The sequence below is a fragment of the Lutra lutra genome, chromosome 1 (genome assembly GCF_902655055.1).
Source record: "Lutra lutra chromosome 1, mLutLut1.2, whole genome shotgun sequence".
NCBI classification, from domain to species: Eukaryota; Metazoa; Chordata; class Mammalia; order Carnivora; family Mustelidae; genus Lutra; species Lutra lutra.
Window position 1 is genome coordinate 221507119 of NC_062278.1, and position 70152 is coordinate 221577270.

The 70152-nt window shown below is 49.2% G+C and overlaps 3 protein-coding genes and 1 long non-coding RNA gene across 4 annotated transcripts; 1 reads left to right on the forward strand and 3 right to left on the reverse strand.

Annotated features, from left to right (window-relative positions):
* Nucleotides 1-3654: 3654 nt before the first annotated feature.
* LOC125087043 (zinc finger protein 77-like) lies at nt 3655-23558 on the reverse strand. Its single transcript, XM_047706908.1, has 5 exons — nt 23448-23558; nt 12380-12506; nt 6616-6796; nt 4876-6203; nt 3655-4837 (listed from the first exon to the last, which is right to left on the reverse strand). Exons 1-4 carry the CDS (start codon nt 23448-23450, stop codon nt 4925-4927), a joined length of 1590 nt encoding a protein of 529 aa, XP_047562864.1. The 5' UTR covers nt 23451-23558; the 3' UTR covers nt 3655-4837; nt 4876-4924.
* LOC125108272 (uncharacterized) lies at nt 23505-26859 on the forward strand. The gene is made up of 4 exons (XM_047743871.1): nt 23505-23655; nt 23744-24000; nt 24305-24434; nt 25886-26859. Exons 1-4 carry the CDS (start codon nt 23505-23507, stop codon nt 25990-25992), a joined length of 645 nt encoding a protein of 214 aa, XP_047599827.1. The 3' UTR covers nt 25993-26859.
* Nucleotides 26860-38527: 11668 nt separating this feature from the next.
* Nucleotides 38528-48607, reverse strand: LOC125087131 (uncharacterized). Its single transcript, XR_007123363.1, has 3 exons — nt 48595-48607; nt 47197-47198; nt 38528-38641 (listed from the first exon to the last, which is right to left on the reverse strand). It is a non-coding gene; the product is annotated as an uncharacterized LOC125087131 (long non-coding RNA).
* A 448-nt stretch (nt 48608-49055) lies between these two features.
* LOC125086932 (zinc finger protein 77-like) lies at nt 49056-66412 on the reverse strand. The gene is made up of 4 exons (XM_047706626.1): nt 66369-66412; nt 62007-62133; nt 55711-55891; nt 49056-55280 (listed from the first exon to the last, which is right to left on the reverse strand). The coding sequence occupies exons 1-4, from the start codon at nt 66408-66410 to the stop codon at nt 53048-53050; spliced, it is 2583 nt and encodes an 860-aa protein (XP_047562582.1). The 5' UTR covers nt 66411-66412; the 3' UTR covers nt 49056-53047.
* Nucleotides 66413-70152: the final 3740 nt, after the last annotated feature.

Here is a 70152-nt window from a genome sequence, read left to right on the forward strand (position 1 = left end):
GCCATGACTACAGCTGTCAAAACCAGATCCAATGCCTGCTTCAATGGCTATTTTGGAGATTTCCAAATGCTATCAGGACCTAATGGTGCTTCTCTGCAAAACACCATTTCTGAATTCACAGAGACGAGCCGCTGAAAGGCATCAAAATGGCTTTTGATCCTCTTGTCCCTCCCCCATCTTCTTTGTCTCCAGAGCTGCCACCACCTGGTGTTCAGTGGCCTCCAGTGGCCTCCTCCTCTTTTCCCTCTACCCAATCCCCATCTCCTGTGAACTCACCCCCCACTTCTTTCCCTGAAGGTCCCTTTTCCTCAGATTCTCTCCCCAAACCCTCCTGTACTGAACCTGTTAAAACAGGCCCATTTGGGGTTCCAAGTAACCTGAATTCCCTGCATTCGAGACTGAACCATGAGCCACAGTATTTCCCAATGTGGCTGAGGATCCCCAGAGTGTGGTGAACAGTTATTCAAATTTATTTCCAGGAATTAGTTCACATACTTGTTGGTGAGCGCCAGGCCAAACACTAGGTGACTCTGGCCCGACAGGAATATCTTAGGAAGTATTAAGGGAACAGCACGTTGTCTGCAGGGACACTAGAACACTTTCTGGAAATACTACTGAGCAATTCTAGTATCTTCCCTCAAGCCTGCTGAGTGGAACAAAATTCAGACTTGACAACAAACACCTGATGGGCCTTTTTAGGATGATTAAAACTGACTCCAAATAGTTTTTAAAGAAAATTTAAAAAAAAAAATGTATTTGACAGAGAGAGATCACAAGTAGGCAGAAAGAAAGGAGAAAGCAGGCTCCCTGCAGAGCAGAGAGCCCGATGTGGGAGTTGACCCCAGGACCCTGAGATCATGACCTGAGCCAAAGGCAGAGAAAGGCCCAACCCACTGAGCCACCCAGGCTCCTTTTTCTTTTTTTCCCCTCAATTTTCAGGTGCGACATGTGAAAGAGTTTTGAAACCAGTACTTTCTGCAATTACTACAAAGAGCCAGGATACTGGAGAAAGCCTGTTACACACATAAGGGCTGCAGGCACCTGTAGCCTTCCAGCTGGCCATTCCAACCTTCTCTGCATTCCCAAACCAGGGCTCTGAGGAACTATGGGGGCTGTTCCCAGGGGTCCCTTTTAACCAACTGGTGGAACCATCTGCACATTGGGAATGAGTCTCTGCCCTTGACACCAGAACTACCCTCCTGGGGGCCAACTCCCTCACACAAAAGCCCCGCCTACAAGGACTGAAACAGCTCCAACAGTGGGCCCTCTTAAAAACATCTCCGCAGGTCTCTTCCTGCCTCTCAGCCTCTTCTTTTCTGGGCCCTTGGAGAGATACTCACCTTCTTCCCCGCTGTTGCTTCTCCTCTACTCATGTGTGCACCTGACATTCCTTAGAAAAATAAATGCCAGAATCTGGTTCCCTCAAAATGGGCCCATAATTCCAGAACTGGGCAGCAGTGAGCAGAACATCAACCAGGAGAAGTGAACGACCTCCTGGCCTCTTCTGCACGTTCCGTCTCTGATGGCGCCATGGGGTCTGTTCCTACTGGATCCGCTACCTTGCTCTTTACGGGCAACGCGTTCGGCTGAGATTGGCAGAACCCACAGTATGCCTCATAAAGATAAAACTGTATTTCTCAAAGTCTCTTGGGAGAATGAGACAAGACAATAGTCTATAAAGATGCACTGCAGGGCATCAAGCCCATGATAGAAGATGAAAAGCGTGAGTGTCTCATGATCCCCCAGCTCTACTCAATGTAACACTGTCTTCCTGGTGAGAGAAAACCCAATGGTTGGCAACGGACATCTATCCAGGACCTCTCAGCAATAAGTAACACTTTCGTGCCTCCACACTGTTATTTCTAACCCCAAAGGCCACGGACATCCGTTGCCACCAGAGGAAATTTTTCATCCTAACTCAGCTATGCACTGGATTTGGGATTCCAGCTGGTAAGTGTAGTGAGTTTTTGCCTTCACTTGGATAATACCCACAGACAGTCATGCCGCAGGAACCGCAGAGTCTTCTGTACTTTCCATGGACCCCTAAGGCAGCTCTGGATGGCGGACAATCTTCTGCGTCTCTACTTTGTCACACTATGGAGACAATTTCATTCTCTGCCTTTCAATGGAAGGCATCATCTACTTGTTGAAACTTTTAGTTTTAAAGGGACATAACGGGGCGCCTGGGTGGCTCAGTGGGTTAAGCCGCTGCCTTCGGCTCAGGTCATGATCTCAGGGTCCTGGGATCGAGGCCCGCATCGGGCTCTCTGCTCAACGGGGAGCCTGCTTCCCTCTCTCTCTCTCTCTCTCTCTGCCTGCCTCTCTGTCTACTTGTGATCTCTCTCTGTCAAATAAATAAATAAAATCTTTAAAAAAAAATAAATAAAGGGACATAACGTCTCAAAAAATTAAGGTTTGCTCAAACTCAAGATAAACACGTATGGTATCTGATCTTGGAACCAGACCACACTGGGATCCAGACAAAACCCCTCATCCTTAATGCAGACACATCATGTTTTGAGTCCCGGTGACATTACATGTCACTCTTCTAAGGAAAAAAGACTGTTTTCATAGTTTACTGGTAGGTATTTTAAAAAGCATGAACGGGGACGCCTGGGTGGCTCAGTTGGTTGGACGACTGCCTTCGGCTCAGGTCATGGTCCCGGAGTCCCGGGATCGAGCACGGCATCGGGCTCCCAGCTCCATGGGGAGTCTGCTTCTCCCTCTGACCTTCTCCTTGCTCATGCTCTCTCTCACTGCCTCTCTCTCAAATAAATAAATAAAATCTTAAAAAAAAATAAAATAAAAAGCATGAATGTAGTAAACGTTATCTTGGGTGTGCTTCTGAGAATCCTTTCTCTTTTTTTTTTCTTTTTAAAGATTTCATTTATTTATTTGTCAGAGAGAGAGAGGGAGAGAGAGCAAGCACAGGCAGACAGAATGGCAGGCAGAGGCAGAGGGAGAAGCAGGCTCCCTGACGAGCAAGGAGCCCAATGTGGGACTCGATCCCAGGACGCTGGGATCGTGACCTGAGCCGAAGGCAGCCGCTTAACCAATTGAGCCACCCAGGGGTCCCAATCCTTTCTCTTTTTAAGATGTTATTTGATGATTACTTATTTTACATGATCTCTACACAGAATGTGGGGCTCAAACCCACAATGCCAAGACTAAGAGTTCCACTATCCCCTGCAAATTCTTTTGAAGGTCTGAGACAGCAATACTATCCCATTTGATGTCCAACCCAACAGGGTGAGTTACACTCTCTCCTTTTGCCAAGGGTAAAACCACAAACGCTAGTCCAATTGTTATGCTACTGGGGTACTTTAGGACTGTGGAATATTATGGAAACCATGAAATGTTGTTACATCCAATGTTAATAAAACGAAGAGGCTCCTATGCCTAAAATGTACGTTATGCTGTATTTTGGCAGGAGTTCTGGCTGCTATTACTGGCACTGTGCACGCCAGACTTTGGCTCCTGATGGTAAGAAGAAAACACTTCAGAGATATTCCTACCACCATCACTGACCGCGGGGAAAAAAAACAAGCGATCCTGAGCAATGGTCAAAAGGCACATTCTTCCAAGTCATATTGGAACAAAATCAACCAAAGACACCAAAAATAACTCTCAGAAGAGATAAAAACAACATAAAAAATTTAACAATAATTTTTTTTATTTCTCCTCAATAAAAGGAGAAAATTTAGGTGAAAACATGTGTTTCAATAATGAAGACTGAAAATACAGAGGTGATTCAGAGTCAGGAAATTCCACTGTTAGCAACAGAAAACAGAAAAGAACTTTTAAGAATCAAAAAGTCTCATGTGATGATCACAGATTGGGAAATTTTTGGAATATGAACTTCACATTTTTTTTTCTTTTTTCTAAAATTATATAAAGTTGTACACACACACACCCCTCCCACAGACACGTTCTTATCAACCTGAGTCTAAAAGACATTGTAATGGAAAAGAAATGTGTTTTACATAACCAGGTGATTACTTCAAGTCTGAGACAACAAAACATATGTCGTACACATGTAGAGGACAAGGGTCACTTACCACCATGAGTGTTCGTATCAGCAACACGAAATAGAAATTAAGACACTTCACATCTCTACCATGGAAGAGACACTTGAAAAACAAAGCCATGTTTGTAACAATGAAATGATTTCTGTCCTGCCACAATTGTCATGAACAAAATACATGAAGTTCTATACGGGAAGTGTTCCCCAAATTGTGTCCATTCAGGTTTGTCTCCAGTATATTGGCTCTCATTTACAAAACGATTTTAGGGAGATTAAATGCTTTCGCACAGTGTCTGCGCTCCCAGATTGAGGAAATACTGGAAGGCTTTTCCATGGTTCTTAACTTCTCAGGGTTTCACATCACTGTGTTCTCACAAGCATCCCCAAAGATTAGAGGGAATCTGAAGGCTTTCCCACAGCGTGGACATTCACACAATTCTCGTCTAGTGAGTGTCATCACAGATACTTGCAGTTCTGTGTGATACTGGAAAGTCTTACCAGAGTCCATAGATTCACAAAAGGTTACCATTCACTGTGATTCCTCACGTGTTCCTGAAGGGAGTAGTGACCGGTGAAGTTCTCTCCCCACTGTGTTTCTTCATATGCCCTCGAAGGGATGAGGGAAACTTGTATGCTTTCCCACACTCCTTGCATTCATAGGATTTAACTGTGTTGTGTGTTTTCAGATGATCTTGAAAACACTGAGGCCAACTGAAAGCTTTCCCACACTCTACACTTAAAAGGTCTCTCCCGTGTCCACGTGTGTGCTTCCAGGTGCGATAGACTCCTGAAGGCTTTGCCACAGTGGTGACATTCATAGGGTCTTTTCCTAGTGTGTGTCCTCCTATGAGCTCGTAGGTTTCCAGGAGAGGTGAAGACTTTCCCACACTGCTGACATTTTCAAGGTCGTTCTCCACTGTGTGTCCTCATATGAGCTCGCAGGTTTCCAGGAGTCGAGAAGGTTTTCCCACACTGCTGACACTTGCAGGGCCTTTCACCAGTGTGTGTCCTCATATGTGCTCGAAGGTTTGCAGGAGACTTAAAGGCTTTTCCACAGAGCTCACATTTGAAGGGTCTTTCCCCAGTGTGTATCCTCGTATGTACCTGTAAGTCTCTGTGGCACCTGAAGGCTGTGCCACACTCCTTACATTCATAGGGTTTCAGGATATCGTGTGTGGCCATGTGATGTTCAAAAGGTCGATGCTTTCTGAAAGTTTCACCACACACCTTACATTCCAAATGTCCACCCTCGGTGTGCCTTCTGACAGTATGTACTACGAGTGTGTAGTGACGAATGAAGGTTCTTTCACAGTGCTGACACTTATAGGGTCTCTCTCCAGTGTGTTTCCTCATGTGTTCTCGTAGGCCTGAGTTATACTTGAAGGCCATCCCACACTGCTGACATTCATACCGTCTCTCGCCCGTGTGTGTTGGCATATGTTCCCGCAGATTCCCCATATATCTGAAGGCCTTCCCACACTGCTGACATTCATAGGGTCTTTCCCCAGTGTGCGTCCTCATATGGATGCGTAGGTCTGTGTTATCCCGGAAGGATCTGCCACAACGGTTACATTCATAGGGTTTCACGGTACTATGGGTGGCCATGTGACGATTAAAATGTCCACACTTCTGGAAAGTTTTCCCACACTCCACACATTCATAGGGTCTTTCCCCAGTGTGAGTAATCATGTGACGTGTAAGGTAGGACTGATACATGAAGGCTTTCCCACACACGTCACACGCATGGACTCTCTGTCCACAGTGATCTTTCAGGTGACCCCGAAAGGACGACCTGCAAGTGAAAGTTTTTCCACATTTCTTGCACTCCAAAGATTTTTTACTACTGCAACTCTTCAAGTCTCTCTTCGAAGCTCCCCCAGCCTCCTGAGGTTCATAAGGTTTCTCTACAAGGCCTGTGTCCACGTGAGGGCTGGGGCTCGAGACACAGCTGCAGGCCGGCCCACATTCCTCACAAGGACTAGGTTTGTGTCCAGGGCGGGATCTTTGTGGATTCTCAGGGAAAGAACCATCTGTGAAGGCTTCTCTACTCTTGGCGCACTGACAGGACTTGTCTCCAGTAGGACGATCCGCACGCACGGTAAGACTTGTCATCTGCCTTCTGGTTTCTCCACATCGATTATCTTCGCTGCTTTCACAGACCCGCTTCACCAAACGACTTCTGTTCAAAATGGGAAGACACAGTTACGGAATAACGATTTTAACTGATCTCTTCATTAATTATCTACTGATCCGTATTAGTGATTACTTGATACATAACGGCCGTCTTCAGTGGACGGCTGTGTTTCTCGCACTGTCTCCATGGAGACAAAGTGAAACAAGCTTAATGTACCGGTTGAAGACGGAAATACTGTCCGAACACTCTAGGTTTCTCAGATGTCGTTTTTCTCACCATTATTTCCAACTGAATTAGTTTTCAGACGTTCAGTATCTAGAATGCATTCATTAAAACTACTTCATGTGAAAGTTTGGATCATACAATTACTGAGGTCTGCTCTCAGCAATCCTTTGATCTCAAGTTAGTCTCACGGTCCGCCCTGAGCCCCTCCTTCTCCTGTATGAGTGTTACTCACCTCAAACGCCTTTCCTGGGTTTGGGTTTGATCTCCACCGTTAGGAAATTTCCAGTTTGCTCCAAAAACAGAGCACGAATCATTTCTTGCAAGTAAGACGGTCTTGCCTTCACTGGGGAGCTCATTCTGCAGAACATTCCGCTGAGTCCTTGATGCACCCCTTTTATCCTGACTTGTATCAACTGCAAAAATTAGGAGCAAAATTCAATTTCTTGGGAATGACCTGATGTTTGAAGGTAAGAAAACAGACCGTATGTCGATTTCTAGTCATATACTGATCCCGAAATGGAAATGAAGTTCATCAGGAAGAACAGACAGGTAACCAAAGAAAAATCCTCAGGACCCTAGTGATTTGGGACTTTGGCAATAAGAGGAAAAGTGTATGTAGGGCAGCCTGTTTACTCAGAAATACTTCAAAATCGATGGCGACTAATGTGGAGGGAAGTATTATCAGAAAAGCAAAGTAGAAAGGAACTGGGCAGGATACATACCTTCACACCCTACTTCCATAAAGGAACACAGAAAGGCTTGCCACGTGGGCTAGGATGGATGAAATGTCTGACAGGAGGCCAGGTGAGTGACAAAATCACCTTCTCAAAACAAGGACGGAGTCACGTTTCTAACGCACATGCGCAAATGCCATTCCCTTCTCCCTTCTCCGACTGAGGGCTGCTGGACCGTTCTGAAGGCACCGAGGCCACCGGGGGAGCCTGCACTGCCACAGCTGCCACTGGAGGTGGGACGGTGGGTGTGGCTGCCCAGAGCTCCCCGAGAAGAGCCCAGCAGGGGGGAGAATTTGAAGGGCCACAAGCAGTCTGGAAGATGGGCTCTTTATTCTTCGAGTTCATTGATGATGGTTAAGTGTGGACTTTTTCTTCTTCTTCTTGCTGGAAGCATACTGACCGTTCATTTTATGGTCAGGTCCCAACATGGTGTTTCAACAATCATCCGCATTACAAAATGCTTGCCACAGTAAGTATAATTAAAATCTATCACTATGGAAAACTAATGCAATATTATGACCATATTACCTCTGCTGTACTTTCCTTTCCCACATTTATTGTGTGTGTGTGTGTGTGTTCCAATATTCTCTGTTTATACACCACACCCAGTGCCCCATGCAATACGTGTCCTCCTTCATTCATTCCCACGTTCGGTAAGTGCAGCTTGGACCACTCAATCCCCTTCATCTATTTCTCCGCTCCCTCCGTACCCTCCAGTGGCACAAACACCAATTTCTTCTTGATAGTTTGAAGTCTCTATTTCCTGTTGTTTGTTCATTCACTTTGTTATTTAGATTCCACATGTAAGTAAAATATGGTGTTTGTCTTTCTGACTTACTTACTTGGAAGAAAACCCTCTAGGTCCATCCACGTATTCACAAATGGGAAGACGTCACCCTTTTTCCCTAGCTGGGTAATTTTCCCTTAGACGCGTTTTCCACATGTTCATTATCCAATTCACCCGTCAACGGATGTGTGGGTTCCTTCCGTATCTTGAGTATTGCAAGTAACACTACGATGAACATTAATGTTTTCTCTATGGTTAAATACCCAGAAGCAGATTTACAGAGGATATGGTCCTTCTGTGGTGTTCTGCAGAACCTCTCTACTGCTTTCCATCTGGGCTGCACCAATTTACCTTCCCACCAGCAAAGCTGAGTTTCCTTTTCTCCACATTCTCACCAGCACTTGTTATCCTGTTATCTTTGTCCTTCTGATACAGCCAACCTGGCTGCCATGAGGTGGTATCTCACTGCTGATTCGATTTTGACTTCCCTGATGATTTTCTTTTAAAGATTTTATTTATTTGACAGAGAGAGAGAGAGATCACAAGCAGGCAGAGAGGCAGGCAGAGAGAAAGGGGGAAGCAGGCTCCCCGCCAAGCAGAGAGCCTGATGTGGGACTTGATCCCAGGACCCTGAGACCATGACCTGAGCCGAAGGCAGAGGCTTAACCCACTGATCCCCCCCAGGCACCCAGTCCACATCTCTCTTACCAGCTTGTGCTGCTCGGGACAAAGATGTTCCATTTTCCACTCATTGTTCTTTGGCTCCGGGTATTTTGTGGTTCCTCCCTGACCTTCTCTGTTGACCCACTGGTGTAAGTAGCATGCTGTTTGGCCTCAACATGTTTTTGCTTATTTTTATTTTTTTGGTAAAGTTTTTTTTATCTGTCAGAGTGAGTAGAGAGGGGGCACAAGTAGGGGAAGCCACAGGGAGAGGGAGAAGCAGGCTCCCCACTGAGCATGGGACCGTGACCCATGTGGGAGGCAGACCTTTGACCAACTGAGCCGACCAGGCATCCCAAGCTGCTTCCTGTTCTTATTACGGACTTGTAATTTCATGCTGCCATTCTTCGAAGCGTGCCTCCTAAGATTGCAGTCTTCATAAATTTACTGAGACTCGTTTCGTGGTCTAACACACAAACTATCCTGGAGAATGTTCCGTGTGCCCTTGAAAAGAACGTGAATTCTGCCATCTGGAATGGAAAGTTCACTATGTCCGCCTGGTACGAGGTCACTGAAATCCACTCTTTACTGATTTTCAGTCTGGGCGTTCTATGCAGGCACGTTAGTGGAGTGTTAAATCCTCCTACAATTATTTACTATTGTCACTTTCTGCCTCTATTTCTCCTAATATTTGCTTTCTATATTTAAGCGTTCCCATTGGGTACAGAGGTATATTCAATTGTTAAACTGCTCTTGTCAGACTAATCTGTCTATCATCATGTCATGGCAGTCTCTGTCTTGTCACAGTCTTCATTGTGACCCCTACTGTATCTCATGTAAGTATTCGAGCTCTTTTTTTTTACCTCAGTTCCATTTGCATGGAGAATCTATTTTAGTCCACTTGACTTGCAGTCCATATTGTGTCTCCCTTTTAGGCAGATGACACGTGGGTGGTTTTTTTTTTTTTTATAAAGATTTTATTTATTTATTTGACAGACAGAGATCACAGGTAGGCAGAGAGGCAGGCAGAGAGAGGAATGGAAGCAGGCTCCCTGCTGAGCAGAGAGCCCAATGCAGGGCTTGATCCCAGGACCTTGGGATCACGACCTGAGCTGAAGGCAGAGGCTTTAACCCACTGAGCCACCCAGGCGCTCCTTGGGTTCTTTTTTTTAATCATTCAGTCAATGTATGTCTTTTGATTGGAGCGTCTAGTCCGTCTACATTGAAAGTAATTACTGAGAAGCATGCACCTCTTCCTAATTTGTTAAATGCGTCTTTTTAAAATTTAAGATTTACTTATGTGAGAGAGATGAGAGAGAGAGCATGAGAGGGCAGGAGCTGAGCAGAGAGCCGACCTGAGCCAAAAGCTCTAAGCCACTTCCCACTGGCCTGCCATTTTTCTCCTGAAAAATCAGCTAACAGCCTTATGGAGTTTCCCTTGTAGTTTAGAGTTTCTCTAGCTGGTTTCAGATAATCTATTCCTATTTCCTTTTTTCTCCATTTTATTATAAATGTGGGTGTGGACCTCCTTTTGTTCTTCCCATTTGGCCCTGCTGAACCTCCCAGACCTGAGAACTCCTCACCCACAGTTTCTTCAAAGAAGTTTCTGCTCTTTTCTCTGTTCTCCTCCGTAGACCCCCATGATGCAAACGTTCTTATCACTGCTGTACTCAACAGGTCCCTGAACTTAATACGTCAGTTACTCATCTCTCACCATTACCGTAATTCCGCTGTTCAGCTTCGTTGCTTCCTACGTTCCCGCACCTTCCAGATTGCGGGAGCTGCTGGGCGTCCTCCAATGTGCTATGGATCCCCCTAGTGTATTCCTCATGTCAGTTATGGTGTTTCTTAGCTGTGATTAGTTCTTGTTTATATTTTCTAGCTCCTTGTTGTAGTTCTCACCGTGTCTAGCCACTCTTCTCTCAAGCCTGGGCGGTAGCTACATGACCACTACCTTGAATTCTTTTATCTGGTAGATGACTTACCGCTCTGTGATTTAGGTCATTTTCAGTGCTTTTATCCCGTTATTTTCTTTGCAACAAATTTCTCTGTCCTCTCCCTGTGCTGGCACGTATTAAGTCAGTCAGCTACATCTCTCGGTCCTCAAAGTAGTGGCCTTTCCAGAAGACATGCTACGGTGCCCTCCACCACAGCATACCCCGGCCACCAGGACCAGGTGCTCCAGGAGTGTTCTGCTGTGGGCCGCGTGGGGCCGCCTGTCACGGCTGAGACCCAGCTGCTACACGCACGCTGTGTGGGGCTCCCATGGCTGGCTGAGAAGTCCCACTGTAGCCTTGCTGGGGCACTGATGAATGGGGGTCACCCTCATTATGTCTGTGTGCAACAATGCGTGGTGACTGCTGTGGGCGCAGAGGTGGGCAGTAGCGGGCAGCTGAGAGGCCAGCGGACCAAAGACCTGAATGCGGCCAATGCAGGCTCCCTGGTCGCTGTGGTTACCTCCTTTGATCACGGGACAGGAAGCATGATGGAGAGGCAGCCATCACACCTGGAGTTGCCTGACAGGGGTGGTAGGACAGGAGTCCCAAAGGGGAAGACATCAGTCCCAAGGGAGGCTGCCATCCAGGGTGGCTGGACAGGAGCTACTTTGGACGGGTACCTCCAGGACAGGTGGGTTAGATGGGGTGGGTGAGTGGGAACCAGTGCCGAGTCGGGGTAACCAGTATAAGCAATGCATACGTGACAGGTCAGAACTGGCTCCCAGATGCAGCTGGCTATTCCAGGGGATGGGCTGCAAGATAAATGACACCCGTCAACATGTCAGTCCCTAGACAGCTCTCTGGGCCTCTAATGTGTGCCCTAAAATTAGGCAATGAACCTTAACACAAAACCCAGGGATATTTCTACATGCAGCTCTGTGCTCCTTCCTGAGCCAACTGTAACAGTGTGCTCTCGGTCAGTGGTCTATAGCCTCCATCCTTCCTGCATGGACCAGCCGAAGGACTAAAAAGAGAAAGAGGCAGGAAAGGGGTAGGAGGGGAAATCCCTCACCCTTTTGGGCAAAGGCAGTCCATAGGGCTCCCCTTTGACCTCTGGATGTTCTCAAGGAACAGTCCCATCGCCCCACTGATGTTTTAGCTCCCAAACTTAAGACCCACTGATTTTCAAAGGCAGGTGTCCCAGGTCCTGGTCTTTGCACTATGGTCCCCAAGGCAAAGATGCGTGGTGTAGGGACTCATTTCCTCGTTTCTCTCTACCTGGAAGGTCCCACCCATGTTTCCACATAGCTGCACTGGGGCTGGGTTTCCAACCACATCTCTGCCCCACCTACCCTCTCCCATGAGGACTTCTCACGGGGACTACTGTAAAAGGTCTGTTCTGGGTGTCTTCAGATCATTTTCCGACTGAGACACAACACAAGCGGCTCTTGTCTCACTGTGTCCAGAGGAGCTGGTGAGCTCGGGATTCCCCTACTCTGGCATCTTCCCTCCTCATTAAGTGAGGGTTTAACTGGAGTGACGTCACCGAGCCCGACAGGTAGCGACCCCCATGTAACTTTCATAGGAGTGAAAAGTACACAGCAGCACTCCCTGCCCTAACGGGACCCTAGAGACCACATTTGCGTTTAGAAAAGCAAGGAGTCTCAGACTTGGATCAAGACTAAAGAAGAAGTCGATTTAACACATGAAACTCTGTTTTCACCAAAAGGTATGTGACCCTTGGTAGTTTCCATGAAGCCTTGGGCCATGTCTGTCTCTCCTCCAGCATATTCCCATTCCTCGGCCCAAGGAAGATCAGACACTTCTAAGAAACACTCGTTCCCTACAACTCTAGAGGCGGGGTGGAGCCACGCTTACCCAGGGAGGCCAGGTTCCTGCAGGTCTCCAGCATCACATCCCTGTAGAGCCGCCTCTGACCACGATCCAGCAAAGCCCACTCTTCCGGGGTGAAGTTCACAGCCACATCCTCAAAGACCACTGTGTCCTGCAACATCCACATGTTCTGTTGCAGCAACGCTCCCTCCTCACCTGTGTGTGTGTGTGTGTGTGTGTGTGTGTGTGTGGGAGCGACATGCAGAGTCTGCATCCCACTCCTAGGACCCGAGTCACACCCATGGAGGAAGTGACAACAGGCAAACACCTCCACGGCAGTGCCCTCAGTGACGGGAAGGGCTGGGAACCCGAAGCAGAGGGTGATGACGACAGCTCATACAGACGTACATACACCCAAATATAGGCTATTTGCACTGAAAACAAGCAGATCTGAGGACACTTGTATGGTAAAGAATGAAAAATGAAATACTCGTTCAGACCACACTGAAACTGGACGGCACATCTCTGACTTGCTCAAGGACGATTACTGCCTTGTCAGCCCCAAGAACTGGAACCAGATGTCAGGATGCCGTGAACACGGATTCCAGTGCTGCTCTCACTGGAAGGCAACAAGGTCAAGGAGCCTAGCGCAGTCCCCTCTATCCCAGCAGAGGCACACACCACCCTTTCCCTGGGTTAGGTGGACACTGAGGAGGGACATAGGGCCCAGGGGCATGGCACACGTAGTGCATAAGAGGAGCTCCAGTTCCTGAAGAGTCATGGAAATCAGCAGGGCCTCGACCATATACCTCAGTGCCCAGAATGCAAGAGAAGGGCGCCAGAAAGAGGAGCCTCTGAGAGACTGATGGTAACAGAGCCCAGGGTGACTTTAACAGAAGGGTGGGAACATAATGTAGGGACTGCTTTCCAGCAATAATCTCGGGCAACGGAAAGATAAGCATCAAAGCAAATGGCCACAGTGACCACAGCTGAATGCTAACCAGCTCATGAAGTGACTACGTGGAAATGGCCAAAGGCCCTAGTAGCCAGGAGACTTCTTCCAACCAGGCACAGTTACCAAAACAGGGAAGATTCCATAGGATCACATACTCCCTCACAGTGCCCCCTGATTCTAGCCCCTCAGCACCACCTTGTGGCAGACACTCTCCTCCGCTGTCCTGCGTGCTGCTCCCCTGTGGTGTCTTCAATAAACTTCTATCTCCTTGGTCTGTCTCGGGTGAATTCTTTCCCCATCCATGCCACCAGCTCCACGGGATCAGGCCGCCCTATGTTTCCCGTCCTTAATGGGCACCACTTCGCTCTGACACTGTATCCCCAGAGTCTTTAAGAATTTTGTGGGAGTTTCCCTGGGTGACGATCTCCAGCTGGGACTGTTCCTTGAGAACATCCAGAAGTCCAAGGGGAGCCCTACGGACGGCCTTTGCCCAAATGGGTGAGGGATTTCCCCTCTTACTCCTTTCCTCCCTCTTTCTCTTTTTAGTCCTTCGGCTGGTCTAACCCTAGTACTCCACAGACAACAGAACGTCTTGGGCTGTGTGTGCCGGTGTAGGCAAAGGACCCGTTTCCTATTCTCTCCCACTACATCACCTGAGTCCTCCACTCCCAACATGTGGCGCAGTGGGCAACAGCAGCTCCTGCGAAGTCACCCCGCATGGGGAATGTACTCTCCCAGACCCTCTCCTGATACCTGCTGACTCTCAGTAGCCTCGCTTCTTTGAGACCAACCTCTCAATTTCTTTGTTTCCTTATGTTCAGCCGCCATCTTGATCTATAGCCAAACACGTTCCTATGTGTCCCAACGGTGAGTCCTCTCCTTGTATGACCCGGTCTGGCCCCCTGCTGTGTGGCTCTGGCTACTGCCGCAAACGATGCAGCAGGGCTTACCACCGCCATCTGCTGCAACCCCTCCTTGGTGGGACAGGCCTCTGGGAATCTGCAGCAGGTCTATCCCATTATAGGAGATAAAACGGCTGCTTCAGGGAGCACAACTGCAGTCATAAACCGTATGAATAGAATGAAAACCAAAACCCCATGATCACTTCGACGGACACAGGAAAGCCATCTGACGAAACCCACGACCCTGTCTTAACAAGAGAACTCAACCAACCAGGAACAAAGGGCAACGGCCTCACCCTGGTAAGGGGCAGCAGGGAAAAGCCCACACCTAACAACTGAGCAGCCACGGCTCAGAGGAAGATCTGCCAGCGGCCAACAGGTTCAGGAGATGCGGGACGGTAGTCATCAGGGGAATGGACGTGGCCCTGCAAGCAGACACCCCTTCAGACCCACTAGAATAGCCACGAGGTCATGCAGGCACGAGCTGGAGAGGAGGCGAGGCAGGGGGAGCTGTCACGCATCTCTGCTGCTGGGAATGCCCAACAGTGCGGCCACCTGGGAAGAGTCAAAAATGATGAACGTCAAGTCACCGCGCACGACAGCGACATCTGCCCACGACAAGGGAGGGCGCGCGCCAACACCAGCTCGCGCTTGCACGTGCTCAGCAGCCGACCCCACAGCCAGCAGGGAAACCCGCGCCGAAGCCCGTCCACTCTCCGGAAACCAGTAAAGGAGACACGACTAAGATGGAGTCCGGAGTCCGCAGAGAAAGCACCCGAACCCTCCCTCAGGGCCAGGTGCGGAGTAACCGGGAGAGATGCGCGCCGCAAGTCCCTACTGCACAGGAGGAAGGAAGATTGTCTCTCCGTGTGGCAACAGTCCAGCCAATGAGAAAGAGTCACAGGCCAACCAATGAGAGACACTCACAGCTCAGCCAATGAGAGACGCTCACGGCTCGGCCAATGAGAGACGCTCATGGCTCAGCCAATGAGCCATTTTTAGAAATTCCTTAGTCTAGAGAAAACCACCAGGAAATGGATTCCAGGCATCAAAGCGTCGTGACAGGGCAACTAAGGGGGACCTTGGCCAGTTTGTTTTCAAGACCACCATCCCCCCCAGGGGCGCTGGGGTGGCTCAGTGGGTTAAGCCTCTGCCTTCGGCTCAGGTCATGATCTCAGGGTCCTGGAATCGAGCCCCACATCGGGCTCTCTGCTCATCAAGGAGCCTGCTTCCCCCCGCCCCGCCTGCCTTTCTGCCTCCTTGTGATCTCTGACAAATAAAATCTTTAAAACAAACAAACCAACAACAACAACAACAACAAAAAAAAACCCCACAGTCCCTCCACGCATTTCTTTCTTTCTTTCTTTCTTTCTTTTTTAAATATTTGTCTCTATTTCTGAAGTGCTTTCAGATTCCTGATAGGATTTTCGGTGGGATTTTTTTTTTCTTCCTTTATTTTTTAAAATTTTATTTATTTATTTAACAGACAGAGATCACAAGTAGGCAGAGAGACAGGAAGAGAGAGAGAGAGAGAGGAGGAAGCAGGTTCCCCGCTGAGCAGAGAGCCGGACGTGGGGCTCGATCCCAGTACCTTGAGATCATGACCTGAGCTGAAGGCAGAGGCTTAACCCACTGAGTCACTCAGGTGCCCCCACACATGCATTTCTAACAAGATGAACCAATTGAACCAAATGTAATTCAGAACTAAAATGGCCTTAGGGTGTTTGGGTGGCCCATTGGTTAAGGGCCCTACTCTTGGTTTTGGCTCAGGTCACGACCTTAAGAGTCCTGATATGCAGCACCCCCGCCTTCCCCCACCAGCGCGAGAGCCAGCCGGCTTTCAGATTCTCACCTCTGCCGCACCTTGATCCATTGCTCTCTCAAATAATAAATAAATTTTTAAAAAAGTAAAGAAGCAAGAAGAGAAAGGAAAAGAAAGGAAGGAAGAAAAAAGTAAAGAAGGGAGAGAGAAAGTAAGAGGGAGCTGCAAGGGCTTTTATGGGGAACTTCCGATCTCAATCTCCCAAACTTGTCTTACTGGTCATTAAATCTGCAGCTCATAATTGCGAAACACAGAATGTGATACACGCGTTAACGGGTCCCTTGAGACTCCCGAATCTTCAGGAAGCCGAGGGACACTCCTTACCGAAGACCTTTTGGAATGAACTGAGGAAAACGATGAAGGAAGACAAACGGCCTCGGACGCGTCTTCTCGGCGGCTTCGGGGGCCACAGACCCGCGCAGCCCCCCTGCACCGTGGCCCGCCCCAACCACCGGCCTGGAAACGCCGCTGACCTTCGCTGCGCTGACCCGGTCCCGGCTCCTGCTGACCTCGGCGCACTGACACCGCCTGGCCAGAGAGGAGGCTTCTCAAGCTCGAACCCCCAACGCCTCCTGTCCCCTGCACTGAGGGACAGCGTCCCGGGGGACGGAGACCCCCACGAGCCTGCCCAAGCACGTGACACAGATTTTCGACTCGCCCAGCGGGTCCCCAGACTCACACCAACTCTCCCACGGGCGCGTGGGTGCGGGCCGGGCCACATGTGGGGCGACCCCGACTGGGGAGAGGGACAGACGCCTCACGTCTGCAACGACACCGCGACACGCGCCGCAAACCCCTTCCGAGCAGCCACAGCCGCGGCCCTGGCGCTGCGGGACCCAAGGCCGGTCGCCCCCCAGAGCCGGACCCCTGCGGGCCGAGCACAAGGGACCAGGGCGTCGAGTGTGCGGGACTCGGGGTCTTCCTCCCGCGCGGCCCCCAGCCAGGCGGGGCGGACGGCTGAGCGGGGTCGCCGGGGGACTCAGCGCACGGGGAGGGGACGGGACCCCGCGGCCCCCGCCGGCGGTTCCTCAGGCGTCGAGCTCGCTCCGGCCCACGAGGAGGACGGACAGCGGAGGCTCCGCACGGTCACCGGCGCGAACGAAGGCCCGAGATCGCCAGCGGCCGGCGGGTCCGCACGGTCACCGCCGAGAGCCAGGACCGCTGAGAAAGGCTGCGGCCGCCTCGACGCCGAGCCCCGGAGCTCTCCTCCCAGCCGTTCCCATCCCCCCATTCCCACCGGGGCCCCACGGCGGCGGGGCTGTCCCCCAAGTCCCTCCTGACGGGCTTGGAGGAACCGCTCTGCGGATGGGGACGGCCCCTCCGACCTCCCTGACCCCGATCTCTGTCTGTCAAATAAATAAAATCTTAATAAATAAATAAGTAAAATACTTTATAAAAAGAAAACGAAAGAAAATGAAGATAAAATAAATGAAAGTTGCAAATGGCAAATGGCAGATCCTTCGGCTCAACCTGGGGCGTCATCTGCACTTACCCCGGGCTCTGTCCCCTCACCGCGTGCAAGAGCACAAGTGTTCCCACCGGGAGTCCGCACGCCCTTCAGGGAGCTCATGACCTTGAATACCACAGAGACCTCGAGGTGTTCCTGCCTCCAATGGGATCAACTGAAAATGGCGCCGGTGTCCCCCACTTATCAGATGCCGAACTTTAACTGTCTGCTCTGCCATCAGGACGGGTCCCGTCTCCAGGGGCGCCTGGGGGGCTCAGTCCCTTAAACGTCCCAACTCCTGATTGCAGCTCAGGTCACGATCTGAGCGTCGGGCTCTGTGCTGAGCGTGGAATGGGCTGGAGCTTCTCCCTCCCCCTCCTTCTGCCCCTCCCCACACCCCCACACTCGCAGGCACCCACTCGCTCTCCCCCTCTCTGAAACACAACCGAAAACCAACAAAAAATGAAACGCTGCTCTCGGAAACCACAGGCAAACATCCGTTTTCCCCCAATGACGTGTGAGAACATGGGTGAGACACACCCAACGACCGGCTCAGAGAAGGACAAGTAATATGGAGATCGAGTGTCCCTTAGTCCAGGCTGGTCTGGACGTAAAAACCATCGACATCTGGAAATAAAGGAAGCAACTCTGTATGTAAAAAAAATAGTAGATACATACAAAAGAAATGGGAATACATTTTGTTAAAGATAAAAGGTAATTTTTTCCTAAATGAGATGGTTGTTTGAAAGAAAATGGCTTGGGACAAAACCGAAATACAAAAAAAGTTACAGAAGGTTTGTGAAGAAAATCTTCAGAAAAGAAATTTTAGGTATGGTCAGGACAGACTAAGATTAAAATGAATTTTAAAATGTAGCACATCAGAGTGGTAAATAACACATGAAATGACTCCATGTATTCTAGACTACCAAAAGAAAAACATCGTAAGGTTTTTATTAAAAGTTTTAACGTTATCTGAAAAACCAGAGGGAAGGCAGTTGACTGATGACTGATAGTAAGTTTAGAAAAACTGTACACACACAAAAATAGAGGGCCTAAGAGAGTAGTAGTTTTATCTTAAAGTGAAAATGTCTGGTTGCACCAGGACATGAAAGGAGATAATAAAAACGAAACTTGAGGGTATACAGTAAGTTGTAGAAGGCCTGGGGAAAGTTACTTTTATTTGCCTTGGTTTATGGGTTTGAAAGAAAACAATGAGATATGTTGAAAATTTGACCATATTAGATCGGTTTTGATGGATGTATTTACAAGAAGGGAAAAAAGACTAATAAATCTCTTCCTGTATAATGTTTCTGCTCAAATAAGGCATAATATTTTAAAAAGGAAGACTAAAGCCTTGTGTCATGGCAAATCTACATTGGTAATCCACTGAAGTAAATGTTGACTATTATTTGAATTAAAAAGACACTGGTATAAAAAGTCTGCTTTCTCTCTGTTCAAAAAAACAAAATTTTCTTAGATTAATTGATCTGCTGTTAAGAAGAGAATGTAGGGGGAGCCTGGGTGGCTCAGTGGGTTAAGCCTCTGTCTTCGGCTCAGGTCATGGTCTCAGGATCCTGGGATCGAGCTCTCTGCTCAGCAGGGAGCCTGCTCCCCCACCCTTCCTGTCTCTCTGCCTACTTGTGATTTCTGTCAAATAAATAAATAAAAATCTTAAAAAAAAAAAAAGAAGAGAATGTAAATGGTTTTCTCTTTGCCTGCCCAGAGAAACCATTTTCTATGTTTTGTTTTATCAGATCTTAAACATCCGTAATCCTATTTAAGCATGTGCTTTAAAACTTAGATTTTAGCAATTGTCAATAAGATTTAAATTATAAATGAGATCTCTTTGACTCATAAGGCTTTTCCTTGGTATGTTAAATTACTCAGGACGTACTACTAGACCAATGATAAACCTTGGGTTACATTTAGATAAATGCTATAACTATTATAGAAATGCTATGCATTTCCTAAAGTTTTAACCTTTTAATAAGGTCATCACTTGATATTGTAATTATTGAAATGTTGTGTATCACAGAAGTAACCTGATTTTCTTGCCAGTTAAATTGTAAACTCTCATCTCCTCAGCTCTTTAACCGTATCTATTCTGAGTTGTTTTTTTTTAAAGATTTTATTTATTTATTTGACAGATCACAAGTAGGCAGAGAGGCAGTCAGAGAGAGAGAGAGGAGGAAGCAGGCTCCCCGCCGAGCAGAGAGCCCGATGCAGGGCTTGATCGCAGGACCCTGGGATCATGACCCGAGCTGAAGGCAGAGGCTTCAACCCACTGAGCCACCCAGGTGCCCCCTATTCTGAGTTTTTGTCACTTATAATTGTTTTAATTCTCTTGTAAAATAAGTTTTACCTTAAAGGAGATTCATATAAAGGACTTCCAGGACAAATACAGGTATTTTTTTGTAAAAAAAAAAAATCCTAAAACTGAAATGGATAAAAATTTCCAGAACTAAGTAAAAGCTGCATTCAGACTAAACCAGAATTAGTAACATGGGAGTAAATGAACTAAAAGATTATAATGTTGTATCTGTTATTTTAAACATTGCTGGTTCTCTAATGTTTGCTCTTCCAGACTAAGAAAACCTTTTTTCTTAAGTTATCTGTGACTTACAGAAATGTAAAAATATTTCTTTGTCAACAAATCAAAATATTCAACCTTTCTCTCTATCTGTACCCTCTGAAGCTCAAAAGGTCTCAGTAAGTATTCTTTCTTCCATGGCAATCGGTCATTTGCATAAGTTTAATAAGAATCTGTTCTCCCTGTAACAGGACACCATTGAAAACACTGGTTATTTTACCAAGGCTTTGACTGGAATGTCATATTTTAAAAAGACTCAGATATAACCAGACAGCTTAAAGGAACTAAGGCTGACTTTATAAAACCTAGAGTCATAAAGCCTCTTGAAATTGTTGGCCTGATACCTGCTTACAGAGTTCCCAGCAGCCTCACCAGGTGAGTAAAGAATGTCACTTCCTGGCAGGTGCAGGAACCTCAGGATACTTTGGGGACTTCAGGAAGAGGAATTCGCCCAAATTGACAGTATTACAGGCATGTCTGATGGCAAGTATGTGGCTTGGCTTCAGGCCTGGAGAGGCTACTATGAAGTTCAACCTAGAGATTCCTTATAAGAAGTTCCAGCAAAGCAGATTCTAAAAGGTCTGTATGATCACTCACTGTTCTTGCTGAGCTTATGTAAATAATTAGGCCAAGTTTGTTAAAACTGGACTTGTTTTTCAAATAAACTAGTCCTGATTTGGCTATCTCTGGAAATGAGGGTTCTTTTAGAAGAAAAATTATGTTTCGGTAACACACCTCTGTGGATATTAAGTTCTAGATTTTATTGTCTTTAAATGTTTGTTTACCTAAGCCAAACAACTTGAGGGAAACTTCAGAGAAGTTGCCCAATAGCTCGTTTAGACGATCTTGCCTAATACTCTAGGAATAATAACAGAGCCCATTGGACACAAACATACGTTAGTTTTTACGGACACCTTTTCAGACTGGGTAGAGGCTTTTTTCCACCAAACATGAGATGGCAGGAATAGTAGCCAAAAAGCTACTAAAAAAATAATTCCTAGGTTTGGGCTGCCTCCCACGATCGGGTCAGACAACGGCCCTGGATTTGTGAGTTTAGTCTCACAGGCATTGGCCAAGGCCGTGGGCACTGATTGGAAACTACACTGTGCCTACCGGCCCCAGAGCTCCGGATAAGTAAAAAAAAATAAACCAGACTCCTAAAAAAATCCTGACAAAATTAATTGTGGAGAGTGGCGGTGGATGGGAAGATCTCCTTCCCTTCGCCCTCCTTAGGGCGCGATGTACACTCTATTTAAACAAGGTGACCCCATTTGAAATAATGTTCGGGAGACACCCCCCCCCCCACTCTGCCCACGGCTACAAGAGGTTGCCCTAGTGGAAATGACTGATCAGTCCATTCTCCAGTCACTGCAGGCGCTACAATCTGTCTTAAAAACAGCCCACGCAGGGATCCGGACTGCCCACACTGAGACAGAGATGGAGATAAAACTGCATCCTTACCAACCCGGAGACTTGGTTTGGATGCTCCGCCACCAAGTGAAAAACTTGGAACCTCGCTGGAAGGGACCATTCGCTGTCATCCTGACCACCCCCACGGCAGTAAAAGTAGAAGACATCAGGGCCTGGATTCACACGTGTCACGTCAAACGAGCAGAAAACAAGGAAGGACACCCCCCAGAAGTGGGAGCCACTGCCAGTGGACCCCACCAACTGTGGACTAAAACTAAGACTCAAAAGGGTTTCATAACTTGGTCACTTTTAACCCTGTTCCTACTCAGCAGCAGCCAGGGGACACCTCAGCCTAAAACAGCCCAATGGACCCTAACGGTCACTTCCATCTTCACTAACTTCCTTAAAGCCCCCACTGGAGCCTGCTTTGCTTGCAGTTCAGGAGGAGTCAAGGAATTGACTAACCTCCAAAGAAAAGGGGGGAATGTTATGGCTGATTTAACATTAAAACCTGTTTAACTAGTAGGGCCTGCTTAGCCAGAGCCACTCCATATTGCCTAGGAAGCCATGTTGTTGTTTATACCCACAGATTTCATTCGGGGAATAAACGCACCAGTACTTCCTGGTATCGGTTCCAGGTATGATTCCGGGGGTAAAGGCCCTAACAATAGAAACCACGTACCTTGAGGTCTGAGGTTCTGCTCTATAAAACCAGCCTGTGAGATTGGGACAGGGTCACTCTCTTCCGAGGCAGCCCTGGCGGGTCAGTCTGACTTCTAATGCTTGGCATAGAGCAAAGTTTTGCATAACTTTCACTTTATCTCAGTCTCGTTCCTCAGATAACGGACCCCAACACTTTTTCCCCTCCAAGCAGGGCCGCCTCCAACTACCCTCCCACCACCTCCCAGTCTGTCGGAATCACAAAGAAATGGAAAAACAAACCAGAACAAAAAAGAACTCGTTCCTTAAAAGTATTAGGAGCACAAAGGGAACACAGAGACCAAAAGTGTCCCCCAGGCCTGGATAAAGCCAAAGGCTATCAGAGACAATGAATCTCTCAGCGCGGCTTGGAAAGTACACACAGGCCCGCGTTCGGTCCCCAGGTCCCAGCCCCAGGCCCCCAGCAGGGCGCACCTGCTCTCAGGTGAGGCCCTTCGCCCCCTCCCAGCTCCCAACAGCGACCGCAGCGGCGTTATCCCGTTCGCGGCTCCGCCCCCGGCCCCCAGGGCAGCCCTGGCTCCGTCACCGTCACCTGGACGCAGGTTTTCCAGGAAGACGTTCGAACTGCTCTGGGCCACCTCCCGCCGCCTCCGCTGGGAGCTGGTGTCCGAGGCCGACAGGCGGTCCCAGCCGGGTCCCCAGCAAGAAGCGAGGAGCGGGACGGCGAAGCCCACGGGTGTCAGCCCGGAACACGGACCGAACTGTGGCCGGATGCGCGGCCACGGCCCGACGGGCACCGCTCCGCGCGCCCCGTTCCGACGGACCCGCAGGATCCCCGGGCCCCTAAATGCAGCCAAAGTTCCTAAAACCCCCTAACGGTACCACCGCGCAGCAGCGCGTTCCGGTCCCCCGTCCTCTCGGCGGCTGCACACCCTTCGTCGGGCCTCGTCCGTCCCCGAAGTGACCGGACCGAGAAGCGCAGGCACCGCAGGAAGCGAAACTCACCGCGGCCGTCCGGAGCGGCGCAGCCCCGCGAGCGCTCGTCCCGGCCCGAGTGAGAGACCCCCACCCCCACCCCGGGGAGCGCACGGAAGTCCCGCCCGGAGGCGTCCTCTGCGCGCTCGCTGCCCTGGTCGGCGTCCACCGTCACCCCGCGGGGCCGCACACCGTCCGGAGCCCCAAGCTTGCCCGCCCCGCGCCGGCCTCGATCCTGCTCCACCCGCCGAGCACGCAGGTGCGGCCCGAACGGGAGGGGAGTGCCCCGCCGCCGCCGCCGCTTCTGCTTCGCTCCGGCCGGCTGGACCCACGCTGCGGGTCCCGCGCTCACCATCTCGGCGTCCTGCTCCGGACCTCCCGGCGTCCAGACGCGCCCGCAGACCCACACATGCGCCGCTCAGCGCCGGTGAGCACCGCCCGCTGCCCCCCGGAGCCACACCTACAAGGACCTCCCTCAGGCCTGATTGGCGGGTTACAGGCCCCGCGCTCCGATTGGGCGATAATTCAGGTCCTGCGACCTGATAGCACGGGGATTCGGAGTTACCTCCCCCCGACCCTGATTGGACATTCCTCAGGATCCGACCCCGCAGGGTTCCCAGGCCCCGCCTCCCGCACCCTGACTGACAGGCCGGCGCTCCACACGTGTCTCACATGCCTGCCGGAAGTCGGCTCCCAACCCGGCCGACTCCCGCCGGCCGACCCGCCTGCGCCCTCCTTCCGCCCCCGGAATCCGACGCAGTCTCCCAGCGGAGCCTCCTTCGTGCGGCGCCGGATCGGGACGCGGCAGAACGGAGCTGTCCGTGGTCCCCGCCTGGGCGAGGGGTTCGGAGCGCCTGTCCCGCGTACTGGAGCGCAGCCCGGGAGCCGGCGCCATCACCGCAGGGGTCAGGCCTCGGGGGGGTCTCGGCCGGCGCCGGTTCCCCGAGTCTGGATTCCAGCCACCCGGGCGGGGAAGGGGCATCTCGTCGTGGTTTTGGCTCGCGTCGCGGTCGTTCGTGACGCCGAGCATCATCGCGTGCCTTAGCGGACAGCTGTAATGTCCGGTGGGGTCGGCGCGCCTTCAGCCGGGCCTTGTCGGGTCTTGCTGTCCGATCCAAGGGCTGTTTGTGGATTCCGGTGAACACAAGCTCACCGTCTGTGTGATTTACAAAATGTTCCCCCCTTCTCTGGGAGTCTTATGCCTCCCAGGTAATGTCCTCGGATGGAAACGGATTCATTCTACTGTCACTCGTGACAGGCAGACGTCAGGCCACCTCCTCTCCAGTCGCCTGGCGACCTCCTTACCAACTCCTGTCCTTGCTGCGCGCTCAGAGACTGGGTAGGTGGCCTTGCTGCCAGTGGGGAGAAGGACCTGGGTTCAGTTAGGATGCCGGAGGGCCAAGGCCCTGAGAGGGCGGGCCTCAGGTCTCTCACCAAGAGGGTTCTTGTCTTTGTGCAAGAAATTCAAGGGCAAGGGCGCCTCGGTGGTTGTTGTTAAGCGTCTGCCTTCAGCTCAGGTCATGATCCCGGGGTCCTGAGATTGAGCCCTGCATCGGGCCCCTTGCTCTGCAGCGAGCCTGCTTCTCCCTCTCCCCCTCCCTGTGCTTGTGTTCCCTCTCTAACTCTCTGTCAAATAAATAAATAAAATCTTTAAAAAAAAAAAATTCAAGGGGAAGCCATTTAGAGAAAGGGACAAGGATTTACTAAGTATACAGGTGAGAAAGGAGGTGGTCTCTCCTCCCAGTGGGGAAATGGGACCTCCCTTAGCCTCTAACCAAAGGCTTTATAAGGGTTTTATTTTGTTTTGTTTTTTAAGATTTGTTTATTTATTTATTGAGGGAAAGGGCAGAAGGAGAGGGAGAGAGACTCTCAAGTGGATTCCCAGGTGATTGCAGAGGCCCACATGGGGCTCCACCCCAAGACCCTGAGATCATGACCTAAGCCACCCAGGTCCCTTGTTTTTTTTTTTGTTTTGTTTTGTTTCTTTTTTTTTTTTTTTTTAAGATTTTATTTATTTATTTGACAGAGAGAGATCACAAGTAGACGGAGAGGCAGGCAGAGAGAGAGAGGGAAGCAGGCTCCCTGCTGAGCAGAGAGCCCGATGCGGGCCTCGATCCCAGGACCCTGAGATCATGACCTGAGGCGAAGGCAGCGGCTTAACCCACTGAGCCACCCAGGCGCCCATGTTTTGTTTTGTTTCAATGAGCTAACCCTACAGGGAGGACCTTCCCCTTTAACTTTGGGTTCATCATTTCCATTGAGGTGAGTTTTTCCTTTGTCTTAGAGTTGGGGACATACCTACAGGGAACGACTTTGAGCATGTGCAGGCTTTCTGGCTTTCACTGCTGTAGAGAGTGGGGTCCAGTTGTTCTCCTTGAGTCTGATCTCGTGACTCTTTTCATGACCTGATGACTTATATTAAGGGTTAGCCTAAAACCAAAATGGCTTTACGTTGGTCAACTTGTCTTCTGGGTGTCCCTCCCTTACCTCTTGCTCAGGTACAGTGGGTCCTTCCAAGACCGCCCCCCACCCAAACCCTGGCTGCAGAGCTGGTGGCCCTCCGGTCCCTCGGATGCCATCTGGCCAAGGATTAGGGTGTGGCCCCATGGGGAAAGTGGGGACCTGTCTGGATACCGGGACCCCAACCCCACAGCCGAGGGTGGAAGCTGGGTTGGGGGCCCCTAAGGGTATTGGGAGACCCAGTATACAACCTGTTAAGGTGGGAACCAGCCCCTCCCAGGCAACCCCCACCCCCAACCATGCACCCACCATCTCACTGCTTTCCCCCAGGAGGGCCCCAAGGGCAGGTGTACATGAAGGAGAGGACCACCCAAAGCCACAGAGAGGAGCCTGGGAGCGCTCCCTCTTGGATGGTGCCCTGGGACCCTGCACCCTGATGGATCTGCTCTCCCCTGCTAGAACCTGTGACCCGGCAGAGCTCCGGACCGCAACCTCACATCTCCTGATGGGGCGGCCATTGAACACTGGAGCTGGGTCCCTCCTCCCAGACTGGGACATCCTGACTCAGTTTCCCCATGGAGCTCCCCCTTGTCCAGAGCTGGGACAGAGGGGATAGGTCTGAACGGGACAGGAGGGCCTGGGGACTTCTGGTGTTGGGAGTCTGTGGGAATGAGGTCCTCATGGCTCTGTGTCCTTCCTCTTAAGAACAGAGACACTCAGCGATGACGTCACCGCATGCAAGGCAGGGCCCAGCTGTTTTGACTTGTGACCTTTGATACACTGAGGCCTGGCCCCGCCCCCCTGCACCTCTGGAGCTTGACCAAGTGTGCCCTGCAACCCATTTCTTACCGCACTGTTATCAGGCTCTCTCCACACAGGAGTCCTGAAATTTGGGTCCCCTCCAACACCGAGGAAACACTGGGACGGGGACCCAGCTCCAGGTCTGTGATGTAGGAAAGATGTTAGGTTTCGAAGCCGACAGCCAAGAAAGAATTCTTGAGATGTCTTTGGTGCAAAAAGGTGGTTTTATCAAAGTACAGGGAACAGGACCCTTGGGCAGAAGGAGCTGCACTGGGGCCATGAGGAGTGGCCCATTACATCCATGCAAGTTGGTCGGGTGTTAAGGAGAGTGTATGTCTGGAAGGAATTCTGGAAGCAAGGCTTCCAGGATCGTGACGATATAGCTGTTGTTCGGAAAGGTCACTCATTGCCGTTTTGTGAACCGTGAGTCATGAAACCCTTCAAATGTGTATCAGTGGGTGGGTTGGTCGGTCGTATGTTTGTGGGAGGATTGCCAACATGTATCTTAGGGAATAGAAAGAAAGGAAGTTTCCAAAGCAATTTTTATAACTTAAAGTAGACTTCCAGGACCCTGGGGGGTCAGGCTAGGATTGCCTTCTGCCCTTAGCATAGTATCAACATCAAAGCCGTTGAGTCCCTAGAGGAATGTCACTCCGCCTGTTTCAGGGACCTGTCACCAGGCTGTAAGTAGTAAAGAAATGTAATGATTTCTCTTCTGCCTTTGTTTCCCACACCAGTCCATTTCTCCCGAGAATGAGAACACCTTGACCACAGGAGGCCCTGTCCAGTCCAGCCATGCTGGCCCTGTAGTTCTCTGGGCGCCCCCATCAGTCCGACTTCCCCTTCTTACGTGGAAGAGAAAAGCCCCTTCCTGTCTGACTTGAGATGCTTGTACCTCTTGGATCAGTGTATTGTTACTTGAGTCAAGTTTCTTCTTATAACAAATCCAGATCTGTTTGCTACTAGACAGAAATGCATTTTACACCAGGAACCCACTGCTTCTGGAGAGCTTGGTGCTCATGGGAGTTGGAACTATTTAAGAAGCAAAATTCCGGGTGCCTGGGTGGCTCAGTTGGTTAAGCATCTGCCTTCAGCTCGGGTCATGACCCCAGGGTCCTGCGATGGAGCCCCACAAGTCTCCTTGCTCAGCTGGGAGCCTGCTTCTCCTTCTGCCTGCTGCTCCCCCTGCTTGTGCTCTATCACTCTCTCTCTGACAAATAAATAAATAAAATCTTTTTAAAAGCCAGGGTGGGAGGGTAGGGCGAATGGGTCGTGGCAGGTCACCTTCCTTTCTGGGATGGCAGGGATCTAGCAGCTGGATAAGACCAGCTCATTCCTGACGGACGGGTTTAAGATTCCATTTCTGGGAGAGGCCGAAATGGCAATGAAGTCGTGGTTTGGGGACAGGGAGCTGACTGAGTGACTCCATTTTGGTCTTGTCTTATTTTTAGCAGCACCCAGGCCCGGGAGCAGGAAGTCTTTGGACAACCGCTGTCATGAGATGTACTTAAAACTTTCAAGTGGACACTTTACACTGGAAAGAAATGTATTTTAGATCGCTTTTTGAGCGTGTCCCTAAAAGACTTTTAAGTATAAAAGGTATGCTATCCCTGTTAGGTGGGCCGCCGCCACGGGGGCAAAGAATGGTACAGAGAGGAGAGAACACGGAAGAGTTGATTCATTCTGCACGGGTGGAGAGGGGCCAGGCATCTCGAGAGATGTGGGCCCAAGTTCCTGTCCACCCGGGCTAGGCCCTTTCTGGGGTGACGGGACTGTAGCTGCGTCCATGGGAGGGGAGGGGCGGGTACGGATGGGGGTCCCAGGGTAGAGCAGGAGGCAGCGGGTTTCCCCGGGGCTCTGTCCAGGGCTCCTCTGGGAAGCAGGTGTGCTCAGTTTAGAGAAGAGTATGTTTTGTAGTTGGGGTCTACTCCCTGAGAATGGCAGGCACCGTGACCTAGGAAAACAGAGTTAGGGACGTGGCAGACCCCTGAGAGTTTGGCAGAGGGGACTTTTAACTGGATTCCTTTCCCAGAGCCTTCACCACATGTGGTGACGTCACTGGTGATGTGTTTCTTCTTAAACAAAGATGTTGGGGGAAATCATCATAAAGACATGACCTTAAAAAAAAAAAAAGACATGACCTCCAGGGGTGCCTGGGGGCTCAGTGGTTAAGCATCTGCCTTCGGCTGAAGTCATGATCTCGGGGTCCTGGGATCTTGGGGCTCCCTGCTCAGTGGGGAGTACGCTTCTCCCTCTCCCTTTGCCCTCCCTGCCTCTTTGGCATTCTCTTTCTCACTTTCCCTCTCTCAAGTAAAGAAGTAAAATCTTAAAAGAGAAAATGTAAAAACAAAAGACATGACCTCCTGATGGCCCAAGACCTTGACGCAGGCGCTCAGAACCTCATCCCCCTTCTTCTGTCCTTGCAATGTTGGTTGTGCTTGCCTTCTGGGCTCCCAGAGGCTGCCCCGAGGGTACAGCCTTGAGAGGGTGACGTGGCATCGAGACTGAGCACAGTTAAGGCGTCTCTATAAAGATCTGGTGGGTAGGTGAGGGGACCCACTCACCTTGCTGCCGCCCCACAGTCGCCTTTCTCGTAAGTTCCCTTTACTTTGGGAAACAGCCGTCTACCAAGCTGGGGGGACCCTCCTTTCTTGAGGTCTCTCTCTCCCCCCGACCCCCGACTACAGGGGCTGGTTTCAGATTATAGCCAGGAAGCTCCCAACCAGGCTCCAGAACCACAAGCGCAGCTGAGGGTGCTGTGACGGATGTCCCACTCGGAAATGTAGTAGATACTTTGTTTAGTTTCATAGAAGTGGGTAACATCCTTTAGACTGGGCCCCCACATCCATGAATGGACGCAGGCAGGCGTCAGTGTCCGGGCAGTGAGGACAGAAGCAGAACAATGTTCCCATGCAGCCCAGAAGCCTGCCCCTTATAGAGCCCGCGTCGTTCCAATAAGGATCAATTTGAGCTCGTTGCCACATTTTTAAAGGGTCTCCTGATGACCTGTACATCTCCAACTGACCCCCAAGCACCACCGTTAACATCCAACTGAGTGATAAGCACCAGCAAAATCTTACGAAAGCAGTTTTAGGAGTAGAAATTCCAAGAAGGCATTCAGGATCTGAGACTCCCTGCACGTCTCCTCCCCCTCCACTAAGCAGATAACCACCAGCTTCCTGCAGCTGAGGCAGCGCTTTCTGCCCACAGGTCCTGTCCCTGTGCTAATACGAAAGCACCTTTAGCATCAAACGTTCCTCAAGAATTCTTTTTTTTTTTTAAAGATTTTATTTATTTATTTGACAGAGAGAAAGAGATCACAAGTAGACAGAGGCAGGCAGGGCGGGGAAGCACACCCCCCACCGAGCAGAGAGCCCGATGTGGGGCTCGATCCCAGGACCCTGAGACCATGACCCGAACTGAAGGCAGAGGCTTAACCCACTGAGCCACCCAGGTGCCCCTCAAGAATTGTTTCTTGACCGTTGGCTCATGGCCCCACATCATTCTGGCACCTGACGTGGGGCTTGTCTTCTCACTGGACTTCGAGCCCTGGTGCAAACTTGGTGAGTTGCTCCCTCTTTTCTCTTACTTTCCTTCCAGGGGCTCTTCAGAGAGTAAGGTTTTACGGAAACATGCAGTCCTCTATGGGGAGGAGAAAGCCCACCTTCTGGCTGGGAGTTAGTACCCTGCCTGGGAATGATAAGACCCAGAAACTTGATGCCTTCTCTGTATTCCTCCTGTCCTCATACAAAGCTGTCTATCTTGAGCACAGGACAGCCACCTAAGCCACCAGGACACCTCCAATCTTAAGACTCCTGCGTAAGGTCTCCTCCTCATTGGGCTCATGTGATCCCCTCAACATCTCGGGTCTAGTTGCTTCTGGCCATGGGACCTCCACTGAGAGGCAGCTGGAACCAGTACTGGACTGAACTAAAACCCCACTGGGGAAGATTTCCTAGGGAAGATGGCTGTAAGGACAACCTGTGTTGGAACATTGCTTAGACCATGATGGGTCTCCTTCCTATTTTTCATCAGTGCCCGCTACTGACTACTTAAAGGACAACACTGGGTAATTTCCCCTTGTAAAACTTTTCTGGTTTTTTCCATGGGTTCAAAATGGTAGGTTCTTGGTGGTAGGGTTTTTAGGTCTCTTCACCGGCCCCCATTTTGTAGAGTAGAATGCAATGGAGAAGCAGAGGGATACCAGCATCCCTCCTACAGGGCAAGGCAGTGTCCACAGTGACTTCTTAGAGGGACACCTCTAGTCCGTTTGTGGGCAGGAAGCTCTGGGCGTATCTTGCACGGGGCACCACCAGGAACTCAGGGGGGTCTTCTTGATAAGGGACCTTCTCTCAGTTCCTACAGAGCACCCTTGGAACGCCTTTTAACCAGCTGGAAATGCTCAGATTGCAAGGGCTGGTCGTCTGTAACACTGCATGGCCCCATGAGCGTCTGCTCGTCTGTCTGAGCAGAGGAGCTTAAGACGGGGGATGCTTTTACTCTGCCTCTGGGCTTTTAGGCGCCTCACCTCTTCCGGCCCTCCGGCCCCTCCCGCTCGGGCGCCACCCAGGTACAGCCCGAGGGACTGGCTCCACACCAGGCTGTGCCTCCTATTCCTTCCCTCGCCTTCGAGAAGCCTAGAGCACTCCTTCCTGGGGTCACGTTCCCCGAATTCAGTTTTCCCCACTGGGGCCACAGGTAAAAACTGACAATGGGGAGCACACTGATCGACACTGATTTAAGTTTCTTAGTTTAATTAAGGTACACATGTCTGTAGAGTCATTGGTATTAGACAGAAAACTCATTCTACCAAGGCTTACTAACACTCCCATAAGCTCACATCACCTCTGCTGTGATTAGTCAGCGGAAAGGTGACTCGAAATCATGGGCAATTTCGTCCATCACATAAAGTTCTCATGGGTGACTGTTAAGGTAGATTTCCAAGTCTGGTAACCTGAAACCTTGGAGTTTTGCCACATTAGACGTCAAATTGGGTTAAATTGACTGGATATCGGCCTTTTCCAAATAAGATAAAATACTAAAGCACTGATTATTCTAATGTAGGTTTGTATTTGGCTTCTTATCATAGAGAACCCGAGTTACTCACTCGGGTCTGTAAGTAAATACGCTTTGTGCTTGACTGAAAGATTGTACTATGGAAAACGTATGTTTTTATGAGACTGACGCACTGCCTACTGCCCTAAGAAGGCACCAAAATGTATGTTTTTAGAAATTAGGAAGTGTGTTTATAAATTTGCCATCTAAAGAATTCTGGTGTAACTGACTGCTCACAACTGGTTAGTTTTCACCAGAACTAAGGTTTCCAAGAGTTAAAATTTTAATACATGTAATTATGCCTGATGGGAATGATGAGGAAAACAATGCTGTACGTAGGAAGGCAGATGTGTAGAAAAGGTATAGGAAACTGGAATCCATTTTATTGAGGGAAAAAGAAAGTAACTTGGTCCTAAAATGAGACTGGTTGTTTGGAGAGAAATGCATAGGACAAAATCCAATTGAAAAAGAAAGTTGTAGAAGGTTTGTGAAGGGAGAGCTTTGGAAAAGAATTTTAAATAAAGAAGATGTGATCCATATATACAATGGAATATTATGCCTCCATCAGAAAGGATGAACACCCAACTTTTGCATCATGGATGGGACTGGAGGAGATTATGCTGAGTGAGATAAGTCAAGCAGAGAGAGTCAATTATCATATGGTTTCACTTACTTGTGGAACACAGGGAATAGCATGAAGGACAGAAGGAAGGGAAAAATGAAGGGGGGAAATCGGTGGGGGAGACGAACCATGAGAGACTGTGGACTCCAAGAAACAAACTGAGGGTTTTAGAAAGGAGGGGTGGGGAGTTGGGTGAGCCTGGTGGTGGGTACTAAGGAGGGCACGGATTGCTTGGAGCACAGGGTGTTCTACGTAAACAATGAACCTTGGGGCACCGCATCAAAAACTAACAATGAACTGTATGGTGTGGAACGCAACATAATAAGAAATAAAAACAAAAAAAAATTTTATGTGTGGTCAGGACTAAGGTTGAAATGAATGGATATTAAAAGTACACTGGGGCACCTGGGTGGCTCAGTGGGTTAAAGCCTCTGCCTTCGGCTCAGGTCATGGTCCCAGGGTCCTGGGATCGAGGCCTGCATCGGGCTCTCTGCTCAGCGGGGAGCCTGCTTCCCTTCCTCTCTCTCTGCCTCCTTGTGATCTCTGTCTGTCAAATAAATAAATAAATAACCTTTAAAAAAAAAAAAAGTACCCTGGTCTAGGGACGCCTGAGTGGTTCAGTGGGTTAAGCGACTGCCTTCTGCTCGGGTCATGATCCCAGGTCCTGGGATTGAATCTCATGTCAGGATCCTCTCCCTGCAGCTCCCACTGCTTGTGTGCTCTCCCTCTCCCTCTCTCTGACAAGTAAATAAAATCCTTAAAAAAAAAAAATGAATGAAAATTAGTAACATAGGACTGAATGAAATGAGGAAGATGATAAAATATTCCTTTGTGAATAAATTGAAACATTCAATTTTCTCCCTGCCTGAGCCCTCCAGAACTCAGAAACGCTCAGTATTATATTCTACTGTAGTCATTATATATGATTTTGTTATAATCATTTGCATAAGTTCTATGAGAATCTGTGCGCTTTGCAACAGGACAGCCTCGGAAACACCGGTCATCTTACCACAGATATGTCATATTTGAGAAAGGCATGACCAGACAGCTTTCGGGAACTAAAATGGACTTTTTGAAGCCAGTCAAGCCCCTTGGAAATATACTGGCCTGATGTTTTGCTGACAAGTTCCCAGCAGCCTTACCAGCTGAGCAAGGAGCGTGACTTCCCGGCAGGCATGGGAAACGTCGGGATACATGGCTGGGCTCGGGAAGAGGGATTCACCTGCATCCGTAGGAATCACAGGCAAGTTTGACAACAGGTATTTGGCTTCTGGCCTTCAAGAGGCCATCGAGAGTTTACTCTAGAGGTTCCTTATAAAAAGTTCCAGCAGGGAGCCTGGGTGGCTCCGTGGGTTAAGCCTCTGCCTTCAGCTCAGGTCATGATCTCAGGGTCCTGGGATCGAGCCCCACATTGGGCTCTCTGCTCAGCGGGGAGCCTGCTTCCTCCTCTCTCTCTGCCTGCCTCTCTGCCTACTTGTGATCTCTGTCAAATAAATAAATAAAATCTTTTTTAAAAAAAGTTCCAGCAGAGCAAGTTTTTAAAAAAAAACTCATATGGTCGGGGCGCCTGGGTGGCTCAGTCAGTGAAGCATCTACCTTCAGCTTGGGTCATGAGGTCCTGGGATCGAACCCAGCATCGGGCTCCCTGCTCCGTGGGGAGTCTGCTTCTGCCTGCCGCTCCCCCTGCTGGTGCTCTCTCTCTCTCTCTGACAAATAAAATCTTTTTAAAAAAATCATTAAAAATCATTAAAACTTCCCTTTTCCCTAAAGTTCTGGACTTTATTTATTTTAAAAGATTTTATTTATTTATTTATTTTTTTTTTTGGACAGAGACAGAAATCACAAGTAGGCAGAGAGGCAGGCAGAGAGAGGAGGAAGCAGGCTCCCTGCTGAGCAGAGAGCCCGATGCGGGGCTCTATCCCAGGACCTTGGGATCATGACCCGAGCGGAAAGCAGAGGCTCTAACACACTGAGCCACCCAGGCGCCCCATATTTATTTTTTTTAAAGGTTTTGTTTATTCATTTAACAGAGAGGGAGAGTACAAGCAGGGAGAGCAGCAGGCAGAGTGGGAGGGAGAAGCAGGCTCCCTGCTGAGCCAGGAGTTGGATGTGGGACTCGATCCCAGGACCCCGGGATCACGACCTGAGCCGAAGGCAGCTGCTTAAGGAACTAAGTCACCCAGGTGTCCCTAAAGTCCTGGACTTTAAAGCTGGGAAGCCTGAGGTCAGCTTCAGACAGACTGCCCCAATAGTTCCTGTGAAAACAGTCTCCATGCTTGCTACTCTGTAGGGATAAAAACAGGACCCCAGGGGCACAGGGTTCTTTCAACAGCTGGAACATGGGCAGGACTCCCCAACAAGTGCATAACTCAGCTGTCACCTTGACCAGTTCTGTGTGTCTGGCATGACCACATCACAAGCAGAGGGTTTCTTAATAGTTTTATCCCTTAGCCGTGTTTGTCCCGGGAGTTGCCTCGATTGGTGTAAAACCACGAGCCAACCAAACTACAGCTACCCTTAACCAAACCCCACACGCAGTCACCCACAAATTCGGAAAGTGGCCCCCCAAGAGCTAACGACCTTGGATATCCCAACTGCAAGTCAAAGAGGAAGTCATTCGGCTCCGAGGAAGACGAACGTTGTGTGGATTTCCCGGATGGTACTGCTGCGGCATCCGACGTTCTAGCAGACGTGTGCACTGTACCTAGAGCGTGACTCATTTTCACAAGGGCACAACATCCCGCAGCGCTACAGCACCAGCGTTCATGTTGGACTTGTGGCTTAGTTTCCCCTTTAATGGGTTTCTCTACTACAAGGCACAGACCGCATTATTTGTGCCAATACATGGCCCATAGGATACGTTACGTCAATGCCGGCACATACAGAAATAGTATTTCTATTACTAAAAAGGAATGTTTCTTGGTGGCGTGTGGTAAATGTGACATGGGACTCTCATGTCATAAGAAGCCTTTCTCTTATTCTCAAGCCATCAGAATCTTAATTCAGTATGCCAAGCCACTCATAACGATGGACGAGATCGTGTTCCACTGCTACGACCATCTCACATCTTCATCCGCGGGTTCAGAGAAGATGGCATATGGCACATGGAGGCCCTTGATACATACACAAATGAGGACCTAATAGACTCTCAAAATAGCATTACATTATTAAACACTAACATTACCCAAATGCATAAAGCAATTCTACAAAATAGAATGACATTAGGTGTCTTAACAGCAACGCAAGGAGGAACATGCGGCATTGTTGAAGCTGTGTGTTGGGGCCTGGGGGGCTCGGTGGTTAAGCCTCTGCCTTTGGCTCGGGTCATGATCCCAAGGTCCTGGGATGGAGCCCTGCTTCTGCTCCCTGCTCAGCAGGGAGACTGCTTCTCCCTCTTCCACTTCCCCTGCTGTATTCCCTCTCTTGCTGGCTCTCTCTCTCTGTCAAATAAATAAAATCTTTAAAAAAAAATAAGTAAAGCTGTACATTGCATCTACATTCCAGATTATAACAAAATTATAACAAAAATATAACTTACAGATACGAACAGTCAAATTCCTGCTCTTGCAGACCCTACAGTGTCTCTTACTAACCAGTTACATTGCTGGTCAGGAGGCACGTGCTGCCCACTCTAAAGGGTCTTCTTATCGCCCTTCCTGTTTTTATTCAATGTTAATCCTATATATATGTTGTCTCTTTCCCTTTGTTCTCTCCAAGGTCAGACACCTGCAGGCAGCCCCTGGCTCCTTTGCCAGCCAGCAGACCTTCTACTGGAAAGGAGTTCGCGCCCGTGTTTACTCTGCACTCTACAGCAGTGGCTTTCCCTAGTAGTAGGGACAGACAGTGACCAATTTTGACTCAGAGGTAGATGACGTAGCTTTTGAATGCAGGTGAGGTTCAGTGGGGTGAGGTCCAGAGCTGATGGCCAAGGAAAGAATTCTTGGGATGCCTTTGGTGCAAAATGGTGGTTTATGAAAGCTTGGGAACAGGACCTGTGGGCAGAGGGAGCTGCTCCCCGGAGCTGCGAGGGGTGACTGATTCTACGCTTGTGAGCTGGGGGCAAGGAAAAAGGGAGGTTTTCAAAAGAATTTCTGTAAGCTGGGGCACCTGGGTGGCTCAGTGGGTTAAAGCCTCTGCCTTCGGCTCAGGTCATGATCCCAGGGTCCTGGGATCGAGCCCCGCATCGCGTTGGGCTCTCTGCTCTGCAGGGAGCCTGCTTCCTTCCCTCTCTCTCTGCCTGCCTCTCTGCCTACTTGTGATCTTTCTCTCTCTGTCAAATAAATAAATTAATTAAAAAAAAAAGAATTTCTGTAAGCTAAAGAGGACCTATGAGATATTGGGGGCCTTGCCATGATCAAGTTAAGGTGGTTTTTCCCTCTAGTAAAGCATTAACATTAAGATGGTTGGGAGTTTCCTTCTAGAAGTTAGGTTATTGGTAAGAATGCTTTTTTTTTTTTTTTAAAGATTTTATTTATTTATTTGACAGAGAGATCACAAGCAGGCAGAGAGGCAGGCAGAGAGACAGGAGGAAGCAGGCTCCCTGCTGAGCAGAGAGCCCGATGCAGGACTCGATCCCAGGACTCCGAGATCATGACCTGAGCCGAAGGCAGCGGCTTAACCCACTGAGCTACCCAGGCGCCCCATGTAAGAATGCTTTGTCCTTGTAAATCACTGAGACATTTGTAAACTGAGGGAGACGCCTGTGGTGCAGGATGGTGATCTCTGTTAGTTAACCATTTGGTTTTCCTTCCGTTAGTTTCAGGGCAGCCGAAGTGCCTGAGGGATGTCACACAGATCTTCCCTGTGAAGGGGCTGGTTTGTGGGGTATCGGCTTGTGCCTTGTTCTCAGCTCGCCTTCTGCTCCCTCATCAAAGGGACATCTCTATACCCCGTTGGCCTGAAGAAGTTATTAATGATGAGCCCTTAACCCTTCAACAACCTTAAAGATTTAAGGACTGAAAATTGGTCAGGGGGGAAATGATGAGGGATAGAAGCAAAAAAGTGTTTGCCTTCACCCAGGAGGCTGACCTAGAGCCTGAATCATTCTGATAAGGATCAAATACTCAGTGGTTGCCCCATTGCCACATGATCCGGTAACTAACTGCCTGCACATCTCACCTAGAGTTAATACTGAACTGAGAATCTCGCAAAGTAGGTTTGAGTAGAAATTCAAAGGAGACGTATACGACCTAACATTCCCTGAACAACACCCTCCTCCCCGCATCCTTGAGCACTGAGCATATAACTGATGTGATGTGGGGTCTGGGAGTGAAAGGGGAAGAAAGAATTCTTGAGACGTTTCTGGCGCAGAAAGGTGTTTTCGCTAAAGCACAGAGATAGGACCCGTGGACAGGAAGAGCTGCACTGAGATTTTCAGGAGTGACTGATGACACACTTTATCTTTTGATTTTTAAAGATTTTACTTATTTATTTGGGAGAAAGAGCACGCCGGAGAGAGGACGAGCAGGGGAAGGGACAGAGGGAGAAGCAGGATCCACACTGAGCAGGGATCCCAATATGGGACTTGATTCCAGGACTCTGAGATCAGGACCTGAGCCAAAGACGGACACTTAACCCGCTGAGCTCCCCCAGACGCCCTGATTATGTACTTTTTAGTTAGTGGGGTTTAGGGATAGCATAGGTCTCTAAGAAATTTGGAAGAAAGTCTTCCAGGATGTTGGGAGGCTAGCTGACGTTAAGGTAAGGTTATTTACTATGATCTAGTAAAACACGAGTTACGAGACCCTTCAGATGTTCATCAGTGGGCTGTATGTTTGGAGGATGACTGCTAACATATATGTTTTGAGGGGCGTAGGGGGTCATATAGAGTAGAGATAAAGTAAGTTTCCAAAGGGCTTTTCGTATGTTAGGACTTACAGGATCCTGGAGGTCTGACTAAAGTCAAGCTAAGATTGCTTCTTGCCTCTAGCAAAGCATCAACATTGGGGGGCCCGGGGGGCTCAGTGGGTTAAGCCTCTGCCTTCGGCTCAGGTCGTGATCTCGGGGTCCTGGGTTCAAGCCCCGCATCAGACTCTCTGCTCAGCAGGGAGTCTGCTTCTCCCTCTGCTCCTCCACTCACGCTCTCACTTTCTCAAATAAATAATTTTTTTAAAAGCATTAACGTGAAGGCAGTTGTGAGTTCCTTGAGGAATGTCATACTCCACCTGCCTCAGGTATTTCTGGATGGCTACAGGGTGCAAGTTCTAGAACATAAAAATAGGTGAGATTCGGTGGGGTGAGGTCCGGAGCCAATGATCAAGAAAGAGTTCTTGTGGGACGCCTGGGTGGCTCAGTTGGTTAAGCGGCTGCCTTCGGCTCAGGTCATGATCCCAGCGTCCTGGGATCGAGTCCCACATCGGGCTCCTTGCTCAGCGGGGAGCCTGCTTCTCCCTCTGCCTCCACCTACCACTCTGTCTGCCTGTGCTCATGCTCGCTCCCTCTCTCTCTCTCTAACAAATAAATAAATAAAATCTTTAAAAAAAAAAAAAAAAGAAAGAGTTCTTGAGACATCATTGGTGCAAAATGGTGGTTTATTAAAGCCCGGGGACAGGACCCAGTGGGCAGGAAGAGCTCTTGCCCTGGGGATGTGAGGAGTGGTCTGTTATATACTTGTAAGTTGGGGAGGGGATTAGGGATGGCGTAAGTCTCTAAGGAGTTTTGGAAGCAAGGTTTCTAGGGCCTTGAGGGGCTAGCTGTTGTCTGGGGAAAAGGTTATTCATTACCAGTAATAAAACCTTCTCAGTGAGACCCTTTAGATGTCTATCTGTGGGCCATATGCTCGGGAATGATTGTCAACACTATCTTGGAGGTTTAGAGATAAAGTTTCCAAAGGAATTGTTAATGTAGATTTACTGGATCCTGGCTGGGGATGGGGGATGGTCAGGTTAGGATTGTCCTTTGCCCTTAGCAAAGCCTTAAGGTGGAGGTCACTCTGCCTGTTTTAAGGGCTTGTCAGTAGGTAAAGGAAATTTAATACTTATTCTTCTGCCACATCATTCCCCCCTGAACAATTTTTTTTAAGATTTATTTATTTGACAGACAGAGATCACAAGTAGGCAGAGAGGCAGGCAGAGAGAGAGAGGAAGGGAAGCAGGCTCCCTGACGAGCAGAGAGTCCTATGCGGGGCTGGATCCCAGGATGCTGGGATCATGACCTGAGCCAAAAGCAGAGGCCTTAACCCACTGAGCCACCCAGGTGCCCCTCCCCCTGAACAATTTTGACCCTTAAATCTTTAAGGTAGTTGAAGGTGGAAGGTCTCATCTTCTGTAACTTCTTCCTGCTGAATAGGGGCTTAAAGTTGTCCCTACCTACTCGGGTCCACATTGATCAGTCGAGGAATGTGTAGGGGAGTTAGGAAAGACGTGTGGTCAAGATAATCTGTCATCATGAAGTCATTGCAGCAATGGAATCTCGGCACCAAGTAGAGAAACACTGAACAAGGCAACACATTAAGATTAATAAGGCGGTAAGAATGAGAAGCCCGAAAAGGGGATTTTTAATTATTGGCCATAGTCCTCCTTTAAACCAGGAACTTAACCAACCACTGAGGGAGAGAGAAGGATCCTGTAGAGCCTCAATCTGGGTATTCGTATCTTTTATTAGTCCTGTGACATTTTGGTGATATTCTGGGATGTACACGCAACATTCTGCTTTGATAATTGCGCATGTACCACCCTGGCTGCTGTCTGGACATCTAAGGCCATCCTGTTTTATAGGACTGCCTTGTGCATCTGTGTGACTTTGATATTAAGTAAGGAGATGCTATTTAGTGAATCACTGAGTGCCTTTGCAGTATATTTATTAAAGGCTTCTACATGCCAAATGACATCCTCTAGTTCCACAGATGGAGCAAAAATGGATGTTAAAAGTGATCATACCATTTAAAAACAGATCGTGTCCATCTTTGCTTTAAATTGGGGAGATTAGCTAGAGTAGTGATGGTTTTAGTACTGCGCCCATGAATCCAGACAGATCCTAAGGTGCAGCGACCTATCCACCCTGGAGGAAGCCAGGTCCACAGGTTAGATCCACATAACCAGTGGGTTCCGTTTGGAGCTGGCCATCTAATGCCAGGTCGCCTTACCCAATCAGTAGCAAACCAGTCAGTAGCCTGGAGTACTATTACTTGAGAACACATTTCTAATGATAGCCATCCTAGATGTCGTGTGTTATTTGCCCAAGTATGATATGTATGATTTCTTTGTTCCCGGCATAAAACTGCCTTTTGACTGAGCTGTCCAATAGTGGGTGTGACCCACAAATATGTATCCCAAATTTGATATATGCCATCCTCAGTATAGCGATAAGGAGGGTTTTGTAGCTTAGGCTCTAGTTGCTGGGTATTAATTTGTGGGCTTGTAAGGTCAATTAGGATTTTCATAGTTTGAGAGTATGAAAAAGTTTGGTTATGTCCTGGTGAACTCCATGTTTCACTGATCATGGGCCAGGAAGAAACATCTTGATTAGTGATAGATTTATCCTGGTACATAATGTCTCCATACATTATATCTGAAATATAATCCTGCAGAGAATGCCAATCAGTGCCCTATAAAGGGGAAACCCACCAGGGTAACCTGGACGTACTTGACATAGGCAAAATTCCACATATCCAACAATCTGCTTGATTTTGTAGTTCAGCATAATGCTGTGCCCACTGTAGAAAGGAAGTCAGTTAAGATAGGTGAAAGGAAGGGCGCCTGGGTGGCTCAGTGGGTTAAGCCGCTGCCTTCGGCTCAGGTCATGATCTCAGGGTCCTGGGATCGAGTCCCGCATCGGGCTCTCTGCTCAGCAGGAAGCCTGCTTCCCTTCCTCTCTCTCTGCCTGCCTCTCTGCCTACTTGTGATCTCTGTCTGTCAAATAAATAAATAAAATCTTTAAAAAAAAAAAAAAAAAAAGATAGGTGAAAGGAAGATAAAGAGGATATATACAACCTTCATTTTTGTTTGAAGAGAAGTTTGAGATCTTCTGTGGGCTCAGAGGAGTTAAGAAGGCACGTTAATTTGCTCACTGGGTTCCTTTTCCTGCTTCCTTAGCTGTATGGTCTGCTAAATTGTTTCCTTTAGATTCTAAGGTCATATCCTTTAGATGTCCTTTGATGTGAATCACCGCTACCTCCTTGGGCTCAAGAAGGGTTATGATCTCAGGCCCATTTTTGATTGGGGAGTTATGGCTTGACAGCAATCCCCTTTCCTTCCAAATAGCTCCGTGGGCATGTAGTACCAGGAAGGCATATTTGGAGTCAGTATTTTTTTTCTTTTTTTTTTTTAAGATTTTATTTATTTATTTATTTGACAGACAGAGATCATAAGCAGGCAGAGAGGCAGGCAGAGAGAGAGGAGGAAGCAGGCTCCCTGCTGAGCAGAGAGCCCGATGCGGGGCTCGATCCCAGGACCCTGAGATCATGACCTGAGCCGAAGGCAGCAGCTTAACCCACTGAGCCACCCAGGCGCCCCTGGAGTCAGTATTAATGTGTATTTTTAAGGCTTCGGCAATCGCAAAGTGCTAGTGAGCACTATGGCATACATAGCTTTTCTTATTCTTTTTATGAAAACTATTGTCATCAGTAAACCAACTGTCATTTGTATTTTTAACAGGGGCATTTTAAATCTGGCCAACTAGAGTAAGCAAGATCAATAACCTCTGAACAGTTTTGCCCTATAGAGAAAGAAGCACCATGGTCAAGTTGAGGCATACAGGTAACTAGGTTTAAAGTTTGACAAGTTTTAAGTATTATTTCTGGCATATCTGTAAGTGTAGCCCAGTATTTAATACGTCTGCCTCCCTCATCCATTGGTGGCCTTTGGTTTCTAAGAAAAATCTGGACCTGATGTGAAGTCATTACAGTCAGGGACTGTCCCATAGTGAGCTTTGAGGCTCTTTCTATGAAGAGGGCTATTCTATGCTTAGCTAAAGCATTTGTTTGCAATTACACCTCAACAGAGGTGGCTTCTAGGATAAATATGACCAAGGGATGAAACCATTAAGAAGCCCGTCGAGTGGTCCAGCCTTAACATTATCCTGAATACAGAGGATCACTGGCAAGTGGGAGAAAACTTGTCAAGAGATAAGGGGAGTCCCACATGCATCATCCAATACAATCATAAAGAAAGTGGGGTCATCCATTATCTCCACAAGTCCATAGGTAATCCTATGGAGTGTGGTATGCTGGCTTTTAGGCAATTTCATTATTCCATCTACACACAAGGTGATAGTTAAGTTATACAGTTGTTGGGGAATCAATCCCATTTTTCCAGTTGTATCATCATGTGCCATGGGGTCTTGTCACTACCCCACAGAATAAAAAGCAAGAAACGTGAAGGCCTGTTGAGCCAGAGTGATTCCATCCGGTTAAACAGTGATTTTGTTGTTGATGCAGTAGACCTTAAACTGACCCTGCCCCCGCCCCCCAGGGGAACTCACTTAAAAGCAAGTCCAGGAAACCAGTAGAATGTGGCCGACCAGTCCCTGATAACAGAGCCTAAATACAAGGGCAGGTCAGGTCAGGTAGAGATAACAGAGCCTGAAAGCAGGGATGAGTCGGGTCAGGTGGAGACATCCAATCAGTGGGGCGTGTGCATACTCTCTCCCTAGCGACCAAGGAGTGTGGGCCCCGCCTTTTGGGTGCCTTTTGGGCCAGTTCTGACCAAGGTGATAGGCTAGTTCAAATAGCTACTATGGGGTGAATTGTAACTCAATTGGCCGGCCGTGTGTGACCTAGCATGACTGCGCCGCTTTCTCTGTGTGTTGCAATCTCTTTGGCCATCTGTGTGTGGCCGGCTCAACCACATGGCCTTTGCTCTATAAAAGTTAGTCTGTGAGGCTGGGAGGGGTCGCCCCCTCTGTAAGAGGTGGCCCCAAACGGTCGGTTTGATTCTTGATGCTCGGCGTGAAATAAAGCTTTGCTTGACCTTCGCTTTGTATCAGTCTCGCTCCTTTGATCACGACCTATCATTGGGGGACCTTTCAGGCAGAGAGGCAGGCAGAGAGAGAGGGGAAGCAGGGCTCGATCCCAGAACCCTGAGATCCTGACCTGAGCCGAAGGCAGAGGCTTAACCCACTGAGCCAACCAGAAGCCCCTTCTGCACCAAAGACGTCTCAAGAATTCTTTCTTGGCTCTGGGCTTCGAATCCTAACAGTGTCTTTCCAACACCATTATGTAAAGTCCCACCACCTTGTTCTTTGGGAACTTCCTGGTATTCCTGGGTACTTGTTCTGCCATGTAAATTTTAGAGAGTTTTTGTAAAAAGTACCAAAAATCCCTACTGGCATTTTGCTGAAATTTAATGAAAACTGTACATCTATTTGTTTAGAACTGATATCAGGGTGATGAAGTTCAAGAATCCGGGTGAGGTTAGGCCAGGCGAGGTCCGGAGCTGATGGCTAAGAAAGAATTCTTAAGTCTCTGGTGCACAAAGGTGGTTTATTAAAGCACGGGGACAGGACCCGTGGGCAGGAAGAGCTCTTGCCCTGGGGATGTGAGGAGTGGTCTGTTATATACTTGTAAGTTGGGGAGGGGATTAGGGATGGCGTAAGTCTCTAAGGAGTTTTGGAATCAAGGTCTCTAGGACCTTGAGGGGCTAGCTGTTGTCTGGGGAAAAGGTTATTCATTACCGGTAATAAAACCTTTCCGTGAGACCCTTTAGATGTCTATCAGTGGGCCATATGCTCGGGAAGGATTGTGGACACTACCTTGGAGGTTTAAAAATAAAGTTTCCAAAGGAATTGTTAATGTAGACTTAAAGGATCCTGGTTGGGGGTAGGGGGTCGGTCAGGCTAGGATTGCCCTTTGCCCTTAGCAAAGCCTTAAGGTGAGGGTAGTTGAGTCCCAAGAGGAGACTCACTCTGCCTGTTTTAAGGGCTTGTCAGTAGGTAAGGAAATTTCTTCTGCCTCTGTTTCACACATCAATGGCAGCACCGAGTTCTCTTTTCTAAGAGCATTATTCATGTTTCTCTCTCTCTCTTTTTTCAGTTGGCTTTGATGTCAGGCATGATGATGTGGGAAACAAAGGCAGAAGAGAAATTATTACATTTCCTTACTACCTGCAGCCCCTGGAGAAGTCCTGGAAACAGGCAGAGTGACATTCCTCTAGGGACTCAACAGCCTCAATATTGACACTTCACTTAGGGCAAAAGGCAATCTTACCCCGATCTCCAGGATCCTGTAAGTCTACCTTAACATATAAAATTCCCTTTGGGAACTTCCTTTATTTCTGCCCCTTAGGAATGTTGGCCTGATACCCTGCTTACAGAGCTCCCAGGAGTCTCCCCAGGGGAGTGAAGAATGTCCCCTCCTGGCAGGTGCAGGAACCTTGGGATACTGTGGGGACATTGAGATGAGGAATTCACACAAATCTACAGGTATTTACAGGCATTTCTGATGGCAAGTACCTGGCCTGGTTTCTGGAGTAAAAGAATACTAAAATTTCAACCTAGAGATTCCCTATAAAAGTTCCAGCAAAGTGGATTTTAAAAGACCTATATGGCCAATCACCATTCTTATTGAGCGTAATAATCAGGCCAAATTTGTTAAAACTGGACTTGTTTTGCAAGGGAGTTAGTCTTGATTTGGCTAATCATCAATCTGAAAATAAGGCCGATTTTACAGAGTAAAGAAAAACTGTTTCAATAACACACCTTTACAGATGTTAAATTCTAGTTCTGTCTCTGAATGCTTGTTATTAACCTAAGCTAGACAACTTGAGATGAATTAAAGGAAAAAACCCATAACAGCTCATGAACAGACTATCTTCTTGCTATTCTGTGAGGGTAATACCAGTACCGGAGCAACACATGATTGTTTGAACAGCTGGAAGCTGGAATGGGTCCCCCAACAATCGTGTAACTCAAGGAACACCATGACCTATTCTGTGTGGATGAGATGGTAAAATCACTCCTGAAGCCAGGGGGTGCCCCGCTCCACATGGCGGACTGCGGACTGCGGACTGAAGAACCTAATGGGTGGCCTCACTACGCTTATGATGGGACTGGCTGATGCACTTGGGGATGCCCTATGTCTGGGACAAGTCTTCTCCCACTTCCCAGTGACTCCTCATTATTAGGAGACTGTTAAGGCAAGACCTCAAACAAAGAGGGCTTCTTAATTGTTTAACCTTTAGCCGTGATTTGCCCCAGGAACTGCCTCTAGTGATAGAAAATGGCAAGTAGAGCCTTTAGCCAAGCCGACAGCAGCCACCTTACACAAACCTGGGTACACACTAGATGGAATACACCGATCTGGGATTAATAGCTATGGCTTACCCCACAATGGCACTGTTAAGCCAAAAGGCAATTCTACGGTGGGGAAAAAAGGAAACAGTGACAACATGTGTACCAGCAGCACACAGCAGTTACAGAGGCTACCATCAGAAGTTTGCTCACAAGTCAGTGTTCTCTAGGCCACGGATGGGTTCGCTACTGACTGGACAAGGAGGCCCAGAATTACATGGCTGGCTCCTAAGAGAGCCCAATGGCTGTGTGGCTCTAACCTTAGCCATGGCTTTCCCCCAGGCCGGATAGACCACTGCACTCTGGGTTTTGCCTGGATGGACAGACCCAGTATTAAAACCATTATCAACCCAGACAACCTTCCACGATGAAAACAATGGTGGACACGTTCTGTGTTTCACTGGTATGACCACCTTAGTGTCCACGTTTACTTCTCTTTAGGACGAAGGGTTTTGTTTTGCACAAGGAAGCTCTTCATAGCAGTCAAAGCCCTAAAGGACACTCAAAATAGCATTTCCCTATTAAATACTGAAGTAACACAACTGTGCAGAGCACATGTGTGACACAGAAAGCCGGAGATGTTTTAGCTGCTGCACAAGGTGGATCTTGTGCTGTGACAGAAACAGAATGCTATGTACACATGTCAGCTTGTCACAGTAGTGTTTCTGGGTTCCCCCCTGACCCGAATATTCAACTAGGCCTTTGAACGATCCCACTCTTTCCTTTAGTAATGGCTGAACTCGGGAGTATAAGATTTTTGGTCACCGATGAAACCACTCTTATTTGGGCTTCTGCCTCTTCTTCGTTTTGTTACAATAAGTACGCTTTGCACTTTTCTACCACGTCTCTCCACCTGGTGCCAAGACCCCTTCTGCACCGTTAGGTCAAGCCAGCAGATGATCCTCTCCACTACGGCAGATCCGTACTTGTGGTCTCCCTCCCATGCAGCTGCCACTGCCTTAAGTGCTCTCTCTATATGTGAGTCCCTGGCAAACTGAATGGGGTCCACAGGTGGGGACATCTCTACAACCCCGCGGAGCGGGAAGAAGTCACAGAAGACCTTTCGTCGTCGGCAACTATAAGATTTAAGGGTAACGACTGCTCAGGGGGAAGTGATGTGGAGAATTAATGCAAAAGGAAAATCCAATTTCCTTGCAACCTACGAACAAGTCCTTGAGACGGCCAGAGTGACATTCCTCTAGGAACTCACTGCCCCGATGTTCCTACTTTGCTAAGGGCAAAAGGCAACCTTAGCTCAACGTTAGCCCTACTTCCATGATCCTGTTAACCTCCTTGAAGATATAAATATTCCTCAGGAAACTCCCTTCAACTCCACCCCCCAAGACGTATATAACAATCATCCTCCAAGCGTAAGGCTCATTGATACACACTTAAAGGTCTCAAAACTAAGCTTTTACTACACAGCAATAAATGCCTTTTGCTAGTAACAGCCAGTCCCTCAAGGTCCTTAAAACGTTGATAACAAACTCCTTAGAGACTGATGCTATCTGTAAGTGCCCCTCAACTTGAAAATATATAACCAGCCTACTCCTCCCAACCCCGGGGCAGCTTGCCCCGTCCCTGGCTCCTGTCCCCGTGCTTTGGTAAAACTACCCTCTTTGCACCAAAGACGATTCCAAGTTCATTCTTGACCATCAGCCACCAGACCCCATCTCTCTGGACCTGAGCTGGCTTTCAGAACAACTCCTTTTGAAACTGACCTGTTCCTGTTGAAATTCCTGTTAGGAATTTCTTTTTGTTCTAAAGAAAAAGCTTAGTAATGGGGAGAGGAGTCAAGATGGCGGAGAAGTAGCAGGCTGAGACTACTTCGGGTAGCGGGAGATCAGCTAAATAGCTTATCTAAAGATTGCAAACACCTACAAATCCAACGGGAGATTGAAGAGAAGAAGAACAGCAATTCCAGAAACAGAAAATCAACCACTTTCTGCAAGGTAGGACTGGCGGAGAAGTGAATCCAAAGCGACGGGAAGATAGACCGCGGGGGGAGGGGCCGGCTCCCGGCGAGCGGCGGAGCAACGGAGCAAAATCAGGACTTTTAAAAGTCTGTTCCGCTGAGGGACATCGCTCCAGAGGCTTAACCGGGGTGAAGCCCAGGCGGGGTCAGCGCGGCCTCAGGTCCCGCAGGGTTGCAGAAGGATCGGGGGTGTCTGAGTGTCGCAGAGCTTACCGGTATTAGAACGGGGAAGCCGGCTGCAGAGACAGAGCCGAGGAGTGACTCTCAGCTCAGGGTTGCCTTGAACCGGTTGCAGGCTCGGTCAGCTCGGATGCGGCCGGAGGCCAGGGTGACGGGAGTCATTTGGCGCTGTTCTCTGGGGGCGCACTGAGGAGTGGGGCCCCGGGCTCTCGGCTCCTCCGGGCCGGAGACCGGGAGGCCGCCATCTTTATTCCCGTCCTCCGGACTCTACGGAAAGCGCTCAGGGAACAAAAGCTCCCGAAAGCGAACCCGAGCGGATGACTCAGCGCGGCCCCGGGTAAGGGCGGTGCAACTCCGCCTGGGGCAAAGACGCTTGAGAATCACATGCACCCGAATGTTTATAGCAGCAATGTCTACAATAGCCAAACTATGGAAAGAACCTAGATGTCCATCTACAGACGAATGGATAAAGAAGATGTGGTATATATACACAATGGAATACTATGCAGCCATCAAAAGAAATGAAATCTTGCCATTTGCGACGACGTGGATGGAACTAGAGGGTATCATGCTTAGCGAAAGAAGTCAATCGGAGAAAGACAACTATCATATGATCTCCCTGATATGAGGGAGAGGAGATGCAACATGGGGGGTTGAGGAGGTAGGAGAAGAGTAAATGAAACAAGATGGGATTGGGAGGGAGACAAACCATAAGTGACTCTTAATCTCACAAAACAAACTGAGGGTTGATGGGGGGAGGGGTTGGGAGAGGGGGTGGGGTTATGGATATCGGGGAGGGTATGTGCTACGGTGAGTGTTGTGAAGTGTGTAAACCTGGCGATTCGCAGACTTGTACCCCTGGGCATAAAAATATATGTTTATAAAGCTGTAAAAAAAAAAAAAAAGAAAGAAAGAAAGAAAGGATGAATCCCCAAGTTTTGTAGCAACATGGACGGGACTGGAAGAGATTATGCTGAGTGAAATAAGTCAAGCAGAGAGATTCAATTATCATATGGTTTCACTTATTTGTGGAGCATAACAAATAGCATGGAGGACAAGGGGAGATGGAGAGGAGAAGGGAGTTGAGGGAAATTGGAAGGGGAGGTGAACCATGAGAGACTATGGACTCTGAAAAACGATCTGAGAATTTTGAAGGGGTGGGGGGTGGGAGGTTGGGGGCACCAGGTGGTGGGTATTGTAGAGGGCACGGATTGCATGGAGCACTGGGTGTGGTGCAAAAATAATGAATAATGTTATGCTGAAAAAAATAAAAAAAATTAAAAAAAAAAAAAAAAGAAAAGAAAAAGCTTAGTAATGGGATCCCAGACATCAAAATGCTTTGAGGGTAACCCTCTGTACCCATCTTGTGGCATCCTCTGGTGTTATATTTAAAAACTACCTCTCCTCACATGCCCTTTTTTTTTTTTTTAAGATTTTATTTATTTGACAGAGAGAGAGAGAGAGAGAGAGAGATCACAAGTAGGTGGAGAGGCAGGCAGAGAGAGAGAGAGGAGGAAGCAGGCTCCCCACTGAGCAGAGAGGCCGATACGGGGCTTGATCCCAGGACCCTGGGATCATGACCTCAGCTGAAGGCAGAGGCTTTAACCCACTGAGCCACCCAGGTGCCTCTCCTCACATGCACTTCTAACTAAATGGACTAACTTCACAAGAACTTAGAACATCAATGGTCCTTATGGGGAACTTTTGATCTCACCAAATTGACCCTTATCAAAATCCAATTTAACAGCCATGACTACAGCTGTCAAAACCAGATCCAATGCCTGCTTCAATGGCTATTTTGGAGATTTCCAAATGCTATCAGGACCTAATGGTGCTTCTCTGCAAAACACCATTTCTGAATTCACAGAGATGAGCCACTGAAAGGCATCAAAATGGCTTTTGATCCTTTGTCCCTCCCCCATCTTCTTTGTCTCCAGAGCTACCACCACCTGGTGTTCAGACCAGGCCTCCAGTGGCCTCCTCCTCTTTTCCCTCTGCCCCATCCCCTTCTCCGGTGAACTCACCCCTTCTTTCCCTGAAGGTCCCTTTTCCTCAGATTCTCTCCTCAATCCTTCCTCTCCTGAACATGTTAAAACAGGCCCATTTGGGGTTCCAAGTAATCTCAGTTCCCTGCATTCGAGACTGAACCATGAGCCACAGTTAGCATTTCCCAATGTGGCTGAGGATCCCCAGAGTGTGGTGAACAGTTATTCAAATTTATTTCCAGGAATTACTACACATGATTGTTGGTGAGGGCCAGGCCAAACACTGGGTGACTCTGGCCCGATAGGAACATCTTAAGAAGTATTAAGGGAACAGCACGTTGTCTGCAGGGACACTAGAACACTTGCTGGAAATACTACTGAGCAATTCTACCATCTTCCCTCAAGCCTGCTGAGTGGAACAAAATTCAGACTTGCACACAAAATCCTGATGGGCCTTTTCAGGAAGATTAAAACTGACTCCAAACTGTCTCTAAAGAAAAAAAAATTTTTTTATTTCACAGAGAGAGATCACAAGTAGGCAGCAAGAGAGGAGGAAGCAGGCTCCCTGACGAGCAGAGAGCCCGATGTGGGACTCCATGCCAGGACCCTGAGATCATGACCTGAGCCGAAGGCAGAGGCCCAACCCAAGGAGCCACCCAGGCTCCCTTTTCTTTTTTTCCCCTCAATTTTCAGGTGCGACATGTGAAACAGTTTTGAAACCAGTACTTTCTGTGATTACTACAAAGAGCCAGGATACTGGAGAAAGCCGGTTACACACATAAGGGCTGCAGGCACCTGTAGCCTTCCAGCTGGCCATTCCAACCTTCTCTGCATTCCCAAACCAGGGCTCTGAGGAACTATGGGGGCTGTTCCCAGGGGTCCCTTTTAACCAACTGGTGGAACCATCTGCACATTGGGAATGAGTCTCTGCCCTTGACACCAGAACTACCCTCCTGGGGGCCAACTCCCTCACACAAAAGCCCCGCCTACAAGGACTGAAACAGCTCCAACAGTGGGCCCTCTTAAAAACATCTCCGCAGGTCTCTTCCTGCCTCTCAGCCTCTTCTTTTCTGGGCCCTTGGAGAGATACTCACCTTCTTCCCCGCTGTTGCTTCTCCTCTACTCATGTGTGCACCTGACATTCCTTAGAAAAATAAATGCCAGAATCTGGTTCCCTCAAAATGGGCCCATAATTCCAGAACTGGGCAGCAGTGAGCAGAACATCAACCAGGAGAAGTGAACGACCTCCTGGCCTCTTCTGCACGTTCCGTCTCTGATGGCGCCATGGGGTCTGTTCCTACTGGATCCGCTACCTTGCTCTTTATGGGCAACGCGTTCGGCTGAGATTGGCAGAACCCACAGTATGCCTCATAAAGATAAAACTGTATTTCTCAAAGTCTCTTGGGAGAATGAGACAAGACAATAGTCTATAAAGATGCACTTCAGGGCATCAAGCCCATGATAGAAGATGAAAAGCGTGAGCGTCTCATGATCCCCCAGCTCTACTCAATGTAAAACTGTTTTCCTGGTGAGAAAACCCAATGGTTGGCAACGGACATCTATCCAGGACTTCTCAGCAATAAGTAGCATGTTCATGCCTCCACACTGTTGTTTCTAACCCCACAGGCTACTGACATCCATTGCCACTAGAGGGAATTTTTCATCGTAACTCACCTATGCACTGTATTGGGATTCCAGCTGGTAAGTGTAGTGAGTTTTTGCTTTCACTTGGATAATACCCACAGACAGTCATGCCACAGGGAACCGCAGAGTCTTCAGTACTTTCTATGGACCCCTAAGGCAGCTCTGGATGGCGGACAATCTTCTGCGTCTCTACTTTATCACACTATGGAGACAATTTCATTCTCTGCCTTTCAATGGAAGGCATCATCTACTTGTTGAAACTTTTAGTTTTAAAGGGACATAAAGTCTCAAAAAATTAAGGTTTGCTCAAACTCAAGATAAACACGTATGGTATCTGATCTTGGAACCAGACCACACTGGGATCCAGACAAAACCCCTCATCCTTAATGCAGACACATCATGTTTTGAGTCCCGGTGACATTACAGGTCACTCTTCTAAGGAAAAAAGACTGTTTTCATAGTTTACTGGTAGGTATTTTTAAAAGCATGAACGTAGTAAACATTATCTTGGGTGTGCTTCTGGGAATCCTTTCTCTTTTTAAGATGTTATTTGATGATTACTTATTTTACATGATCTCTACACAGAATGTGGGGCTCAAACCCACAATGCCAATACTAAGAGTTCCACTATCTACTGACCTAGTCGTCCAAGCACCCTGCAAATTCTTTTGAAGGTCTGAGACAGCAGTGCTATCCCATTTGATGTCCAACCCAACAGGGTGAGTTACACTCTCTCCTTTTGCCAAGGGTAAAACCACAAACACTAGTCCAACTGGTATGCTACTGGGGTACCTCAGGACTGTGGAATATTATGGAAACCATGAAATGTTGTTACATCCAATGTCAATAAAACTGAAGAGGCTCCTATGCCTAAAATGTACGTTATGCTGTATTTTGGCAGGAGTTCTGGCTGCTATTACTGGCACTGTGCACGCCAGACTTTGGCTCCTGAGGGTAAGAAGAAAGCACTTCAGAGATATTCCCACCACCATCATTGACCGCGGGGAAAAAAAACAAGCGATCCTGAGCAATGGTCAAAAGGCACATTCTTCCAAGTCATATTGGAATAAAATCAACCAAAAACACCAACAATAACTCTCAGAAGAGGTAAAAACAACTTAAAAAATTTAACATCTGCTCAATAAAAGGATAAAACTTATGTGAAAACACGTGTTTCAATAATGAAGACTGAAAATACAGAGGTGATTCAGAGTCAGGAAATTCTAGTATTAGCAACAGAAAAGAACTTTCAACAATCAAAAAGTCTTATGGGATGATCACAGATTAGGAAATTTTTGGAATATGAACTTCAAGTTTTTTTCTAAAATTATGTAAAGTTGTACGCACACACTCCTCCCACAGACACGTTCTTATCAACCTGAGTCTAAAAGACATTGTAATGGAAAAGAAATGTGTTTTACATAACCAGGTGATTACTTCAAGTCTGAGACAACAAAGTGTATGTCCTACAGATGTAGAGGACAAAGGACTCTGAGCACCATGAGTGTTCATATCAGCAACACGAACTAGAAATTAAGACACTTCGCATCTCTATCATGGAAGAGGCACTTGCAAAAACAAAGCCATGTTTGTAACAATAAAATGATTTCTGTCGTGCCACAAGTGTCATGAACAAAATACATGAAGTTCTATATGGGAAGTGTTCCCCAAATTGTGTCCATTTGGGTTTGTCTCCAGTATATTGGCTCTCATTTAAAAAATGATTTTAGGGAGATTAAATGCTTTCGCACAGTGTCTGTGCTCCCAGATTGAGGAAATACTGGAAGACTTTTCCATGGTTCTTAACTTCATAGGGTTTCACATCACTGTGTTCTCACAAGGATCCCCGAAGATTAGAGGGACACCTGAAGGCTTTCCCACAGTGTGGACATTCACACAATTCTCGTCTAGTGAGTGTCATCACATATACTTGCAGTTCTTTACAATACTAGAAGGTCTTACCAGAGTCCTTAGATTCACAAAAGGTTACCGTCCACTGTGATTCCTCACGTGTTCCTGAAGGGAGTAGTGACAGGTGAAGTTCTCGCTCCACTGTGTTTCTTCATATGCCCTTGAAGGGATGAGGGAAACTTGTATGTTTTCCCACATTCATTGCATTCGCAGGGTTTAATTGTGTTGTGCATTTTCAAATGATCTTGAAAACACTGAGGCTGACTGAAAGCTTTCCCACACTCTGTACACTTAAAAGGTCTCTCCCCAGTGTGTGTCCGCGTGTGTGCTTCCAGGTGCGATGGACTCCTGAAGGCTTTGCCACAGTGGTGACATTCATAAAGTCTCTCCCTAGTGTGTGTCCTCATATGTACCCGCAAGGATGCAGCACGGGTGAAGGCTTTCCCACACTGCTGGCATTTACAGGGTCTTTCCCCACTGTGTGTCCTCATATGTACCCGCAAGGATGCAGCACGGGTGAAGGCTTTCCCACACTGCTGGCATTTACAGGGTCTTTCCCCACTGTGTGTCCTCATATGAGCTCGTAGGTTTCCAGGAGTGGTGAAGGCTTTCCCACACTGCTCACATTTACATGGTCTTTCTCCACTGTGTGTCCTCATATGAGCTCGCAGGTTTCCAGGACTTAGGAAAGCCTTCCCACACTGCTCACATTTACAGGGTCTTTCCCCAGTGTGTGTCCTCATATGTACCTGCAGGTTCCCATGAGTCGAGAAGGTTTTCCCACACTGCTGACACTTGCAGGGCCTTTCACCAGTGTGTGTCCTTTTATGTCCTCGAAGGTTTGCGAGAGACTTAAAGGTTTTTCCACACAGCTCACATATGAAGGGTCTTTCCCCAGTGTGTACCCTTGTATGTACCTGTAGGTCTCTGTGCCACCTGAAGTCTCTTCCACACTCCTTACATTCATAGGGTTTCAGGATACCGTGTGTGGCCATGTGACGTTCGAAAGGTTGATGCTTTCTGAAAGTTTCACCACACACCTTACATTCCAAGTGTCCACCCTCGGTGTGCCTTCTCACAGTATGTAGTGCAAGGGTGTGGTGACGAATGAAGGCTTTTCCACAGTGCTGACACTTATAGGGTCTCTCTCCAGTGTGCTTCCACATGTGTTCTCTCAGGCATGAGTTATACCTGAAGGTCTTCCCACACTGCTGACATTCATACAGTCTCTCCCCCGTGTGTGTTGTCGTATGTTCCCGCAGATTTCCAAGATATCTGAAGGTCTTCCCACACTGCTGACATTCATAGGGTCTTTCCCCAGTGTGCGTCCTCATATGGATGCGCAGGTTTGTGTGATCCCGGCAGGATCTGCCACACTGGTTACATTCATAGGGTTTCACGGTATTGTGGGTGGCCATGTTACGATTAAAATGTTCACACTTCTGGAAAGTTTTCCCACACTCCGTACATTTGTAGGGTCTATCCCCAGTATGTGTCCTCATATGGTCTCCAAGGGCTGTATGATATCTGAAGAGTCTGCCACATTCCTTACACTCATAGGGTTTCATGACATTGTGAGTGGTCATGTGACGTTCAAAAGGGAGATGCTTCCTGAAACTTTGCCCACACTCCTTACATTCTAAGGTTCTGTCCTCTTCGTGTCTTCTCATGTGTGCTTCAAGGGAGTAGTCACCAGGGAAGGCTTTCCCACATTGCTGACATTTACAGGGTTTTTCCAGAGTGTGTGTCCTCACATGTCTTTGCAGACTTGAAGCAGACCCAAAGGCTTCTCCACACTTCACACATTCATAGGGTCTCTCCCCTCTGTGAGTTCTCATGTGACGTGTAAGGTAAGACTGATACATAAAGGCCTTCCCACACACGTCACATGCATGGACTCTCTGTCCACAGTGATCCTTCACGTGACCCCGTAAGGATGACATGCAAGTGAAAGTTTTTCCACATTTCTTGCACTCCAAAGATTTTTTACTACCGTGACTCTTCAAGTCTCTCTTCGAAGCTCCCCCAGTGTCCTGAGGTTCATAAGGTTTCTCTACAAGGCCTCTGTCCACGTGAGGGCTGGGGCTTGAGACACAGCTGCAGGCCGGCCCACATTCCTCACAAAGACGAGGTTTGTGTCCAGGGTGGGATCTTTGTGGATTCTCAGGGAAAGAACCATCTGTGAAGGCTTCTCTACTCTTGGCGCACTGACAGGACTTGTCTCTAGAAGGACGATCCGCACGCACGGTAAGACTTGTCATCTGCCTTCTGGTTTCTCCACTTCGATTATCTTTGCTGCTTTCACAGACCCGCTTCACCAAACGACTTCTGTTCAAAATGGGAAGGCACACTGTTATGGAATAATGATTTTAACTGATCTCTTCATTAATTATCTACTGATCCGTATTAATGATTACTTGATACATAACGGCCGTCTTCAATGAACGGCTGTGTTTCTCGCACTGTCTCCATGGAAACAAAGTGAAACAAGCTTAATGTACTGGCTGAAGACGGAAATACTGTCCGAATACTCTAGGTTTCTCAGATGTCGTTTTTCTCATCATTATTTCCAACTGAATTAGTTTTCAGATGTTCAGTATCTGCACTCATTGATGTTCAGAATGCATTCATTAAAACTACTTCACGTGAAAGTTTGGATCATACAATTATTGAGGTCTGCTCTCAGCAATCCTTTGATCTCAAGCTAGTCTCACCGTCCGCCCTGAGCCCCTCCTTCTCCTGTATGAGTGTTACTCACCTCAAACGCCTTTCCTCGGTTTGGGTCTGATCTCCACTGTTAGGAAATTTCCAGTTTGCTCCAAAAACAGAGCACGAATCATTTCTTGCAAGTAAGACGGTCTTGCCTTCACTGGGGAGCTCATTCTGCAAAACATTCTGCTGAGTCCTTGATGCACTCCTTTTATCCTGACTTGTACTAACTGCAAAAATTAGGAGCATAATTTAATTTCTTGGGAATGATCTGTTGTTTGAAGGTAAGAAAACAGACCATATGTCGATTTCTAGTCATATACTGATCCCGAAATGGAAATGAGATTCATCAGGAAGAACAGACAAGTAACCAAAGAAAAATCCTCAGGACCCTGGTGATTTGGGACTTTGGCAATAAGAGGAAAAGTGTATGTAGGGCAGCCTGTTTACTCAGAAATACTTCAAAATCGATGGCGACTAATGTGGAGAGAAGTATTATCAGAAAAGTAAAGTAGAAAGGAACTGGACAAGATACACACATCTACACCCTACTTCTATAAGAACACAGAAAGGCTTGCCATGTGGGTGAGGATGGATGAAATGTCTGACAGGAGGCCAGGTGAGTGACAAAATCACCTTCTCAAAACAAGGACGGAGTCACATTTTTAACGGACATGTGCAAACACCATTCCCTGGTCCGACTGAGGGTTACTGGACTGTTCTGAAGGCACCAAGGCCATTGGGGGAGACTGCCTGCACCGCCCCAGCTGCCACTGGGTGGTCGGACATTAGGTATGGCTGCCGCCCAGCTTGCCGAGAACAGCCCAGCAGGAGGGAGTATTTGAGGGGCCACAAGTAGTCTGGAAGAAGGGCTCTTTATTCTTCGAGTTCACTAATGATGGTTAAGTGTGGACTTTCTTATTCTTCTTGATTGAAGCATACTGACCATTCATTTTATTGTCAGGTGCCTAACACGATGTTTCAACAATCATACATGTTACAAAATGCTCGCCACAGTAAGTATAATTAAAATCTGTCACTATGGAAAACTAATACAATATTATGCCCATATTCTGCCTCCTGTACTTTCCATTCCCACATTTAGTTTGTGTGTGTGTGTGTGTGTATGTGTGTGTTCCAATATTCACTGTTTATACACCACACCCAGTGCCCCATGCAATATGTGTCCTCCTTCATTCACTCCCACATTCAGTAAGTGCAGCTCTGGACCACTCAATCCCCTTCATCTATTTCTCCTCTTCCTCCGTTCCCTCCAGTGGGACAAACACCAATTTCTTCTTGATAGTTTGAAGTCTGTTTCTATTTCCTGTTGTTTGTTCATTCACTTTGTTATTTAGATTTCATGTGTAAGTAAAATATGGTGTTTGTCTTTCTGACTTATTTACTTGGAAGAAAACCCTCTAGTTCCATCCACGTATTCACAAATGGGAAGACGTCACCCTTTTTCCATGGCTGGGTAATTGTCTCTTAGACGCATTTTCCACATGTTCATTATCCAATTCACCCATCGATGGATGTGTGGGTTCCTTCCGTATCTTGAGTATTGCGAGTAACACTACGATGAACATTAGTGTTTTTCGTATGGGTAAATGCCCAGAAGTAGAATTACAGACGATAAGGTCCTTCTGTGTTGTTCTGCAGAAACTCTGTACTGCTTTCCATCTGGGCTGCACCAATTTACCTTCCCACCAGCAAAGCTGAGTTTCCTTTTCTCCACATTCTCACCAGCACTTGTTATCCTATCCTTGTCCTTCTCATACAGCCAACCTGGTTGCTGAGAGGTGGTATCTCACTGCTGATTCAATTTGGACTTCCCTTTTATTTATTTATTCGACAGAGAGAGAGATCACACAAGCAGGCAGAGAGAAAGGGGGAAGCAGGTTCCCCACTGAGCAGAGAGCCCAATGCAGGGCTCGATCCCAGGACCCTGAGACCATGACCTGAGCTGAAGGCAGAGGCTTAACCCACTGATCTCCCAGGCACCCAGTCCACATCGCTTGCCCAGCTTGTGCTGCTCGGGACAAAGAAGTTCCATCATCCACTCATAGTTCTTTGGCTCCAGTATTTTGTGATTCCTCCCTGACCTTCTCTATTGACCCACTGGTGTTAGTAGCATGCTCTTTGGCCTCAGCATGTTTGACCTTATTTTTATTTTTTTGGTAAAGGTTTTTTTAATTTATCGGTCAGAGAGAGTAGAGAGGGGGCACAAGCAGGGGAAGGCACTGGCAGAGGGAGAAGCAGGCTCCCCACCGAGCATGGGACCATGACCCACATGGGAAGCAGACATTTCACCAACTGAGCTAGCCAGGCATCCCAAGCTTCTTGCTTTTCTTATTACTGACTTGTTAATTTCATGCTACCATTCTTCGAAAACATGCCTCATAAGATCACAGTCTTCATAAATTTACTGAGACTTGTTTCGTGGTCTAACATACAAACTATCCTGGAGAATGTTCCGTGTGCCCTTGAAAAGAATGCATATTCTGCAATCTGGAATGGAATGTTCACTATGTCCTCCTGGTGTGATGTCACTGGAATCCACTCTTTACTGATTTTCAGTCTGGGCGTTCTATGCAGACATGTTAGTGGAGTGTGAAATCCTCCTACAATTATTTACTACTGTCATTTTCTGCCTTTATTTCTCTTAAGATTTCCTTTCTATATTTAGCCGTTCCCATTGGGTGCACAGATATATTCTATGCACACATATATATACAATTAAATATGTATCACAATTAAATCTGTGATATATATATCACAGATATATACTGCTCTTGTCCAATTTGCTTATCATCATGTCATGGCGGTCTCTGTCTCGTCACAGTCTCCGTTGTTACCCCTCCTGTATCTCATGTAAGTATTCGAGCTCTACTTTTTACCCCACTTCTATTTGCGTGGAGAATCTATTTTAGTCCACTTGACTTGCAATCCATATTGTGTCTCCCTTTTAGGCAGACTACAGATGGGTTTTTATAATCATTCAGTCAATATATGTCTTTTGATTGGAGCATTTGGGTTCATCTACATTGAAAGTAATTACTGAGGAGCATATACTTCTTCATAGTTTGTTAAATGCCTTTTAAGTTTAAGATTTATTTATTTCAGAGAGAGAGCACGAGCGAGCAGAAGCTGGGTGAGGGACAGAGGAAAAAGGAGGTGACTGCACTCTGAGCAGAGAACCTGATGTGGGGTTGGATCCCTGGACCTTGAAATCATGACCTGAGCCAAAAGCAGATGCTTACCTGACTAAGCCACCCAGGTTTCCCCACAGCCTTTCTTTCTTTCTTTCTTCCTTTCTTTTTTAAAAAGAAATATGTAAGCCCAATGTGGGGCTCAGAATCATGACCCTGAGACCAAGAGGCCAACGCTCTACCAGCTAAGCCAGCCAGGTTCCCCATATTTCACATCTGGTCCTCTGTATCTAAATGCATAAACCTCAAGATACAAATGATTTCACCACTTGTGTGTTTTAACCATCATAATAGCTTTCTAAGTGACTTGTCTACTAATCTTATGTTTCCAACTACCAGCAAATTCTTACATCCTTTCATAATTTTCATGCTTTTACTTACCGCCTTTTCTACTTAAAAAAAGTTTTCTTTCCCACTAAAAGCAGCACATCACGATTTCTTGTAAGGCCGATTTAGTGGTGGGACGTTGGGGTGGATCAGTGACTTGAGCATGCAACTCTTGATTTTGGTTCAGGTCACAATCTCAGGGACTTGAGATGACTCCGCACATCAGGCCCCACACTTGGTGTAGAGCCCACTTAGATTCTCTCTCTTCCTCTCCCTCCACCCGCCACCCTCCTTGTGCATGTGCACGCTCTCTCCTGACATAAATAAATAAAAGATTTTCTTTTCTTAAAGATGGTTGCCTGGTGGTGAAGTTCTTTAATTGTTGTTTCTTGGGAAACCTTTTTATCTCTTTTAATTCTGAGTGATGGAATTCCTGAGAATATCCTTGGTTGTGGGTTTTTTCCTTTCAGCACTCTAAATGTATGATGCCACTTCCACTGGCCTGCCATTTTTCTCCTGAAAAATCAGCTAACAGCCTTATGGAGTTTCCCTTGTAGTTTAGAGTTTCTCTAGCTGGTTTCAGATAATCTCTTCCTATTTCCTTTTTTCTCCATTTTATTATAAATGTGGGTGTGGACCTCCTTTTGTTCTTCCCATTTGGCCCTGCTGAACCTCCCAGACCTGAGTATCTGTTCCATGCCCAGATCTGAGAACTCCTCACCCACAGTTTCTTCAAAGAAGTTTCTGCTCTTTTCTCTGTTCTCCTCCGTAGACCCCCATGATGCAAACGTTCTTATCACTGCTGTGCTCAACAGGTCCCTGAACTTAATACGTCAGTTACTCATCTCTCACCATTACTGTAATTCTGCTGTTCAGCTTCGTTGCTTCCTACGTTCCAACACCTTCAGATTGCGGGAGCTGCTGGGCGTCCTCCAATGTGCTATGGATCCCCCTAGTGTATTCCTCATGTCAGTTATGGTGTTTCTTAGCTGTGATTAGTTCTTGTTTATATTTTCTAGCTCCTTGTTGTAGTTCTCACCGTGTCTAGCCACTCTTCTCTCAAGCCTGGGCGGTAGCTACATGACCACTACCTTGAATTCTTTTATCTGGTAGATGACTTACCGCTCTGTGATTTAGGTCATTTTCAGTGCTTTTATCCCGTTATTTTCTTTGCAACAAATTCCTCTGTCCTCTCCCTGTGCTGGCACGTATTAAGTCAGTCAGCTACATCTCTCGGTCCTCAAAGTAGTGGCCTTTCCAGAAGACATGCTACGGTGCCCTCCACCACAGCATACCCCGGCCACCAGGACCAGGTGCTCCAGGAGTGTTCTGCTGTGGGCCACGTGGGGCCGCCTGTCACGGCTGACCCAGCTGCTACACGCACACTGTGTGGGGCTCCCATGGGTGGCTGAGAAGTCCCACTGTAGCCTTGCTGGGGCACTGATGAATGGGGGTCACCCTCAATATGTCTGTGTGCAACAATGCGTGGTGACTGCTGTGGGCGCAGAGGTGGGCAGTAGCAGGCAGCTGAGAGGCCAGCAGACCAAAGGCCTGAATGAGGCCAATGCAGGCTCCCTGGTCGCTGTGGTTAGCTCCTTCGATCACGGGACAGGAAGCATGATGGAGAGGCGGCCATCATACCTGGGGTTGCATGACAGGGGTGGTAGGACAGGAGTCCCAAAGGGGAAGACATCAGTCCCAAGGGAGGCTGCCACCCAGGGTGGCTGGACAGGAGCTACTTTGGACGGGTACCTCCAGGACAGGTGGGTTAGATGGGGTGGGTGAGTGGGAACCAGTGCCGAGTTGGGGTAACCAGTATAAGCAATGCATACGTGACGGGTCAGAACTGGCTCCCAGATGCAGCTGGCTATCCCGGGGGACGGGCTGCAAGATAAATGACACCCGTCAACATGTCAGTCCCTAGACAGCTCTCTGGGCCTCTAGTGTGTGCCCTAAAATTAGGCAATGAATCTTCACACATAACCCAGGGACATTTCAACATGCAGCTATGTGTTCCGTCTTGTGCCAGTGGATAAGAGTGTGCTCTCTGTCAGTTGTCTACAGCCTCCATCCTTCCTGGAGTTGCGCCTCACTGATGTTTTAGCTCCCAAACTTAAGACCCACTGATTTTCAAAGGCAGGTGTCCCAGGCCCTGGTCTTTGCACTGTGGTCTCCAGGGCCAGGGTGCCTGGTGTAGGGACTCATTTCCTCACTTCTCTGTACCTGGGAGGTCCCACCCACTCTTCCACGTAGCCGCACTGGGGCTGGGTTTCCAACCACATCTCTGCCCCACCTACCCTCTCCCATGAGGACTTCTCACGGGGACTACTGCAAAAGGTCTGTTCTGGGTGTCTTCAGATCATTTTCCGACTGAGACACAACACAAGCGGCTCTTGTCTCACTGTGTCCAGAGGAGCTGGTGAGCTCGGGATTCCCCTACTCTGGCATCTTCCCTCCTCATTAAGTGAGAGTTAACTGGAGTGACGTCACCGAGCCCGACAGGTCGCAACCGTGTGTAACTTTCATAGGAGTGAAAAGTACACAGCAGTGCTCCCTGCCCTAACGGGACACTGGAGACCACATTCGCGTTTAGAAAAGCAGGGAGTCTCAGACTTGGATCAAGACTAATGAAAAATCAATTTAACACATGAAACTGTTTTCACAGAAAAGGTATGTGACACTGCGTAGTTTCTATGAAGGCTTGGACCCCGCCTGTCTCCTTTCCAGCATATTTCCAGTCCTCGGCTCAAGGAAGATCAGACACTCGTTCCCTATAACTCTAGAGACGGGGTGGAGCCACGCTTACCCAGGGAGGCCAGGTTCCTGCAGGTCTCCAGCATCACATCCCTGTAGAGCCGCCTCTGACCATGATCCAGCAAAGCCCACTCTTCCGGGGTGAAGTTCACAGCCACATCCTCAAACACCACTGGGTCCTGCAACATCCACATGTTCTGTTGCAGCAACACTCCCTCCTCACCTGTGTGTGTCTGTGTGGGAGCGACACGCAGAGAACTGTATCCCACTCCTAGGACCCGAGTCACACCCACGCAGGAAGTGACAACAGGCAAACAACTCCACGGCAGTGCCCTCAGTGACAGGAAGGGCTGGGAACCTGAAACAGAGGGCGATGACGACAGCTCATACAGACGTACATACACCCAAATATAGGCTATTTGCACTGAAAATGAGCAGATCTGAGGACACTTGTATGGTAAAGAATGAAAAATGAAATACTCGTTCAGACCACACTGAAACTGGACGGCACATCTCTGACTTGCTCAAGGACGATTACTGCCTTGTCAGCCCCAAGAACTGGAACCAGATGTCAGGATGCCGTGAACACGGATTCCAGTGCTGCTCTCACTGGAAGGCAACAAGGTCAAGGAGCCTAGCATAGTCCCCTCTATCCCAGCAGAGGCACACACCACCCTTTCCCTGGGTTTGGTGGACAGTGAGCAGGGACACAGGGCCCAGGGGCCTGGCACACGTAGTGCATAAGAGGAGCTCCAGTTCCTGAAGAGTCATGGAAATCAGCAGGGCCTCGACCATATACCTCAGTGCCCAGAATGCAAGAGAAGGGCGCCAGAAAGAGGAGCCTCTGAGAGACTGATGGTAACAGAGCCCAGGGTGACTTTAACAGAAGGGGGAGAACATAATGTAGGGGCTGCTTTCCAGCAATAATCTCGGGCAACGGAAAGATAAGCATCAAAGCAAATGGCCCACAGTGACCACAGCTGAATGCTAACCAGCTCATGAAGTGACTACGTGGAAATGGCCAAAGGCCCTAGTAGCCAGGAGACTTCTTCCAACCAGGCACAGTTACCAAAACAGGGAAGATTCCATAGGATCACATACTCCCTCACAGTCCCCCCTGATTCTAGCCCCTCAGCACCACCTTGTGGCAGACACTCTCCTCCGCTGTCCTGCGTGCTGCTCCCCTGTGGTGTCTTCAATAAACTTCTATCTCCTTGGTCTGTCTCGGGTGAATTCTTTCCCCATCCATGCCACCAGCTCCACGGGATCAGGCCGCCCTATGTTTCCCGTCCTTAATGGGCGCCAATTCGCTCTGACACTGTATCCCCAGAGTCTTTAAGAATTTTGTGGGAGTTTCCCTGGGTGACGATCTCCAGCTGGGACTGTTCCTTGAGAACATCCAGAAGTCCAAGGGGAGCCCTACGGACGGCCTTTGCCCAAATGGGTGAGGGATTTCCCCTCTTACTCCTTTCCTCCCTCTTTCTCTTTTTAGTCCTTCGGCTGGTCTAACCCTAGTACTCCACAGACAACAGAACGTCTTGGGCTGTGTGTGCCGGTGTAGGCAAAGGACCCATTTCCTATTCTCTCCCACTACATCACCTGAGTCCTCCACTCCCAACATGTGGCGCAGTGGGCAACAGCAGCTCCTGCGAAGTGACCCCGCATGGGGAATGTACTCTCCCAGACCCTCTCCTGATACCTGCTGACTCTCAGTAGCCTCGCTTCTTTGAGACCAACCTCTCAATTTCTTTGTTTCCTTATGTTCAGCCGCCATCTTGATCTATAGCCAAACACGTTCCTATGTGTCCCAACGGTGAGTCCTCTCCTTGTATGACCCCGGTCTGGCCCCCTGCTGTGTGGGCTCTGGCTACTGCCGCAAACGATGCAGCAGGGCTTACCACCGCCATCTGCTGCAACCCCTCCTTGGTGGGACAGGCCTCTGGGAATCTGCAGCAGGTCTATCCCATTATAGGAAATAAAACGGCTGCTTCAGGGAGCACAACTGCAGTCATAAGCCATATGAATAGAATGAAAACCAAAACCCCATGATCACTTCGACGGACACAGGAAAGCCATCTGACGAAACCCACGACCCTGTCTTAACAAGAGAACTCAACCAACCAGGAACAAAGGGCAACGGCCTCACCCTGGTAAGGGGCAGCAGGAAAAAGCCCACACCTAACAACTGAGCAGCCACGGCTCCGAGGAAGATCTGCCAGCGGCCGACAGGTTCAGGAGATGCGGGACGGTAGTCATCAGGGGAATGGACGTGGCCCTGCAAGCAGACACCCCTTCAGACCCACTAGAATAGCTACGAGGTCATGCAGGCGCGAGCCGGGGAGGAGGCGAGGAAGGGGAGCTGTCACGCATCTCTGCTGCTGGGAATGCCAAACGGTGCGGCCACCTGTGAAGAGCCAAAATGATGAACGTCAAGTTACCACGCACGACAGCGACATCTGCCCACGACAAGGGAGGGCGCGCGCCAACACCAGCTCGCGCTTGCATGTGCTCAGCAGCCGACCCCACAGCCAGCAGGGAAACCCGCGCCGAAGCCCGTCCACTCTCCGGAAACCAGTAAAGGAGACACGACTAAGATGGAGTCCGGAGTCCGCAGAGAAAGCACCCGAACCCTCCCTCAGGGCCAGGTGCGGAGTAACGGGGAGAGATGAGCGCCGCAAGTCCCTACTGCACCGGAGGAAGGAAGATTGTCTCTCCGTGTGGCAACAGTCCAGCCAATGAGAAAGAGTCACAGGCCAACCAGGGTGAATTGTAATTCAATTGGCCGCCCCTGTGTGACCTAACGTGACTGTGCAGTTTTCTCTGTGTATTGCAATCTCATTGGCCACCTGTGTATAGCCCGGCTAAAGTACCTCTATAGAAGTTAGTCTGTGAAGCAGGAAGGGGTCACATCTTTGCAAGAGATGGCCCTGACGGGTCAGTTTGAATCTGGATGCTTGGCGCAAAATAAAGCTTTGCTTGACCTTCGCTTTGTATCAGTCTCGCTCCTTTGATCACTGACCCTAACAGGTTACAGGTCCACCGCGGGTCCCCCTGTGAGCTCAGAGGCTCGGGGGCGGCCAGAAAGAGGTCCTTTTAGGCCCCCAGCTACTTTCTCCCCTCCAAGCCACGCTGCCTCCAACTACCCACCCGCCACCTCCAGGTCTGTCCCAATCACAAAGAAATGGAAAAACAAACAAACCAGAACAAAAAAGAACTCGTTCCTTAAAAGTATTAGGAGCACAAAGGGAACACAGAGACCAAAAGTGTCCCCCCAGGCCTGGATAAAGCCAAAGGCTATCAGAGACAATGAATCTCTCAGCGCGGCTTGGAAAGTACACAAAGGCCCAAGTTCTGTCCCCAGGTCCCAGCCCCAGGTCCCCTGCAGGGTGCACCGGCTCTCAGATTAGGCCCTTCGCCCCCTCCCAGCTCCCAACAGCGACCTCAGCAGCCTTATCGTGTTTGCGGCTCCGCCCCCGGCCCCAGGGAAGCCCTGGCTTCTCCACCGTCACCAGGACGCAGGTTTTCCAGGAACACGTTCGAACTGCTCTGGGCCACCTCCCGCCGCCTCCGCTGGGAGTTGGTGTCCGGAGCCGACAGGCGGTCCGAGCCGGGTCCCCAGCAAGAAGCGAGGGGCGCGGACGGCGAAGCCAAAACCACACTCACACCGCGTGTGCGGCTCCCGGCGGGACACGGGCACCGGGTGTCACCGCTTCTGCAGAAGGGATTTCAGCAAAACGCCCGCAAATCACGCAATGAACTGCAGCGCGTCTGTCACTGTCTCGGCAAAGCGGCGGTTTAGACACAAGCCCACGGGTGTCAGCCCCGAACACCGACCGAACCGTGGCCGGATGCGCGGCCGCGGCCCCACGGGCACCGCTCCGCGCGCCCCGTGCCTGTTCCGACGGATCCGCCGGATCCCCGGGCCCCTAAATGCAGCCAAAGTCCCTAAAAACCCCTAACGGTACCACCGAGCAACACCGCGCTCCGGTCCCCCGTCCTCTCGGCGGCTGCACACCCTTCCTCGGGCCTCGTCCGTCCCCGAAGTGACCGGACCGAGAAGCGCAGGCACCGCAGGAAGCGAAACCCACCGCGGCCGTCCGGGGCGGCGCAGCCCCGTGAGCGCTCGTCCCGGCCCGAGTGAGAGACCCCCACCCCCACCCCCACCCCGGGGGAGCGCACGGAAGTCCCGCCCGGAGGTGTCCTCTGAGCGCCAGCTGCCCCAGTCGGCGTCCACCCTCAGCCCGCGGGGCCGCACACTGTCCGGAGCCCCAGGCCTGCCCGCCCCGCGCCGGCCTCGCTCCGGCTCCACCCGCCGAGCACGCAGGTGCGGCCCGACAAGGAGGGGAGCGCCCCGCCGCGGCCGCTCCTGCTTCGCTCTGGCCGGCTGGACCCACGCTGCGGGTCCCGCGCTCACCATCTCGGCGCTCAGCTCCAGAACCTCCCGGCTTCCCGTCATGCCGCGCGACGGACAAACGCGGCGGCCGGAGCCACATCTACCAGGACCGGGGACCTACCTCAGGCCTGATTGGATGGGCTACAGGCCCCGCGCCCCGATTGGGCGATACTTCAGGTCCTGAGATCCGATTGAACGAGAATTCGGAGTTACCTCCCCCAACCTTGACTGGACATTCTTCCGGGACCAGAGCTCGTCACGCCGCGATAGGACAGTCTGGGCCCTTCATGTCCTGAATGGACAGCACTCCCGGCACCGCCCCTGGGGTCCCAGACCTGGCGGCGCTCCCAGGCCCCGCCTCCCGCACCCTGACTGACAGGCCGGCGCTCCACACGTGTCTCACCTGCCTGCCGGAAGTCGGCTCCCAACCCGGCGGACTCCGGCCCGCCGACCCGCCTGCGCCCTCCTTCCGTCCCCGGAATCCAACACAGTGTCCCGGCGGAGTCTCCCTCGTGCGGCGCCGGATCAGGACGCGGCAGAACGGAGCTGTCCGTGGTCCCCGCCTGAGCGAGGGGTTCGGAGCGCCTGTCCCGCGTACTGGAACGCAGCCCGGCAGCCAGTCCATCATCGCAGGGGTCAGGCCTCGGGGGGGTCTCGGCCGGCGCCGGTTCCCTGCGTCTGGATTCCAGCCACCCGGGCGGGGAAGGGGCATCTCGTCGTGGCTTTGGCTCGCGTCGCGGTCGTTCGTGACGCCCAGCATCATCGCGTGCCTTAGCGGACAGCTGTAATGTACGGTAGGGTCGGCGCGCCTTCAACCGGGCCTTGTCGGGTCTTGCTGTCCGATCCAAGGGCTGTTTGTGGATTCCGGTGAACACAAGCTCACCGTCTGTGTGATTTACAAAATGTTCCCCCCTTCTCTGGGAGTCTTATGCCTCCCAGGTAATGTCCTCGGATGGAAACGGATTCATTCTACTGTCACTCGTGACAGGCAGACGTCAGGCCACCTCCTCTCCGGTCGCCTGGCCACCTCCTTACCAACTCCTGTCCTTGCTGCGCGCTCAGAGACTGGGTAGGTGGCCTTGCTGCCAGTGGGGAGAAGGACCTGGGTTCAGTTAGGATGCCGGAGGGCCAAGGCCCTGAGAGGGCGGGCCTCAGGTCTCTCACCAAGAGGGTTCTTGTCTTTGTGCAAGAAATTCAAGGGCAAGGGCGCCTGGGTGGTTGTTGTTAAGCGTCTGCCTTCAGCTCAGGTCATGATCCCGGGGTCCTGAGATTGAGCCCTGCATCGGGCCCCTTGCTCTGCAGCGAGCCTGCTTCTCCCTCTCCCCCTCCCTATGCTTGTGTTCCCTCTCTAACTCTCTATCAAATAAATAAATAAAATCTTAAAAAAAAAAATTAAGGGCAAGCCATTTAGAGAAAGGGACAAGGATTTACCAAGTATTCAGGTAAGAAAGGAAGTGGTCTCTCTTCGCAGGGGTAAAGGGAACATTTAACCAAAGGCTTTATAAATGTTGGGTTTTTTTTTTTTTTAAGATTTATTTATTTATTGGGGGAGGGGCAGAGGTAGAGGGAGAGAGACTCTCAAGCAGACTCCCTGCTGATTGCAGAGGCCCACGTGGGGCTCTAGCGGAAGACCCTGAGATCATGACCTGAGCCACCCAGGTGCCCCTGTTGTTTTTTTGTTTTGTTTTGTTTCAATGAGCTAACCCTACAGGGAGGACCTTCCCCTTTAACTTTGGGTTCATCATTTCCATTGAGGCGAGTTTTTCCTTTGTCTTAGAGTTGGGGACATACCTACAGGGAACGACTTTGAGCATGTGCAGGCTTTCTGGCTTTCACTGCTGTAGAGAGTGGGGTCCAGTTGTTCTCCTTGAGTCTGATCTCGTGACTCTTTTCATGACCTGATGACTTATATTAAGGGTTAGGCTAAATGGCTTTACGTTGGTCAACTTGTCTTCTGGGTGTCCCTCCCTTACCTCTTGCTCAGGTACAGTGGGTCCTTCCAAGACCGCCCCCCCCCAAACCCTGGCTGCAGAGCTGGTGGCCCTCTGGTCCCTCGGATGCCATCTGGCCAAGGATTAGGGTGTGGCCCCATGGGGAAAGTGGGGACCTGTCTGGATACCGGGACCCCAACCCCACAGCCGAGGTGTGGAAGCTGGGTTGGGGGCCCCTAAGGGTATTGGGAGACCCAGTATACAACCCGTTCAGGTGGGAACCAGCCCCTCCCAGGCAACCCCCACCCCCAACCATGCACCCACCATCTCACTGCCTTCCCCCAGGAAGGTCCCAAGGGCAGGTGTACACAAGGCAAGGCCCACCCAAAGCCACAGAGAGGAGCCTGGGAGCGCTCCCTCTTGGATGGTGCCCTGGGACCCTGCACCCTGATGGATCTGCTCTCCCCTGCTAGAACCTGTGACCCGACAGAGCTTCGGACCGCAACCTCACATCTCCTGATGGGGCGGCCATCGAGCACTGGAGCTGGGTCCCTCCTCCCAGACTGGGACATCCTGACTCAGTTTCCCCACGGAGCTCCCCCTTGTCCAGAGCTGGGACAAAGGGGACAGGTCTGAATGGGACTGGAGGGCCTGGGGACTTCTGGTGTTGGGAGTCAGTGTAGGAATGAGGTCCTCATGGCTCTGTGTCCTTCCTCTAAGAACAGAGACACTCAGCGGTGACGACACTGCATGCAAGGCAGGGCCCAGCTGTTTTGACTTCTGACCTTTGATACACTGAGGCCTGGCCCCGCCCCCCCTACACCTCTGGAGCTTGACCAAGTGTTCCCTGCAACCCATTTCTTACCGCACAGTTATCAGGCTCTCTCCACACAGGAGTCCTGAAGTTTGGGTCCCCTCCAACACCGAGGAAACACTGGGACGGGGACCCAGCTCTGGGTCTGTGATGTAGGAAAGATGTTAGGTTTCGAAGCCGACAGCCAAGAAAGAATTCTTGAGATGTCTTTGGTGCAAAAAGGTGGTTTTATCAAAGTACAGGGAACAGGACCCTTGGGCAGAAGGAGCTGCACTGGGGCCATGAGGAGTGGCCCATTACATCCGTGCAAGTTGGTCGGGTGTTAGGGAGAGTGTATGTCTGGAAGGAAGCAAGGTTTCCAGGATCTTGAGGGTGTAGCTGTTGTTGGGAAAGGTCCCTCATTACTGTTTTGTAAACCACGAATCATGAAACCCTTCAAATGTGTATCAGTGGGTTGGTCGGTAGATTGGTCGGTCATATGCTTGGGGGATGATTGCCAACATGTATCTTGGGGAATAGAAAGAAAGGAAGTTTCCAAAGGAATTTTTATACCTTAAAATAGACTTACAGGACCCTGTGGGGTCAGGCTAGGATTGCCTTCTGCCCTTAGCATAGTATCAACATCAAAGCCGTTGAGTCCCTAGAGGAATGTCACTCTGCCTGTGTCAGGGACCTGTCACCAGGCTGTAAGTAGTAAAGAAATGTAATGATTTCTCTTCTGCCTTTGTTTCCCACACCAGTCCGTTTCTCCCAAGCATGAGAACACCTTGACCACAGGAGGCCCTGTCCTGTCCAGCCACGCTAGCCCTGTAGTCCTCTGGGCGCCCCCATCAGTCCAACTTCCCCTTCTTACGTGGAAGAGAAAAGCCCCTTCCTGTCTGACTTGAGATGCTTGTACCTCTTGGATCGGTTTATTGTTACTTGAGTCAAGTTTCTCCTTGTACCAAATCCAGATCTGTTTGCTATTAGACAGACATGCATTTTACATCAGGAACCCACTGCTTCTGGAGAGCCTGGTGCTCGTGGGAGTTGGAACTATTTAAGAAGCAACATTCGGGGT

What these genes read in the sequence shown, in the direction of transcription:
- LOC125108272 (XM_047743871.1), top strand. Translation starts at nt 23,505, where the DNA reads ATGCGCCGCTCAGCGCCGGTGAGCACCGCCCGCTGCCCCCCGGAGCCA. An exon ending in TGATAGCACGGGGATTCGGA is followed by an intron (nt 23,656 to 23,743) that starts GTTACCTCCCCC and finishes CCTGACTGACAG; the next exon opens with GCCGGCGCTCCACACGTGTC. An exon ending in CCGGCGCCATCACCGCAGGG is followed by an intron (nt 24,001 to 24,304) that starts GTCAGGCCTCGG and finishes TATGCCTCCCAG; the next exon opens with GTAATGTCCTCGGATGGAAA.
- LOC125086932 (XM_047706626.1), bottom strand. Translation starts at nt 66,410, where the DNA reads ATGACGGGAAGCCGGGAGGTTCTGGAGCTGAGCGCCGAGATG. An exon ending in CAGGAACCTGGCCTCCCTGG is followed by an intron (nt 55,892 to 62,006) that starts GTAAGCGTGGCT and finishes TAATTTTTGCAG; the next exon opens with TTAGTACAAGTCAGGATAAA. An exon ending in ACCGAGGAAAGGCGTTTGAG is followed by an intron (nt 55,281 to 55,710) that starts GTGAGTAACACT and finishes CATTTTGAACAG; the next exon opens with AAGTCGTTTGGTGAAGCGGG.
- LOC125087043 (XM_047706908.1), bottom strand. An exon ending in CAGGAACCTGGCCTCCCTGG is followed by an intron (nt 6,797 to 12,379) that starts GTAAGCGTGGCT and finishes TAATTTTTGCAG; the next exon opens with TTGATACAAGTCAGGATAAA. An exon ending in ACCCAGGAAAGGCGTTTGAG is followed by an intron (nt 6,204 to 6,615) that starts GTGAGTAACACT and finishes CATTTTGAACAG; the next exon opens with AAGTCGTTTGGTGAAGCGGG.